Raw genomic sequence first — 60,920 nt, 5'->3', positions numbered from 1 at the left:
TTTTAACTTGATAGTGCACCACCGATCAACAAGTGACTTGTTATTACCCATATGAACCTACTTCATGGGATCTCCAATCACATAGGTTGGGTTACCATCACTCTTGACCTTTATTATAGGCATAAGTCTCATCCCCCTCGATGTACTAACCACTAGCTTTGGTCTTTAGCGTAATGGTTGTAAGAGTATCTGCCAAAACCAACTCTCACATATAAAACTTATTGAATATTCTCGAGAATAAGTAATCACAATTGGATTCTCAGTTATCCAATATTATTAGACCATAAGAGCCAACCTTTCCTGGTTTTTCTTTGACCCCCACATTTTTTGGTATGATTGATAGCCATAAACTCATATATACTGACGTGACAATATCACTCACATTTGTTTAGGTAACTATCTTGGCATGTACCAATTTGTACCTTTAGATGACATTAGTCACCCCCACATTTGTAACCATCAATTTCGAAAGCCTACACTAATTCAAAAGGCAACTAGAAATCTTTATGGCAACGTACCGAGCCAATTAACTGAGCATATTCAGAGTAACCCAGAATATATAATTAGGCAACTGAACTACCATGTCCTCAAGGCGATCATATTTATTTTCCTTCAATCATAACAACCAATGTCAGTGCAGTGTAATAATAACACACACCATAAGTTATAATTACCGCATGCATTACTAAGAAATAATTCCCCGTTGTAATACTTACTCATAAAACATTTAGACTATAAGCACATTTACATTGTAACATATGCGATATGTTACAAGTTGTTCAATCATCACAATATCACACATGTTATTGTAACCATGTAGAGTAAGCGGTATCAACAGATAAAATGATACTAAGCAAATAATATAATAATCATGCATACATGATGACAATTATATAATATGAGAGCCCAATATAATTCATCAGTAAATAAATTAAAAGCAACCATTTTGGGTTCAGAAGAAAAACTCTCAAAGCTCTTCTAAATGATAGTAACCTCGTAAAAAAAAATAAAGTAATATAGTAGACTAGTAGTAGAAGACTTATATTTATATCAAAGTTTCTACCACAAGGAAACATCCACCAACGAATTCTACTCTTAAGATTGTTGGAAGATTTGGGTCGATGGATGTTAATAACGCCACTAGATTTTGTCACCTACAAAATCACATGAATACTCAAAATTATTAACAAATAATAATACTTATAATGATGCCAAAATAACAATAAAATAACAAAATATAAATACTTATCTTTGATTATGAAGTCTGCATCAAATACTTGTTCAGGAAAATGTTTAAGGTTGAGGCGTGTAAACACTGCCCTTATGAGTAGATTTCGCCCCTCAGAGACAATGTCTCGGTGTAATAGGTTTATGGCGTCTACCATCCAGGGTACAACAACCGTTGATCCTCGTAAGCGTACACTCGCAATACTCGGATCCTAGAACCGCTTGATAACTTTCTTTGGCACTTGAAAGATGAATAAAAGAGCATATGATCAAGTAGAATGAGAAGACCAATGAGAAGAATATTTTAGTGATAATGTACAACTGTTATATATGTATATGTCATGGTCATGAAGATATGGATATATATATAGCTTAACAAGGAAGATTGGTTATAAGTCATGATACTGAGCATTAATTAATCATAACTTTAGTCTTTGTAACGGACAAGAAAGAGTTAATATGTGTTACAATTATAACAGACATATTTATGGAACGAAGGTTATGTTAGAAATCAAAGCACCAATTAATTGACTACAATTAACCTCAATAAATAATTTTTATATTTTAAAATATCACATCAAAAATTCCAATAAACCCTTCATTGATTTCAAAAGTGAATGAATTTATCAAATTCCTTGAGTTACTCATCAATCAGAAGAATCTCTCACAACTTTTCATGTCATTAGTGATGAACAATTAATCATATGTGCGTTATATACTATATTCATCCCCTATTATTCGATAGTTCACAAGATATTATTCTTCACAACTTTGTGACATTTTTAAGTGGATTTTTATAAAGTTATGTAAAACTGAGCAACGATGTAATAATTTAATCTAGTGTCATAAGTTCGTAACTTTATCTACCGTCATCAGTCTGTTTATGAGAGTAGAAAACAGAAAGTGGTATTTCATTAGGGCTTCTGTGCAATTAGTCATTAGCATTGTACCAAAAGGCAAAAATGATAAAAAAAAAGAAAGAACAAAAAAAAAATCAAAATATCAATGACTTGCTTTCCCGTCTATCTCATATACACACTAGACTCTCACTCCTAAAACCCTAAATCGCGCATAGACCACACTATCGGCTCCATATCAGAAATCTAAACCCCTCTAAACCCACAAACACCAATCACAGCTCTCCGTATTCCATCTCACCCAGTAAGTCTGTTAATACCCTTCTCTGCCATTCTGTTCAATTTGGTTTTGTTTTGAAGGACTGTGTGTAAATTAATTTGGGCTTTTCTTTTTTCTTTTTCAGGGTCTAATGGCTGCTCCAGCGGGTATGGACAAGGAACAGGTACTTGCCCTTTTCTTCATTGCTTATAGATTGTACATGTTTGAATGTGAAAAGGGATTCTGGTGTACCAAAGATTGGTTTGTTATGTGTGCCAAAGATTGGGTTTTGGTCAAGTTTTGGGATTTTGTGATTGAGATTCTTAGTGGGTATTTGGAATCTGTGAATTTGGGTGCAATCAATTTTGTTCATATTGCGTAATTGGTCAGTAATGAGTGGGGCTTGATCTTGATGAGAGAAGGTATTAGTAGGCGGCAAGATAGTTCATTTTTTACTCATGTAGAGGATTGGTACTCTTTTGGTGTTGAATAGTTTTCCTTGAACTCATGCTTTCTAAACTAATTGTGTGCAGATTTTTGGTATGGCTGAGAAGGAGATGGAGTACAGGGTTGAGTTGTTTAACAAGTAAGTGTTCTGCATTGTATTTTAGTTGATGTCACAAAATAGTAATGGGTTTCTTTGTAGGGTAGTTTTTGAATTCAGTTTTTTCAGCTCCAATAGTTTGAGCAATTAGTCCGGGTGCTTCTTTGCTATGCACAATTTTTTCCATTCATTCATTCATTTTGGCTTTAACTTTTGCTTCCTTCTCTTTCCATTAGATCTCATGTTTAATTTGACAAGGCATATCTGATCATTCTACAACACAATGTGCTTTATAATACTATTTACCTACAGTTTGACCTGCATTGGTTCAATATAATACTATGTACCTACAGTTTGACCTTCATTGGTTCAATATAATACTATGTACCTACAGTTTGACCTTCATTGGTTCAATATAATACTATGTACCTACAGTTTGACCTCCATTGGTTCAATCTGTGAGCATTGAAGTCCTTTTTTGCTGTTCTGTTACTTGTTCTAAGCGTATCTATTACTTTTTTATTGTTCATCTGGGTTATGCAAATTTTCAATTGCTTCTGGCTTTTGCTCCTGCTGTTAACCAGGCTTTGCTTATGTGTTTGCTTATTTGCTTTGTTTCAGGCTCACTCACACATGCTTCAACAAGTGTGTAGAGAAGAAGTATGTGACCTTTGTTCTTTTCTCCTGATTTTATTGACCTTTCTGAAAGGTTTCATCATATCTTGTTCCGGATAATTGGTTTACACTGACATTGATAAATAAATTGCTTTATACAACCAGGTACAAGGAGGGTGAGCTAAATATGGGTGAAAACAGTTGCATTGATCGCTGTGTCTCAAAGTACTGGCAGGTAAGCTATTGAAAAATGTTGTCTTATGGATGTAGTGTTATGATTTGAATTTGGTTAAGTCACAACAATATCATACTTGCCCTTCAAGTACTTGTATTTCTTCATTCATCCTTTCTATTGAAATTTCTTTTCAGAACTTTTTGTTATCATCGAATTGCAGGACTCTTGTGATCGCCATTTATTGTCATAATAATGTCTTACATGTGACTGTTACTATTTATTTTTTTTGGTTTTCATTCAATCAGTGATTCTTTTGATTGAGAATTCAGCCTCAAAAGAAAGTAATGAGCACCCTGCATATATTAACTTCATACACTTCACACTTTTTGGTGCTGTATCTGTATGTTTGCACAACTCTGAGAATCTCTGTTGTGTCTAAAAGAAAAATTGTGATGTTTTACAGGTGACTAATCTAGTTGGCCAGCTGCTTGGGGCCGGTAAGCCAGGAATGTAAGATTTCGGCCTAGCCTACTTGAGATTCACTCTCCATTCGATATTTGTTGTGGGATTGGGGATGTGGGACTGTAATTGTTCTCTTCTTACGTCTCTTTTGTTGTTGGGGCAGTTTTTGATATATGCTGCTGTTCTGGAACAATTGTCATTGTCTGTGACTGTCCTGTTGCACCTTGAAGTGTTTTGATGCTGCTACTATTTTGGCAGCAATAAAGTAGTACCTAGAATTATATCTGAACTGTTAATGGTTCAACTCTGCTAGGCCAAGTTTGTAGTTCATAACCATCATAATACTTTAGTGCTAGTAAGATACCAACATACTTTTTGTATGGTTCTCCCATTTATCTCAGACCCTTAGTCATGTGATGGCTTCCAAGGATTCGATGTAATCAAATCTGTGCAGCTGGGCATACTGAATAGGTAAAAAACAAAACTTGCCTTCATATTTTCATTTTGGTATTAGGCATCAGGTTAAGGTTTCTTTCCTATTTTGAAGCCTTCAATCTGGAAAACTTTGGTATGTTATAGCTGGTTTTTGTAGAAATCGGAAATTTGCAACCTTGCAATAGATAGACCAGAAATTACAATATCATCGTCCCATATTGCAATTTTATTTTAGCTGGGAACAAAGTCATGAAAACACGTACTCTTGAGAAAAAAATCATTTCCCTACACTTTGAAATATCAATTGTAGATCAAGGAAAACGATTGTTGATCCTTATTCTAGCAAATACTGGAAGAGAAAAGGAGACATAGTACTATTGAAGTGATAGTACTAGTGAGCTAGTGTTGAAACCATAAAGAACCAAGCCTTTCGATCACTCTTCTACTCCCATCATCTTCCTAAACATGGCCATAAATCCGAGGACCTTCTCGGCCTCTGGAATGACCTTGGCTACACTCTCCCTCTCCGAGCTCCTCTTGATCCAAGCTGAGAATTTGGGGCAGTCATCTTCAAGCTTGAAGCTACCGTATTTCTCATATGCAGGGAACCAACTCGTCATGGCAATGCCTATGATGTCGACGAAACCAAAGGTATCGCCTCCGAAGAAATCCTTATCCCCCAAAGTCTTCTCTAGAGTCTTTATAACCTCAATGAAGTCCTTCTTAGCGACCTCTACTTCTTCTCCTTTGCCCAAACAGATGCCTTTGCCTGCATCAAACACCTTTGTGTATACAAGTACACTTGTTGAAGTTAGACACACAACTATGAAACAAATACTCTAGGACTATAATCTAGCACTTGTTAGGCACTTCTCCCAAGAGCACTACAAGTTAATGACCTCAGGAATAGTACCAGATTAATACAAAAGCTGAATTTGGTTACATTTTAGAGCACTTCTAGACTTGTCAAACATGCATGTTAGGGACCATTCACGTTGTATTGAAAAATGAAACGAACCTTTTTGTCAATGTAGTCCGCCCAAAACCTTGCCTGAGCTCGGCCGTAAGCGCAAGGTGGGAGAAATGAGGAAGCTGTCCAGGTTTCATCAATGTAGGCCACTATGATGGCGGACTCGGACACAGGTTTCTCATTGTGGAGCAACACAGGCACCTTGCCATGAGGGTTTGATGTAAGTAGAAGTTCACTCTTGCCTCCAAACAAATCCTCAGCCTGGCTTTCGTATGCAACACCCTTTTCTTCCAAAGCAATTTTCACCCTCATGCAGAAAGGGCTAACCCAACAGTCCAAAAGAGTAACCTCTGCCTTCGACATCTTTGGTATGCACACTTCTGTGTACTTCGTCGGTTTGTGATGTCAAACGATAAAGATCGATGTAGAAATTTATAGGGAAATGAAGTCCGATGTTTTTCATGCTTTCGAGGTTTTCTTGTTTTGGCCGTGGAAGAGAGGCTAACGTCTTCTTGTGAATTTCATAGTTTAATACTACGTTAACAGGCTATGTAAGTTTGTATGGCTGGAGCTTTGGAGACAACTATGATCACACCAAGGCTTTGTCTTGCAGTGAGGAGTATCTATCAGCCTCACTGGCGGGAAAAGAAAAGATTATCTGCCAGCCGGCTGATCCAGTTCAACACTGTGCAGCTAGTTTCATTACTCAGGAAACAAATACTCGAAAAATCGAATTGTTTGAAGAGTTAACAAATTACATTGTCAATATAATGATCCTAGATATACCAATCACTATCACCATCGAAATAAGTCAGCAACAGAACTACAGAAGGCAGTAGCCCGGCCACTCAGGTGGGTGCTGTAGTACCTACTACCTAGTTTGGGCATTCACAGCATCTCCATGAGTTTCTTGTGCCATATACACGATGTTGAAATTTAAAATGAAAAAGGTATAGTTGCCTATGCTTTCCTCTTCCATCTAAAGCTGCACACCGATCTCTAGCATGCTAATTAGCTACTGAGACATACAAACTTAATTAACAATAATAAAAATTTTCATCTCTTTGTGTTCATCATTCTTGGCATAACTTGATAAGTAAACACTAACGGATATATTGATGAATCAAATCTATAGTTCAAAAACTGATACGATCTATAGGACATATGAGAAACTTACAAACCTAAATCATATGTTATGTGAATATACAAGTGGAAACAAAACAAGTACTTGGAATCTGTTCTACATATATTAGAGAGAGAATTGGCAAAACTAAATACTATTGAAGGAAAAGAAGGGGGAATTTAGACCTATACACTTGGAGCATTTTTTATTTTCATGGCTTCCAATGATGCTCCCTCTTTCAGAATTTCCTGCGCATCATTATCCATCCCTAGGAACTTTAGGGCAGCAGCTTGAAGATAGAAGGCAGTCGGCCATACATGGTGTAGTCCTAGAGCATTCATACTGTCTTTAAGAGCTTCTTCTGCCCTATCAGTCATCAAGTAACACAAGCAACGTCTAACAAACACAGTTCGCGATTCCAAGCTCCCAATGTTAATGAACTGAAATGAAAAGCAAGAAAGACCATCAAAACAGAAAATAGGGAGAACTTTAAGATATGTAAATATATTCATTCCTAGTCAATCTGTGTCATATGCATAGTACTTGGCTGGTTCAGCTATTAAGTTCAAAGGGATTATCATTACTAAATTCTTAGAAAATAGAGTTATGGGAAGCCATAACTCCACTTCGTATTTGTAGGACAACTATGACAAAAGATTATATCAGTAATGATATCAAGTAGATCAATGCATTTGATGGCAGAACATATCTATGAGGGAAAAACTTCTTTTCTGAATTACTGATCCTTACTTTTGTGTAACAACCTATTGCTGAACAAAAGTCTTTAGCTCTAAATGCAGCATCTCCCTGTTTCCTGGAATGTAGTGCTTCCCGCATTGGATCTGTCCACATATCGAAGGAAGGCTGCAAAGTAACGTAAATGTAAGGGAAGTGCAATGAAAAATAAAATGAGACATTACATGTTGGAGACCCCCAAAAAAGAAGAAGAGAGAGTGATGGCTGCAAGATATTAAATAGATCAAGAATATAGAATATAGTACTAGTGTTAAATTTGACAGTAACTTACTTCCTTGTCAGCCTCAGACTCAACATCAGCCTTGTATCCAGCCATCTCCAGCTGTTTATGTATTGCAGTAAGATCCAATCTCGAGCAAGCTTCACCTAGAGGTGACAAGTGCTTCGGAGCCACATTTCTGTGCGGAATATCCATCAAGACGAATGATGGAACCTGCTACAAAATAACTACATTAGGTAGATATATACACCTTCAGGGTGTTATACTTAGAGCAATAGTTCAGATCACATTTACAAACTATAAGGAAAAATAAATCAAATTTTGCAGCATACACTAGAGCATGATAACTACAGAATAAATGAAGTCAGGATACCTCTGTCTCTTTCTGAAGAGGAGCGAGGGCATTCACAAGAGACTTAGGATTTGGTCTCTTACAAGGATCAAACTGCAAGCATTGAGAAGCTAAACGCAACAGCTCAGTTCCATCATCTTTTGAGAAATGATCCACAAAGCATGACTCCATCAGCATCAGGAAACTTTTGTCGCATATGAGGTCTACTGCCTTCCAGAAAGAAAGTTGAAAATAATTAGCTAGAAAGCTTCTTCATATGATAAACTGGTAAAAATGAATGAAATATAATCACAATCCAAACTAGAAGCATTTCAAGGAGTTATTTAGCAATGAAATGCTGAGCTGAGGAAAAAAAAAAAACACAGATAGCTTAGAGGAAAAGGAAAGTTACATGGCTTGGGTGGGTATGCCTGCCGCTGAGCAAATCAAGCAATAAGGTCCCAAAGCTGTAAACCAAACTCTCTGGTATCACTCTTCCTGCCAAAGAGAAGGACTTATGCATAAGATCGAATATGGAAGATCAAGTCATTCCCCCAATCAGAATGCTACTCTATCTGCCTCACTTAATGATCAGTAATATTAAGATCCTTTCAAACGCAAAGTTTTGGTCTTACTGTGTTCGAAACTCATCATTTTCTCCGTGATATTTGAATAAATTTCAGTTTACTCCCCTGAACTTTAAGTTTAAAATCAGTTCGATACTTCATTTTTTTTTTTTATCAGTTTCATTCCTAAACTTTCAAAATGATATCAATCTCGACCAAAATGACTAAAATAACCCTTGTTAATTTTTTTATTCTCAATTTTTACCCTCTCTCTCCCCCCCTCCCCCTTACCGCCAGCTCCGACCACATGTCCGGCGGCAGCCTCCTCCTCCCTGTCGCTCGACGATGCCGGAAAACCAGCTCAAGCGCCGCCACTGTGAACACCCAGAAAACTGCTATGGGCACCCATAAATGGACACCCAACTTGAGCTGGTTTTCCCCTGCTTGTGCTTCCCCAAGCTCCCACCAGAGCCCTGCCTCTTCGCTGGAGCCGCCTCCCCGGAGCTCCGGTACACGCCGTCTGCAACTCCGACACCCGCACCAGCAACTCTGACACCCGCACCTGCAACTCCGTCTCCCGCAAATTCCGCACAGTTGAGAGGGCCACGCACGCCTCCCTCACGCTCTGCGGCAACGCGCGCGACCTCCACCTGATCCCGACCTGCTTCTCCTCCGTCTCCGACCTCGACCTCGACCTCTCCCTCCTCTCCCCCTGGGGCCACGCGCTGCTCTCCCCCTCTGACTCCTCCACCGACCCCGCCCTCCTCGCCCATCGCCTGCGCCTCGCCTTCCCCGTCGTCACTTCCCTCATCGTCTACTCCCGATCCTCCACCGTCGGGATCGTCTCTAGTCTTTGGCCGCGTTTGCACCTCGTCACGCTCTCCTACGGTTGTCGACGAGGTGGTGAGGAGGAGGTGGAGGCTCGGCGGCGACGATGGCCGGGGGAGGAGGAGGGGATGTTGTCGGGGCCCTTGCTGGTGGTAGGGTGGATAAACAGGGGCGGTAATGAGAGAGAGAGAGAGAGAGAGAGAGAGAGAGAGAGAGAGAGAGAGAGAGAGAGAGAGAGGTAAAAAGATCAACAAGGGTTATTTTAGTCATTTTAGTCGAGATTGATGTCATTTTGAAAATTTAGAGATGAAACTGATTAAAAAAAAAGATGAGATATCGAACTGATTTTAGACCTAAAGTTCAAGGGGTAAACTGAAATTATTTCTATTTTCTTCGAAGGAATAAGAATATACACATAAGAGATCATGATTGAGCTAGGTAAACATGTAGGCATCCCAACAGGCCAAGACTTGACTTAGGAGGATCAGTCAAATGGACTGAATCACTGAGATGAAAATGCATAAAACTGAACCTTCACCAATCAGTACATGTAGGTGAGGTCTTGTTAGCTTTTTTCACTTGTTTTTTTGTTTTTTGTTTTTTTCCCATCCAGTGGTTAACTGATTATTTACAAGAGACTACATTTGCAAAACAACCAACACAAGTTTTGACTTTGGGGAAAGATGTATAGAAATGAAATGTGAAGACATTAGGAAACTGCATACAAGTGATAAAACTGAATTATGCTTTGTATTGGCTGAAGCAATGATTAATATACATACCTGTCCTGGTGTATTCTGGAGGGTAAGCCAGGTTGGAGCTGTAGCTCTTGCCATCTTTGCTACTCTTCATAAGGCCAAAGCAGGACAGTCTGGGATTTCCATTCTGTCAAGTGCAGACAGAGTACTGTGAGGAACATACGGCACACAAAATACTACCCACAAGCTAGGCTAAAACTCGGCAATCCAAGGCCGCAACTCTACAAGAGAAATAGGCCCCAATTACCTGATCAAACAGGACTTTAGAAGCATTAAGATCATAGTACAATGGCTGCCCTTTGCTGCTGCAATACACCAAAGCTTGTGCCAGATGCAAAGCCACTCGCAACCTCATTGCCCCTTTCATGGGGTAGGACTCCCCTACACAAATTTAAATGCTAGCTTGGTTACTTCAAGGAAGACTATCTGAGTTAATTAACACCATTTTCATCATACACATGATGCTAACAGTACAAACTTAAAGCCAAATCAATTCAGAAACACAGTAAAAAAAATTAATAGTGGAGGTGAACTTACTATGGAACAGATGCTTAGAGAGAGTTTGATTAGGCATAAACTCTGCCACAAGCAATCTATTATTGCCTTCACAGCAATACCCTATCAAATTCGCCAAACGTTTGTTTCTCAGCTGCCCCACAGCTCTAGCCTCAGCCTATATAACCAAACACTTTATGTTTCTCATACATAAATTACAAATTGAAGTTTTAGTAAGAACAAGAAGTTAAACTTAGGCAACAGATATACGTACAAGAAATTGGACGGATTCAGGCCAAGCCGAGTACTGGAAGCGCTTAACGGCGATCCAACGGCCATCTTCGAGCATGCCTCTGTAGACAACATTTGGAGCTTTCTCCCCGTCGTCGGAAATAATGTTCTCCGGCAAGAATCCCTCCGTGGCAGCTTTCAGTTGTTTCAAGCTGAACTCAGGCAGCGAGTAACTTTCCTTGCTTATATTCTCTGCATGTCACAACAAAACAAAACGAGTTCATCAACTGTAAAGGGAAAGAACGTACTGAAAAGAACAAAGAACAGTCGGCAACACCTTACCTAATTCCGACGAGTCGTTGAGATTGGCTATCGTATTTGATGGCCGGAAGCAAAGAGAAAATCCGGCACCCATTTTCTATCTCTACAAAAGCCTTTGGCTCTCTGGAACCTCCCAGTACTAACACCAAAAAAGCAGAGAGAGTGATAAGGCTTGAGGCCCTTGAGGAAAATGCCTGGATGTTTCTGTGTAAGTTTAGTAGGAAGGTTCATACTTGAAAATTGAAAGAATTTCGCTAAGAAGGTTCAAACGCACAAGCACACACAAAGTCAAGGTAGACCTTCCTCCATAGTCTCCACTCATGCAAGCTCTCCATCAAAATGACAAGTCAACGTACTTACGCGCTATCATATTACGCTTTCTTATCTAGGGGACGATGGAGACCTGAAATTTATTAGTGCTATCATATTAGCTTAGCGTTCACCAGCTACTGAAATTCCACTATATTAATTTTATTTTTACAAAATTAGGCAGGGAGATAATTATCCTCAATTCGCTCAACAATTTGTTCTAAAATTTGGAAGATCAATTACCATCTACGGTGTGTACGCCACCATAGATGATATAGTGTACACACCGTAAATGGTAATCGATCTTCTAAAATTTTTCTATGTATTTGGAAGGGCATATATATAGGTATATCCAACTACAGAACTACTATATTCGATCTCACGTACACTCCTAGTCGATCTAGGGAGGGTCCAATATTTGTGATGGGCAAACAGGTTAAACCTTATCCTATTCGGAGAAGAAGAGTGAGGCTCTTACCACTCCTCGTTGATTTAGGACAAAATAGTCACCTATATATACTGATATACATAGTCGACCATGCATGCATCTGCGGATCGACTAGCACTGTTTTGATTCTAGGCTTTTTCGTGCCATATAAACTTTGATTAATTTTGATTATTTGTACGTAGTGGCATGTCGTCCACAAGAGAAAGTCATCTGTTTTGTTGCAGAACAATGCAAAAGTACAGACGATCACAAATCCAAATCGCACGACTATCACCAACAGACTATGATGACGACGACGGGATAAAAGTCATGCGGATCATATTCTCTCTGTTTGAGCAAACTGTTGTTTGCAATAAAGATACAAGAGTCAATACTTATTCTGCACCAAACCTGAAAACTCAAAGACGATCATCGATCATTCTCGAGCGAAATAATGATCGGAATTTGGCTTGGGACCTTTCGATCATGGGTATCCCACGAATGGAGCATGATGGATTTATTGAATCAATATATAGGGTGGTTAGAAAAGCTGTCCCTGAGGTGCCTCTACATATGGTAATAGTGGACGTGACTGTGGCCAGATTGGGCTGTTTTGAGGATGATCCCGAGTACATCAGCAGGACCAGAAGTGAAATTAGGGAATGCATTCAAGCTTCTATACACAATAGTTTTGCCAATAGTAACAATACCGATAAGGTTACACCTGCAGCTACATCATCAGTTGAGCCTTTGGAGAAACTAAGGCTCAATGATTTGGAAGAAGCTACTCTCAGACAAACCCCCTTGTGTGCTATTTGTTTGGAGGAATTTACCAAAAGTCCTGAAGAACTGATTACCCCTTTGCCGTGCAAACACTATCATGCAGCTTGTATTGTCAAGAGCCTGAAAATCCGTCTCACGTGTCCCATGTGCCGATACCCGATGCCTTTAATTGCTGAAGTGTTAGATGAGACTAAAAATATTTCTCTATGTCGCTATATATAGATGGGAAATTCTGTTATGCAGATCCTAGCTACGTACTTAGTTAATTCATGAATAGTTCATGAATAATTCGTGAATTATACGTGAATATGTATTACATCCGAATTATATATCCGTATCCCGAATTGTTTTAAAGATATAGAAAAATTCATATATATTATTATTTTTTCAACTTAACCGAATTATTTGCGTATAAATTATTTATCCCGAATTTCACTATGAAAAAAATGCCAAAATAAAAAGTATATATATTTTTAAAATATTTTTTTGTTGTTGAGAAAGTCAAGTTTAAAAAAAATTTTAAACTTTCCTAACACAATTTGGTCTAATGGCATAGTCTCCCCTTATATGTGAGAGGTTTTGAGTTCGACTCACAAAGACTCGTATTTTTATATTTAAGTTTCTTTTACCATCATAGTATATACACTTGTTATTTTAGTTAATAGTTTTGTATATAATTAAAAACCATGAATGAACCATATATATCCAAATTTATGTTTTAGATGTCATATAACTACACTAAAAATGACAAACCTATATCCGTATTTGTACATTCGTATTTTTCATTACATCCTGTTTTAAACACATACAAATCAAACTTTTTAATTTGCCGAATCCGTATTTATGGCCGAATTAAATGTTTCGGGTCTGGTAGCTAGTATAGTGATTTTCCTAGTAGTATTTCTACCTTCACTAATGACCTGTATTATTAAATTGGACAATGCCCACTAGCCCTAATTTTAAGAATTTTATTCCTACTAACAAAATCAGATTTTAAAATTCTCAAGAGCCAACTTAAACAGCAGAAAGACAATTATACCCTTAATGAATTAAATAAACTACAATAGACCATTATAAGAGTCTATTATAAAATAAAGTTTCTATAACAGGATTTTCAAGACCAATGACGTTGACAGGACTCCGGGGACCGTTGACCGGACTCCAACGATGGTTGACCGGGCTCCGGCCAGCGTTGACCGGGATCCAACGACCGTTGACCGGCTCCGACGAAAGCTAGGGGATCTACTGGGGGCAGTAAGGGGGTCTACTGGGGACAGTATGAGGTCTGTCCGGTGGTCTACTAGGGGCACTAGGGGGTCTACTAGGGGCAGTAGGAGGGTCTACTGGGGGTAGTAGGAGTAGCAGACGACCTGCGTCTTCTCCACCGCCAAACCCCTCACCAACAACAACAACCACACCAACATATTTTGCTCTGCCGCATTCAACACAAAACAACCAATATATGCTTCGCCTCCGCAAACAAAAAACTCCATCAACATTAGTTGAATATTATAAGACCATACTTTATCTCCAGGAGTACTTGTTACTTTGCTGAGTATCATGAATTAATGGGTTTTCTACCCTTCACCAATTCAAAATCTAATATCAACCATAACTCTATTTCTGAATCAAATATCATGACCAAAAACCAACACAGTAGTACTTACCTTACAGCCAAAAGTTTCAGGCAAAGTCCTCCAAATTACTCTCTGCACCCAAGGCAGAAGATCACCGCTGCCAACTCTAGGCCACACAACCAAAGACACGAGCATGAAGTTTGTTGAGAGATGGAATAGTAACATGTTCAGACAATACCTTAAAGGGAACTTGATTATGAAGAGCTGCAGATGGTAGACGGTTGATAAGGTGAGAGGCACACAACACAGCTTCACCCTAGAGATATTTGGGTAGATTGGCACTGAGTAAGAGAGCTCTTCCAATATCCAAGAGGTGTCGATTTTTCCTCTCAGATACCCATTATGTTCTGGTGTCTGAGGACAAGTAGTCTGATAAACAATTCCATGTTGCTAAAAATAGTCTCGAAAAGAGTGGTTAACAAACTCTCCTCCATTGTCAGATCGAAATATTTTCACACAAGCATCATACTGAGTTCGGATGAGACTATGAAAAGCAGTGAAAGCCGAAAACACAACATCCTTCTTTTTCAATAACACAACCCAAGTTAATCTTGTAAAGTCATCAATAAACAAAAAAAAGTACTTCATTCCTGTCAATGTCAAATTCTTCGAAGGCCCCCATACGTCAGAATAAATCAACTCGAATGGTGCAGAACTAGATAAAAACTAGGAGAATAATTGGACTTATGACTCTTAGCAAAAACACAAGTTTCACAATGGAGACTTGACTCTTTTATTCCAAAAAAAAAGATGGCATCGACTTCTTCATGACTCCAAAAGATGGATGACCCATTCGGCGATGCCATAGCCAAATTTCTTTTACTCGATCAGAACTCAATGTCAGGGTAACGGTTGGTGACGGTGCTCTTGCTTCCCCGCTGTATATGCAATCCAAGTGAAACAGTCTCCGCCGCAGATCCCCCTTGCCTATTATCGCCTGAGATGACAGGTCCTGGAAGATAACATACATAGGAAAAAAGGTTACAGAGCATTTGTTTTGTGAATTCAATTCAGAAACAGACAATAAGTGATGTGATAGAGCGGGAACATAAAGGACTTTGTTTAACACAATTATTGGAGTAACTTGAATTGACCATATACCTAGGATCGGGAAGGACACCCCATTTTCATTAAACACTTCAGGTATGGGAGATGGGGACAGACTCGAAAACAAGGACTTATCAAATGTCATATGATCAGACGCACCATAATCAATTATCCATGTATCACTACCAGTAAAGTAAGAAATTTTTAATGCAATACCAATTTTACCTCTTTTCTCCTGAGAACACATACCTGTGGTGAGGTCTTGTCCTCCTACTCCATAGAAATCAGGTTCTTGGACCAACTGAATGGCAGCCTTGCCACTGCGGCTTTTATCATAGGTAGCTCCTTGATTTGTTTTCTTAGGACACGAGTTCTTGTAGTGTCTAAACTCCTTACAATAGAAGCACTGCACCTTAGCAAGATCTGGTCCACGAGCAGGCTAGATTCGAAGTTCACGGGAAACTTCAGGTTGATCACCAAAGATTGCAAGATCTATTACAAAGAGGATTTGATGACTGAGGAACAGAACAAGTACGACAGAATTCGACGAAATCTAAAGCTTCCTTTGACACGTCGAACAGATCAAATTGGGACAGGTTTAGAACAAATTTGTAGCGGAAAACAACAGGGTCAGATTACCAAGATTGCCAGGATCGACTTAGGCTCTAATGCCAAGTCAAACAGAACACAAAAGGTTGGGAATTTTTTGATGTATTGAACAAACCCCAAATCGGGTATATATACAAGCACAGTTCTAACCTTAGAAGGAAACTAATTACACGAAAAAATTTACATAATCCTAGTTGATTACAGAATATACATCTTCCCAATATAGTAGGATTGTGACTCACGTTAACAGTTATATGTTCTTAAGGGTTCTTGTAATGCATAAGAATCCAAAGTGTACATCATAAAACTTTATATTATCCTAATTTTACTTTAAAGCATCTTCAGATCTTCCTCTTTGGGTGATATCCATAGACATTGAAGGGAAGGCAATATAGCATATGCAGAAACAAAGCAGCTTCTGAATTCCCGGTCATATCATCACTACACATAGTTGTAAGACGGATGGTAATAACAAAAACAAAATAGAATACTGTGAACAGAAGGCATGGAGTGGTAGCATCGCAATTGTTTGCGAAATGGAGTTTACATAAAGTTAGAACCCCAGACAAAATCAGTAAAAAAAAAAAATACATTGAAATTTTGGAAAAGGCTGGTGTTAAAAATTTCGGGTTTGGTGGGAACTGCTAAAATTTGGGTTCGGGTATAGGAATAAAACTCGCAAACCATACAATTATTATTTTTCGTTGTGAAACACAAACATGAAATTTTATAAAATGCAATGTCTATATATAAAAAAAACATGAAATTAAGGACTGTTTGAATTACAAATCATGTCATGTTCTAAGAACGATGTAAATTGTACATCTTTCGAACCCCATAATTAAGACGAAGAAGGATACTTTCAATACTTGAAAAATTCTTCGAATTCGTGCCAACGATCTCATCGAGGTCTTTAGTAGGCTCATGAACTTCCTTTATCATAGCCAATGCTCATGAAATTGCTACAACATAGCTATTTCAATTTTCTTTTCGATGCTTTTCGATGCTCATGAAAGTATTTCTTCATAGCAATTTTTTGAACTAGTGCACTGTCTCTCCACATTGATAACATGAATCATTACTAGTTATATCCGTTTGATTGTTGGGTTTCAAGTCTTGGGAGTGTGGCCATAAGGTCTACACATTAGCACAGCCTCTAGGGCATGTGCCTTGACCCACGTTGCCTTCTCCACACTGGAAGTTATTCCCACGTGCACAGGCTAAAATGTGTCCATTCCCTTCTTTTAAGGGTCTTGGGAACATGATGCCACAAAAGATCATCGTCAAATAAGTGGTAAACATTCCACTTGACTAATAACTCACCAAGTAGAGTTATATGGATGTTTTAAGAAACGCTGCATGAGTGCATTCCACAGTACTTGACTAATAACTCACCAAGTAGAGTTATATTTTTGTTTTAAGAAACGTTGCATGAGTGCATTCCACAGTACTTCGTAGTCATTACTTTTTGTACATATTGCCGTTGAAGGCTTTTATTGATGTGGCGCCTCAAAAGTTTGAGCACAAGAGATTCTAAATCTCGGCATCTAGGCTTGTTAGCCTTGGGGTCAATATTAGTGGTGTAACACTTTCCAATGAAAGTTCCACGTAGACAACCCATATGACATTCCTTGTGAATCCATGGTGTCAAAGCATTGGACAAATAAGTTGGTAGCCAACTTAGAAAGAAAATTAGGATGTCAAATCCAAGATTAGTATTGATATACGACTACTAATTCTGAGCATTTAAGTCAAGACCAAGATGCATTCTGGTCACTTATGCAAGAAGAATTGATACAACACAATTCAATTTAAGTTTGTCCTCGGATTGATGCCACACAATCTGTATAATTCCTGGATTGATACCACACAATCCGCAATAATACCGTGATTGATACAACACAATCCGAACTTCTAGCTAGGATTGATACTACACAATCTAAATCAACACTGGGGTTGATACAACACAACCCGGACCTAGAACGCTCTTAGTCCTGGGATTTTCCTACAAATTTCATAAATCCAAGCATATAATGGAAATGGAGAAGGGAGGAAAGGATTCTACTCTCCCCCCCCCCCCCCCCCCCTACGTTATTTGAACTTCGAAATAACTTGTATATAAAAGCTTCCTTGCTAGTTTGCGTTAATAGTAGCATTTTGAAATTTCCATATTTAATTCCATGTGTGTGCGGCGAAGTTGCTCACGTAATTCCATTGCGATTCGTCGCGTGATAATATCATAAAAATAAATCATATGGTTAGTCATATTAACCATGTATATAAATAGTAAAACTTTCAAAACTTCAAAACTTAAAAAAGCCGAAAATTTGAGTCGAATGAGGCCAAAATTCGATGGCAGGCGGCAGCCGAGAGATTGGTCGCGTGATAATATCATGAAGGAAGCTCGGACGGCGGCGGTCGGACGATGAAGCTGAGAGGCTTGTAGGCTTCTTCTTTTTTGAAAAATTGGTTAGGGTTTTTCTATTATCATATTAGGGTTAGCATAAAGTGCATGATAACGTGTTGTAGAGAGAATTATTGAGAGAATAATAGAGAGCAAAGAGAATAGAAATCATCTTATTCATATGATAGGAGTGCCCTTTATATATGGATTACATAGCACCTTTAGGTGTTGTACAAAGAAACATATCTTTGATATCCTATCTCTATACAGAATCATGATTCCTTGTTTAACTAGTATTAGACTAAGGCACACACATGTGCAATATTCCTGCAACATGTTTTTTTTTTTTCCAACTTAGTCGAATTATTTGCGTATAAGTATTTATCCTGAATTTCACTATGAAAAAACGACAAAATAAAAAGTATATATTTTTACAAATATATTTTTTTTCTGTTGAGAAAGTCAAGTTTAAGACAAATTTTGAACTTGACCAACACCATTTGGTCTAACGGCATAGTCTCCCCTTATATGTGAGAGATTTTGAGTTCGACTCACAAAAGACTCGTATTTTTATATTTAAGTTTCTTTTACCATCATAATATGTACACTTTGTTCTACGATATTCCATATGTGTGCCTTGGCCTTATGCCATCAGGATATATAGTTAGAATAAGACTATGTATTCCTTATCATTACCATATTGGTACTTTGTGATTCCTTATAAAAGGGCTCCTATCAATGAATAAGATGATGATTCTCTATTCTCTTACTATCTCTCTTTATCTCTATACTTTATACTTGATCACGTTATCATGCACTTTGTTCTAACTCGAGAGCTAATATTCCACCATTTGTTTTCCAAAACCCTAAAAAGCATTTTTCGGCTCCTCTGTCTGACCGCCGCCGCCGGCCGTCGTCCGACATCTTCGATAGCCAATCTCCCGGCTGCCGCCCGTCGTCAATTTTTTTGGCCTCATTCGGCTTAATTTTTCAGCTTTTTCTTTCAAATTTTGATGTTTTGAAAGTATTATGGTTTATATATATGGCGAATATGACTAACCATATGGCTTTTATTTTTTTTCATGCAATTATCGCACGACTAATCAGAATGGAATTTCGCTGTACGCACGTGGAATTAAGCATGAAAATTACAAAGCAGCTCCTAGTTTATTTGGCAAACTAGTAAACGCAGTTTGTTTATTTGGCAAACTAGCAAGTAAGCTTTAATATTATAGTTATTTTCTTTTGAATAACTCGGGGGGATAAAATATTTTCCCCTTCTCTCCTACCCCCGTTCTATGCTTGGGATTTTATGCGTACAGGTAAAAATCCTGAAATTTTATTCGCAGGTCAGTAGTGTACGTGTTTGATCACTCTTGTTTCTTTGTCCGGGTTGTGTGTGATCAACCCCGACTTTTCTCCGGATTGTGTTTGATCAATCCGAGGCCTTTTTTTTAATTGTGTTTGATCAATTCGCGGTTTTTCCTGATAGTGTGTGATCAATCTGAATAACAAACCATTAAAAAACATCATTTGTGACCTCTATCGAGTCTCATAACTGCTTGGTTTTGTATGCAAGAGCAATGTAACATTCTGCTTCTTTGAGTTTTGATGTACTCAATGCCTAAGGCGAATCTTCGCTAGGTATTTGTGGAACCTTTCTTTGGAAATGCTCGCGGCTTTTCCGGATAATGTGTGATCAATCCGAATTCACGGCTTTTCTGGATAGTGTGTGATCAATCCGAATGACAAACCATTAAAAAACATCATTTGTGACCTCTATCCAGTCTCATAACTGCTTGGTTTTGTATGCAAGAGCAATGTAACATTCTGCTCCTTTGAGTTTTAATGTACTCGATGCCTAAGGCGAATCTTCGCTAGGTATTTGTGAAACCTTTCTTTGAAAATGATTAAATCACATGTTTTGACCCCCAGGTTAACAAGCCTAGATGCCGAGATTACACATCTCTCGCGCTCAAAGTTTTGAGGCACCACATCGACAACAGCCTTCAACGGCAATCTGTGCAAAAAGTAATGACCACAATGTACTATAGAATACACTTATGAAGCGTTTCTTAAAACATCCATCAAAGTCAACAAGTTGAGTTATTAAATCAAGTGGATTGCTTTCCACTTTATTTTGACTACATATCGTCAATGATATTCTGTGGTATCCTGATCCATAATCTTTAGCGGATTCGATCATCATCAAGTTCTCTAGGCCCTCCAAGTTGGTTTGGAATTACCAACAAGACTTGATTTTGATCATACAATTGCAAACGGTAATTGCATATACGTTAATAAGATAAACGTATTGGCCTAAGCACATGGGATTGTTCCCTGGTGTGGGGAATACAATATGGGTCACGGCAACTGTAGAAAAAGCCGCGTCGATGTCTAGAAAAAAAGGGGGAGGTGTCGCCTGCCCTAATGGCGACACTCTCGGTCTAGACACCAATTTGTCAAAACTACTCACGTCAGCTCATGACAATGCAACCGTTGTGGATCTCCGGATCATTGGTTCAAGATTGTCAAACTCTCACTCAAATTGTGAATGCATACAAAAAGGTACGGAAAATCAAAATGAGGATAAAAATGTCATCCTCATGATCGCGGATTTCAAAGATTAGGATCCAGCTCTAGATGCTCTTGACTTTGACGTCATCGGTTAGACTCTGATTTTCTTTCCAAGCTATATGTAATAAGGCGTCGTATCAATGTCCTTTGCTTATTCGAGACCTCGATGTACTCGCATTAGCAATAATGAATGCCTTGAGTTCTTTCCAAGTTATATGTAATAAGGCGTCGTATCAATGTCCTTTGCTTATTCGAGACCTCGATGTACTCGCATTAGTAATAATGAATGCCTTGAGAATTTTTTCGAAGTGAAACTATTCTCCTCTTATGGTTTGTATTGATTTACAAACAAGATGTACAATTTTTACATCGTCCTTAGAAACATGGCATATATACAATCTACATGGTTAGATTGTGTCGATCTGGTCTCTTCCAAGTGAAGATGATGCACGGCCTTACATCCTCAAGGAGGATCGCCAATGTGTTTCCGGTTAAGTCTTCCACTTTATAACGGATTTTCTATCATCAATTGTTCAACTAGGCTCATCCAAGCTCAATGTGATGTCTTAAAATTGTCCGAAATTAAAGAGATAGTGGTTTCAAGTGTGCCTTGCACTACCGACCATCCACGGACATGCCTTGTCATGTTGACTTGGAGTTACCGAAAGTTTTTTATTTTAGATCCCCCTACGCTATTAACCAAATTTCCATCTTGTAAAAGATGTTGAAGACTTCTCAAAACCAGACAATCATCATCAACACATCCCTGTGGCTGAGCATAAGCCTCTATGCCACCAGCAAGCTTCAAAGTTTTGCCAATGCCAAATCTATAATATTCATATAGGTTTTGCCTCTATGAGTTGGAGATGCAAAACCCAAACATATTTAATCATTTTATATCATCATTTAATCATACATAAAGTTAAACCTAATTGTTTAATAATAAAATCTGACAGTGGCCCACATCCACTCACCCTCATAAATTATAGATTTTTGTTGAAGGAGAAAAGATAATGAGAATAACGGTCTACTCATTCATTGATAGAAAAGCCTATTTATAGGCATCACATAGAATATCCCGAAGGATCTAGAAGATCTATCAACTGTAATCTATTCTAATAAAGAAACCGGGTTAACCAATCCTATGTGTATTAGGGCAAGACACATAACAGAATGACAGAAACATAATTTCCTTAAACATTCCCCCTTGTGTTGTGTCCCTAATACGTCACGGTGCTTATGGTGTTGCCTCGGTAAAAACCTTGTCAAGTAAAACAAAAATCTCGTGGGTAAAACAAAAGACTTGGACGAAGGGAAAAAGAGCACAACGCACCAACTACAATTGAAGATAACATGTAATGCATGTAGACTCCCCCTGATGTCTACACAACAACTCCCCCTGATTGGTAACTCAATCTCGGAGTACAGATGAACGGCGCAAGCCAATGCACTTTACATACTTCAAAAGTAGACTTGGGCAATGATTTAGTCATTAAATCCAGCCACATTATCCTTAGATCAGACCTGCTACACTTAGCATTACTTTGATCTTTAAGGAGAATGCTAACAACTCAAAACATAAGTTCACGTTGAAAATCAGATTCACGCGTGGCATGACCTTCGTGTACTTAAACAGTCATAACTTCTTCGATACAATAGGTATGGACGAACTGTAAAAATTTCTGGAAACAAGACACACGTAGCTTTCCAACCATATAAGGTCCATAACTTGAGCTGATCACACAGCTCTACAAAATTAGATTCTCGGACAGATCCGTCCTACTTTATGAAAATAGCCATAACTCACTCAATATGATAGATGTGATCAAATGGTTGGTGTCCTTGGAAAGTAGACACATAGACCTTTCCAATGGTACCAATTTCACCATTTTCCAACGAGTGGGCTATCATGTAGGTCCTGTGGAAGTAGACCTACGAAACTAGGCAGATTCTGATTTGGCATTTGATGTGTCTTTCTGTAGGGATGAATAAGCCTGAACCTTTCATACAAGGAATCACTATCATTACATTGGTGTTGCATGGGCGCATCCGGCCACTACCTTGATGTTCTTTCACACTCATCTAAGCGGGAGCGAAGATGCTCGACCGCTAGGAAAAGAGTTGAAAGACTAAGGAGAACTTGGCCTTACAAGTTTATAGTGAATGAGATGTCGAGTCGAGCATATTGTAACAAGTACATGAATATGCTACCATAATTAGATGGAGGATTTCTCCAAAGACTTCTTCGTCATACAAACAAAACGAGTCTTCTCAACACTTCGACCGATCAAGGGATACATATAGACATAACTTCATCGTTCTTTAGATTGCCTTAAGCCGACAGATGAATAAGCATCATCAATAACGGTCCTCACTTTCGAGACCAAGTATCCCCAAGATCCTTTCATTCTTAATTTTGGATTAGTGGTATCTCTTAGTTTAACAAGAGTTCATCACGATTCATCTAGAATTTACACGCAAAGAGGCATAATTCTTCATATCCCTTCCCTAATCAAGTAGATACTTAGCAAATACCATGCAAACGCGCTCCGTGGTCAGGAGCCACTTGATTTGGGTGAAAAACTGATCTACTCAAGATCTTTATGTACATCTCTTAGTTCCCAACAGAGATAAGTTGTGACCACAAGCTGCTTGTTCAGTTTTTCGGAAACTACCAAACTGATAAGGTAGTGGAGTGCAATGACATCCATTACGAGAGTATATCTCATCGTAGTCGATTCCAGGGCGATTGTGAGAGACCTTGCGCCAGAAGGTGAGTCTAAACTCTTTTTCTCACTACGCTTTCTAACAAAGAGATAACTGATAGAGTTTACACTTGGGGTGTCGGCGTCACCTAACCAAAGCACTATCTTTTTGTTTAAACTGGATCACATCTTTCCATTTAGGCCAATCTACAACGTTGGTATTTTCTTAACGAAGTATGGTTTGATATCAAACTCATTAAACCACGTCATCATGTACACCGGTGTAATTTCTAAGTGTAAAGATCTCTATATGGATTGGTATTGACATTGAGGCATCCCCCAATGATGACCATAATTCAGAAATAACAGACGAATGAGTATCATTGATCAAATGATCAAGTTGTGCCAAACTCGCATTTTTCCTTGGCGAGTATATATCGAACCAAGTGGTCTCCCCCTAAACCGCGGGAGCCACGGCCTAGTTACACCATCTACCACATATGTGGTGTCACCATGCCACCATCTATGGGTGACGATATGTCCTCTTATCCGGACATCAACATGTCCTCTTATCCAGACATCAACATGTCCTTATCCGGACATCAATCCTTGTAGGCATGTTTGCAGCATGCATATGTGATCTCGTCACTTTAGGGAACTTGATGAGACACAATAGGGACAAACCACGACAATTCCAAGTCGTTCTACTTGAACATTCGTGTTCTTATCTCCCCCTAACGACGGGAAGACTGGCTCATTAAAGTGACATAAAAGAGATCGCCTGTCAAGGTTCTTATATAAGCGGACTATAGTCGGAAGCTCATGTCTTATTCAAAGATAATATTCATCAAATAACTCATCATTGTGCGTTTGTGGAGGCGCAATTTGGCACATACAACATGTGGACGATATAGATTTTAGAACGTTAACTCAATCTGTTAACAAATATGCATACCGTTACAACCGTAACATAAAGATTTGAATGATGGTGGGTAAAGATGAATAAGTAAAACTATGACCCTGCTACAACCCGTAGTCATTGGTCTTACAAGTCCAAAAAAAAACCGCTGGCCCCACCGTCGGGACCGGTCAAAAAGAAAACCGGTTGAATCGACCGCCGGCATCACTGGACCTTCGTTTTACACTTCCTTTAACGGTTCACTATTTTCTAGAGATCCAAATGCTACCAAATTTTGTATGCAGGTAAACATGGACGTTAGGATTGCAAAACCGCTAGAATCAATGACGGAACTGGACGGAAAAGTGCCGAACCGGCCGTCGGAGTCGCTAGACATCGGTGAACACTTATATTGGGCGGTTCACCACCTTCCAGGTCTCCAAATGCTACCAAATTTTGTGAATAGGTAGGCTTGGATGTTAGGAATCAGTGGCCGCAAACAGAACCTCAAGAACCGGTCTAAAAGTTAGTGAACCGGATCTCACAATGACTGGTCCGCAAGCTGAAAAACCGGAAATCCTAGGTTTTGTCAACTTTTCAATCATTGTTAAGGTTCCCCATAACATCTAATTGTTATGGCTTGAGTTAAACCATTGTAAACATCACCATAGCATTATTATGCCTCAAAGTGAACAATGAGAAGTCATCTAGGCCAACATCTTATGTATCATTCTTGTAGAATCACTCATAGACATTGTAATAAATGTCTTACTTAGTGAATAACGACTTAGCATCTTGTTTATATGCTAGTCTCTACATTTCATTGTCTTTAGTGTAGGAGGGTGTCGCTCCTAATCTTTGCTAAAGAATAAGTTTTACAAAACAAGTAACGAGCATGGCTAATGTGAGATCATAGGAGGTTCTTTTGCGTCATATTTGCTTGTGAAAGCATGAGTAGTGCCTCCATTGATTAAGAGGATGACGCGGACGGCTTGAATGCCATTTATAGGCCGTGAGCATTGCTCATGGCGCCACCAAGTTGTATTTTGGTGATCTTTGATTTCAATGGTTACTTTGCTTTGCTCAAAAGAAAGGATGTCCAGGAGAGTCTTTACTCTTTAGTATATGGATCATCAAAACACGTCCAAAATTGTCTCGGACGATTTAGGTTAAAGCCTATATGAGTCGATGTCTCCATTCTCATCATTGGTGACAATAACCGATTCAATTAACCGAATCTTAGTAACTCATGAATGTTGTGCATTCATTATAGTGATACATAAGAAATTCTCATCAATTCTCACAATGTTTTTCCAGGTGATAGACGTTGGCGTGAATATCATTAAGTCATAGCACGGTTCGATTGCTTCCTTATGCATAAAGAGCATGTGTGACTTGAATCATAACGTCATTAGGCATTGAAACTAGAGCATTAATCCGCTCTTTGGTTATTTCTGATGATTTAGTCATCGTAGTCACAACTCACAACAGATTTATAAAGAACTAAATCCATAAATAGTTGTTTATGCCTTGCAATAAGCTAAGCACTCAATCTCTCTACAACACATTCGTATACAAGAATGTAGAAACAACAGTCTTATGTCAAGACATAGAAACCGAAATATGTGAACAATTTCGATAGAGATTGAAAAAAGGTATTTGAATCCTTTATAGTGCATTACATGACGTGTAATTCTACATAAATGGACGAGACAAGGCTTAGAACATGTCAAAACTTGGCAAAATTTGTCGTGAGCACTATATCTAGGGGCGGCGCCACCACCAATGGCTCACTATTGGATCTTGTAAAGAAAAAGGAGGATTTTTTCCAACATCCAATTTTGGATGACATATAGCGTAACGCAAATTTTCTTTTTGCAATTGTGAATCCGCTCAAGAGTGTAGAAGATTACTCTTGATTGTAATGTCTTTGCAATTGTATAAGTGTGCATTGTGCCACACTTGACATTACAAATCCTCTTTCGATTCAAAAACGATGTGCTTTTCGCTACATCATGATATTTAGCTTTTAGAAACGCCACCTTATAATAATTGGTGGTCCAATGTAGTCCAATGTAGTGTCATGTTGTAATGCGATATATTGCATTAACATATAGTTTATGTAGATCGAACCATATGTGCAAGACAAAATTCGAATATAAATGCCAACAATTGTGCATATCGAGGTCTTGACCATGAATTTAATTTAAAATATAACGACTAAGCAACTGTAATCAAATATGTGAGGTGTATGCCTTCACAAAACTTGGAAAAATAAACGGATTTGTAGTCACTTAGACTATTAAATTGAAGTCACATGCTTCATATATTCCGCAATATATCTTTTGCTTTTAAAATCCGTAACTGTGAGAATAATGTTCTCATCTTCTTCTATATAGTGAGTTTCTTGTTTCAAGAACTCCATATATTTCTTGCATACATTGACCATATTATTGCTTTCATTGCAATTAATAAACCGATGTAGAACCACATCAATAACATGATTTTTCTTTTACTAGCCCAATTTTTTTTTATGACATATAAGGTTCGAGGCGTTGTCTCCCACTTTTTCAGAACTTGTGACACAAAATTCGTCACTTTTTTTTTATTATGTCAAATTCAGGGCTTATGTTTCGGTCAATTATTTCAACCAAGAAAATGGAAGATTAACTATTATCGATATACGATAATTAATTCCAAGTAATTGGGTCAAGACCATGATTTATGGTAACTCAATTCGATGTGAACCGTGACAAATTCCGTCACAAATCGATGTAACCGTGACAATTTCCGTCACAAATCGATATTAACCACGACAATTTCCGTCGCAAATAAATGTTTGTCCCTTTATTAACCACAAATTTGTCGTAAAACCGTGACTTGTCAAACCGTCACAAATTTCAACTTGATATGAGGGGTCCCAATCCCTCAATATCGTCTCACGTTATAAAGAAAAGTGGGATGTAGAAAAAGGCTACGGAGCCCCGTTATGAAATTAAAATTCAAAAGCGGCAACTTTTATAAAAGCTTACTTGCTAGTTTGCCAAATAAACTGCGTTTAACAGAAGTTGCCATTGCAATTTTTATGCATGCGTGCTCGTTGATGGGGTAAAAAGGGGCAAATTTACTTATATTCAGTTTGGAAACAAAAAACGGAGCGGGTCGGATCTTCGAATCCGGGTCGAGCAGAACCCGATCGGAGCTAGGCTGGGTTGGTGTCCGGTGGCTGCAGGGCTGCCGGCCGTACGTGTAGCGGCGCTCGGGGAGGTGAGGGTGGGTGCCGGTGGAACTCCGAGATCGATGCACGTGGGGCTGGGTCGCAGTCGAAGTCGTTGGGCTAGCTTCGCCGGATCGGAGGCTCGTGGACGGAGGTGGAGACGGGAGGCCGCTGTGCAGGTTCTCGAGTCGTCTGAGGTGGCCAGGCTGGGCAGAGCGTTGATCGGAGCGACATGGCGTCGAGGCGCAGGCGAGGTCGTCGAGGCTGAAGGTCGCCGGGGCGCGCAAACGTCGTCGGCTGGGGCTTGGCTGGGGCGGGGCTAGGGCAGACGCTAGCGAGGCTGGTCTGGTGGAGGGAAGGATGTGGGTCCAAGGCCGGGGAGGCCTGGGGCACTCGCTGCCGGGGTGGCGCAAGGCAGGGGGCTGCCGGATCAGTGGTGGTGGGTGCCCAGAGCAATTTTGGGTGCCCAGATCAATATCCAGTGGGTACGGCAGCAGAAAATTTTAGGGTTTTTCTGTTTTAAAGTTTCGTTATCAAGCTCGGTTAGAGCACAGTGCTGATAATGTGTTGAAAGAGAAAAGATAACGAGAATAACGGTCTACTCATTTATTGATAGAAAAACCTATTTGTAGGCATTACATAGAATATCCCGAAGGATCTAGAAGATCTATCAACTGTAATCTATTCTAATAAAGAAATCGGATTAACCAATCCTATGTGTATTAGGGTAAGACACATAACAGAAGGACGGAAACATAATTTCCTTAAACAGTTTTGTCCTATTTGATTGAGTCAAAATATGACACATTTTAGGTAAATCCTATTTTAACTCAACTTGGGTAGTAGGTTGGAGATGAGATTTTATAAATCCTAAACCTATTATAGGTTTTAGACCAAGAGTCGGAGATGTTCTAAAGTCACTTGTACATTATTAAATAGACTCTTATGATTGGACTCTTTCAGATTGACTTCCGATAATTCGAAATCAACAAGAGCTAGGGACGAGTTTTGTTTCGAACCAGAGATCCTTTACACACAGTGACCACATGTCTCTTCTAGATTGACTACTGATAATCAGAAATGAAGAAGAGCGATGAGTTTGGTTTGGACCGAACTCGAAATCCTTTACCACATATGGGCCACATATCTCATTCGGATTGACTACAAATCATTTTGAATCAACAAGAGCTAGCGACGAGTTTGGTTTTGGACCAAACACGACATATGGTCATCGGTCTCTTCCGGACTGATTATCGATCATTTGAAATCAACAAAAGCTAGCGACGAGTTTGTTTTTGGACCGGACCAAGAAACCCTTTACTACAAATGGGCCTTCTAATTTATGACGGATGGGCTTTTTGTTAATTTAGTGGCCCAACAATTTTAGATAGGACAAAAAAGGAAAAGGTACTTCGGTAATTTGATATGATTCTAATCCATACAAGTACACGCCTGCATTTGATATCTGAAATTCCAACTTCCCCCCACTCAAACCCTCTCTTTATTCTCTGTTCATATCTGTCATAAGAGAGGAAAGCAAAACAAAGTATCTCTTGATACATCTCTCTATTTCCCATCTTCATAAAGAGAAGAAAACAAGTTCTCTCTATTTCCCATCCATTTAGACATCTAAACATGAGATTCACAAAGTTTTGATCAATAGCACATCTAAACTCACAGACAAACCCCCGTATGGAGATATGATCTCTCATCTCTATTACTTTGATCAATGCTGAAGATTCTGTTGGAGAGGAAAGATCCCACATCAGAAAAGAGATAAATAAAATACAACTTATAAGTGGATGGATTATATCCAATTGTACCGAGGCCTTTTGTGATTAAAACCCAACACCTTAAATGTGGTTAAGTTGGGACAGTATCGGTACAATGATGATCCACGGGCCACACTTGTCTCTGTTCTAGTTGGTATCAGAGTGGGTCCCTCTTCAATTACGTCTCCTAACGTAACGGGAGAAAGTCTCCTAACATAATGAGCTCAGAATTGGGTTCATCGAATTGCCATCGGAAAAATTCTGATTGGCCCATACCATACCAAGTGCCTACAATGGGTCTTGGACTGAAGCATTACCGATTTCCGATGTGGGAATTGGGCTGAATGAATTCCACATGCAGACCTAAAAAGTTAGGTTGCACGTGAGGGGGAGTGTTGGAGAGGAAAGATCCCATATCAGAAAATGGATAAATAAAATACAACTTATAAGTTGATGAATCATATCCAATTTTACCGAGGCCTTTTGTGATTAAAACCCAACACCTTAAAGGTGGTTAAGTTGGGACAGTATCGGTACAATGATGATCCACGGGCCACACTTGTCCCTGTTCTAGTGATTCAGAATCAGTTAGTAGCTATGAGGTCCCGCCGATTGGTTCGGTTGTAGACTTGCGGGACTGTTTCATTTGTTCGATCTCACGTACTCCTAGTCGATCTAGGAAGGTCCAATAATTGTGATAGCTAGGCAAACACGCTTAAACCTTATCCTATTCAGAGAAGGAGAGTGAGGCTCTTACTACTCCTCGTTGACTTAGGACAAACTAGCAACTTGTTTTTGATTCTCTGAGGCTCTTTCGTGCTTTAACTCTCCCATTGATTTTGATTACTTGTTAGGATGTCGTCCACAATAGAGGGCCATCTGTTTTGTTGCAAACCATTGCATCTCCGCAGACCATGGCAAATCCGAACCGCACAACCATTACCATCAGACGGGAAGGCAACTCATGACGGTCATATTCTCTCTGTTTGAGCAAACTGTCGTTTGCAATATAGATACAGGAGACGCAACACTTACAGTTATTCTGAACCAAACCTGAAAACTGAAAGACGATCATTCATCTTTCTCCCTCGTCAGAGATATAGGAGAATGAATGAATGTATTTTGACTCGGTATCTTTCGACCATGGGTATCCCACAAAAGGATCGTGATATATTCCTTAAATCAATATTTAAGGTTGTTAGAATAGCCATCCCCAACCTGCCTCTTAACATAACAGCTTGGGTTGTATCCCGGTTACATTAGCAGGACCAGAAGTGAGATTAGGAAATGCATTGGAAATAACAATAGTTTGTTGAAGCATCAAGCCACCTATCATTCATTCCAAGGCTGTTCCCATAATTTGTGGTCCAAAAGTTGATATGATCCGAGGCATATTGCATAATGACAGACTCAAAAATCAATATCATATATGATTATATCAGAAAAACAGTAAATTTGACTTCTGTCTAAGTACAGAAGATCCTATAGATCAAAAGATAAATGAAATGATATACCAAGACAAACATAAAGATTGTTACAATGAATCTTTTGGTGCTGCAGAACTCAAATACCAAAGGGGGAATTAACAAAACTAGATACAGTTTAAATAGAAGAAGGGGGAAAAACACCTATACACATTCAGTTTTTATCTTTTTTTTCTTCCAAGGATGTGCCATCTTTTAGAGTTTCCTGCGCATCATTTTCCATTCCTAGGCTCTTTAAGGCAGCCGCTTGAAGGTAGAAGGCAGTCGGCCATTCAGGGTTTATTACTAGGGCTTGCATAGCATCTCCAAGAGCTTCTTGTGCCATATCATTCATCAAATAGCACAAACAACGTCTAGCAAATACAGTTGGAGATATCATGGTCCCACCATCAATGAACTGCAATTGAAAGCAACAAGATCCACCAAGGATTAAGATGATAAGCATATTTCTGTCTTTCTTTGGTCGTAATTTAGATATCTGCCTTATTAAGATTACTAGGTTGGTAAAGTTACTTTTCAAGAAATGATCAGTTATTTATATGCGGTTATGAAAAGACATTCCATCTATATGCAGGACCAAAACCTCAAATTCTTGTAACCTATCAGTACTCTTATTATCTAATATATAGTCAAGATGCATTTCTCTGTATTGGACTTTGATAATAGAGCTTAGAGGAACAAGTAAAGTTTGTATTTCTGATGAGTGCCTTACTTCAGTATAAGACTCTATTGCAGTAGCAAAATCTTTTGCTCGAAATGCAGTATCCCCATGTTTCTTTGAATTCAATGTCTCCTGTATTTGATTTGTCCACATTTGGAAAGAAAGCTGCAAGGTAACCTCAAAGTTAAGGGCAGTTCTTAGCAAAACGTACTAAACGTAAAATGTTATCTCATAAAATTATGCAAGCATAAAAGCAGAACAGTAGTTTCTTTTTCCTCCATTTCTAGATGTTTGAAAAATAATATATAGAAGTGAGGACCACTAACGTCATTTGCAACCCCCTCGTCATCCTTGTAAGCAACCTTCTCCAAGATTTCATGTATGGCAGTAAGATCTAATCTTGAGCATGCATCACCAAGAGGTGACAATGACGCCTGATTTGCAGGCACATTTCCATGTGGAATACCAAGCAAAATGTATGATGGGACCTGCTGAGAACCAGTAGATCAGATGATGTATACCTTCATGGCATTTGCAGCATTAATGTAAATGGATGCATAGCAGATCAAACACCAATGTATTGAACTGACAATAATCATTACGTAACAAAAAATGATGGGCACACCTCTGTTTCCTTCTGAAGAGGAATAAGGGCAGTCACAAGCGACTTGGCATTTGGCCTCTCACGAGGTTCATACTGCAAACACCGTGATGCTAACCGCACCAGCTCAGTTCCATCATCATTTGAGAAATGACCTTCCAAGCATGAGTCCATCAACATTAAAAAGTTTTTGCCGCGTATCAGGTCAAGTGCCTTAAGGGAAGAATATTTCAAAGTATTTAGCAACCATCCAAATATGACAATCGGGTTAAATATGAATTGAAATCCAAATCGGGTTAATATAATTGGCTTAAATATGAATTAAGCCAATTATATTATCAGCAATGCCAAGAATGAGACACAACCACATTTCAGTCCACTGAACTGTCTGAACATATTAAAGAAACAAGTAGTTACATGGCTCGGGGGGATATGCTTGCCACTGAGCAGATCAAGCAATAGGGTCCCGAAGCTGTAAACCAAACTTTCTGGGATCACTCTTCCTGCCAGAGAAAAAGATAATAACATTCAGATCAACTAAAAAACTGATCACCTCAAGAAATATGTTCAGAACTCATCCTACAAACACTAGATCATTCCCTTTTGCAAAAGAGAATACCACCTCTACCAGTAAGTCTGAAGGCCCTTCGAATGCATTTAATCTCATAAGTTAAAGAGACGAAAAGAAAAAGCAATTATAATGGATTTACAAAATACCAGCAATCCATTTACCAACAAATCGTAATCAGTACACTTGCCTAAAAGATATCAATGAATGCAGGAGCACAACTAAAGAATTTATCGCCACGTGACGTGTTCAAAATTCATGCATTAAGCACCTTATCTAGTGACATTTGGTTAATGGGATTGAGAAGCATGCAAGGGGAGCATGATTGAGCAAGTACATAAACGCAAATGCTACAGCCTAAACAGTCGGTACTATGGCAAGCCTCGTCAAATGATGAATATTGCTAGCTAGCCTCAATCATTTTGTCTAAGAAAACGACAAACACATGTTTTCACTCCAGAACAGCATGACATTTGCAATTTAAACCAGATGTTATAAATGAAACTGGCGTTTCATGATTATCTCCCTTGTAGGAACAATGAAGACATCCTTTTTCTTCACTTTTCCCTCTCCTGAGCCCCATTCCATACTCTCCCTCACAAACCTAGCGCGATTGTTTTAACATTGAATGCTGTTTGCCATTGGCTGAACCAAATGTTAAAATTACCTGTCCTCAAGTATTCTGGAGGGGTGAACGCCAGGTTGGTACTATAACTCTTTCCATCTTTGCTATTCTTCATCAAGCCAAAGCAGGAGAGTCTAGGATTCCCATCCTGTCAAGTGCCAACTAACTGTAAGGAACCGGCCAACAACACATCACCCCTAACAATTATCAAAACATCAAAACTCCCCAATTACCTTATCGAACAGAACCCTATAAGCATTAAGATCATGGTACAATGCCTGCCCGCTACTACTGCAATACTCCAAAGCTTGCGCAAGATACAAAGCCACACGCAACCGCATCGCCCATTTCATTGGCTGAGTCTCCCCTGCACCCAATTCAACAAATCACTTAACTCAAAAAACATCCCAAATCTAAACTCACAGCAATCAAGCATTAAAAACAAATCCCATTTTCGTCGAAACTCAAAACAAATCGAAAACACACCAACACAGCAACATAAATCAAACTAAAGATAGAAACTTTACAATGGAATAGATGCTTGGATAGAGTTTCATTAGGCATGAACTCAGCCACAAGCAATCTGTCATCACCCTCACAGCAACACCCAATCAAATTCGCCAAACGCTCGTTCCTCAGCTGCCCCACAGCTCTCGCCTCATCCTAAAATAGAAACCCAAAACTCCACTTTTCACACAAACCCAGATACTCAAACTCACAAAGTTTCCAACTATAACCCAAAAACAAAACTCACAAGAAATTGGCGCGAATCGGGCCAAGCCGATCGGTTGAACCTTTTGACGGCGATCCAACGGCCGTCGTCGAGAGTACCCTTGTAGACCACATTCGGAGCTTTCTCTCCGTGCTCGGAGACCACGTTCTCCGACGAGAATCCCGACGTGGCGGCTTTTAACTGGTCCAAGCTGAACTCAACGAACCCAGGAAACGAGTCCTTGTCGTTTTTCTTCCCGTTTTCTACATAAAGATGCAAACTTTAAACACACCCTGAAACTCAAACTCAACAGAACAAAAAAGTGAAATTGGAGACAAAGATTGAACCTTTTTGTGAAGAATCATTGGGAATGGATTTGGTGGTGGAAGGCCAGAAGCAGAGAGATAGTTTGGAGCAGCGAGCTCCCATTGGCTAAAGAGTTTAATCCAAAGTTCAAGTGAGAGAAACAGCTGAGAAAAGGCCCTTTGGAATGTCTGTGCTTTCTCTCTCTAGAAAGCTTTGTGCTGTTTTTGTGTCACTTTCTTCTTCTTGCTGCTGGGGACTAGTAGTAGAGAGGGTTTTGAGGACTAGTTGTAGTGTGGTAGATAGGATTGAGAGGAATGAAAGAGAGAAAGAGAGAGATAAATACAGGAACCAATAGAGGGTTTTATTTTGTTACTTAATTTTCTGCTATAATTTTGTCTGGAAAGCAAGAAAGTGAGAGGGGAATTTTTTCTAAGAGAACCTAAAAGCCAAAAGGGGAACTTTTTGAGAAGTTGGATCCAGTGTTTTCTGTTGTGTTTCTGTTTCTGTCAACTCCCGTTCCTTCTTTCCCCCCGTTTCTGCATTTTTCTCCTCGTTTTCCTTTTTGCTTTTGTTCTGTGTCTTTTTTGTGATTTGGTAACGTTTACTTTTTTTGTTCATCTCTTTTCTGCTTACATTTTTGGTTTGGTATGTGCGTGATTAGGAGGTGAAATGAGGGAGACATGCGCTAATGAAGACTCAATTTTTCAGAAAGTAAAGATTTACATTTTTTTCTTCTTTGTGCTGAAAATTCGAAGATTGTATGGTTATATATTATTTAAATTATTACGTTTATATTGAGTTAAGTGAGAGTTTTATATTCGTATATTATTCTTATTTATTTATTGTTGAGTTAGGACACTCTTCTTTTTTTAAGAAGTCTCTTAAGATGTTATGTAATAGAAAAAAAAGTCTCTTGAGATGTTATATAATAGTTGAGTTTCATGATAGTTCAACTCATCTTCTTCTTTGTTTCCCTTGATAAGGGAGAGATACGAGTTTGAGAAATATCTCATTGAAACCGACTTTGATATTTATTGTTCGTTTATGATAGTTAGTCCATTTGTTTTTAGTTTAGTTAGCTGGTTACGATAAATATTGATGCTCTAAAGTCTTAGTTAAGAAAAATTACATAATCAGTCTCCACATGTTCAGGGCAGTTCAATAGTTTCCATAAACAAGGAAATTTTTTTTTTTCGATGAAGATAAACGAGGAAATTGATTGCCTCATCCCTTTCTTCATGTTCAACAGCCTCATTACAAAACGTAATTGCGTGACAAATCTGACTCATGATTGAGTTTATCCATGGCCTGTAGAAGGGTCAACTTCCAAGTATGGAAATATCAATTCAATTCAAATCCATCTTACACTTCTTTCCTAATCAAATATTACATCTTCGACTTGATATTTGGTAAATTAATAGATCATTGTACAGTGACTTGCTGTTATTTTCATAAACTGTGAACCCTAAGACTTCAACTGTGAGAATAAACAAATTAAGTGGCTGCCTTAGCATGCCATATTTGAAGCTGACTATTACCCTTTTTATATATGATACGTTAACTACTATATATAGAGTTTGCAACACCTAAATTTTCCAGGAAGTCACACATTCTAGTTAAAACTAATTTGTATATTCAAAACGTTGCATTATTGTTCATATGATGACACCCTCTCTTAGATGAGTTGTACGATCAAGTATGCAGGTAAAGGACTAAAGGGCATAGTTTCTGTGCACATAAACTATGAAAACTGCAGTGATTTAGCCAGACATGCCTCAAATGATGAAGAATGCATTAAACCTGAGATCTCATGATCTTCTTCACCAACTTTTCCAGCTCTCTTATGCATAAAACTGCAACTTAAACTAGTAAAAAGTAGCTGTTCAGCCTTAATTTAATACTGATATGGTAAGGTTTCAGCATGGATGTGTGTATGTTTACTGCTCAACATGGGTCTCAAAAGGACTGTTCTTGGTTTTGGGAAGCATGAAGGGAAAGATAGCCGCTTCTTTCTCCTATGAATAATGAAATGCACCTTATATCGATCCTATACTATAACAAATGCATCTTATAGTATTATGTACTTCAATTTTTTTAAAATGCATGACCATGTTAGTGTTTGGACCACATGCATGATATGTTCAAGAAAGGTGCCTTGACCAATGACCCTTCATCTACTTCCCTATTATCATTTTCTTATTTTGGTTGGTGAGGTCTCTAAGATAATCTTAAACTAACCTTGGATTACAATACAAAAGTGATTAGAAGAGATTTAGTTAGACCTAAACTATACTAAAGTCATAAGGAGTAGGTCAAAGATTTCATCATTTTGAAGAGATTAAGAATGTAATTCGTTTTGTATGTTGAAGATGGGTGTGAGTGAGACGATAACCTTGTGAACAATGTTCTCCTATATTAGAGTTTGCCATATGGTCAATATGTGAATCTCCAGCCGATTATTTTGATCAAATTCTTCTTTGTCTGAAGATTCAATTCAAATCGGAAACTATTTGATCCGAATGGCAAAAGGTCTCCTGGAATTTATGTGTCTGGCAATCTATTTTCATCGTAAACCTTCACATTAACTTAGCACTGTTTGTAACAAAGAGCTAGAGCTACTTTATGATCCCCAATGGCAGGTGAAGAAGTTCAATACGGAAATTGAAATTCAAGGAAGGAAGTTGAACACAATTCTACCATTCTAGTTTTTTTACTGATATTGGTTGTTTAGAACTGGGGCAGCATTTTGCATTTCGCCAAAACAAAATCCCAGAATGGAGGTCCATCCATATATGCCATAATTTTTCTGTTGGATACTTTTGACATTGGTAGGGCTGAACAGAGTAGATATCAAGTTAATACTAAGCAAAAAAGAAAACATACAGTTCCTCTGATAGTGCAGGAAACCAGAAGAGGCATGTGATATAGACAATTGGTGTCCCTATGAACAAAACCCCTGAAAAGAGAATATAACATAGGGAAAAAAAGAAGGCAATTCAAGCAAATGGGTGGTGGTTCAAGTGGGTCATCACTCATCAGACAAGAGGCATTATTATATCTTGTATGCCAGCCCTAATTGCCTAAGGAGATATTACATGTTCCCTCCTCTAGTAACTATTCCCTTCCATCTTATTAAGCCATCATCCACACACCTATTTTCTGTGGATAAAATTTTGAGCAATGATCCCTAAACATGACAACCTGGTGCTCCAAGATAATGACTTGTATCTCAGCCATGATAACCACCACTTTTCTTGATTCATTTCGGTGCATACAATCTTTGCCCGACTCATTTCTATGATGAGGATAATGAGGATGATGATGATAAACACCAAGATGAAGATGATGATGACAGTAATGATAATAATGATGATGACACATGTAAATGTAAAAAAGTGAACTGCGCCAATAAGAGATGGGTGACAATGTTACAATCAACACTGAAAAAGTGGGACTCCTAAAGGGGTGTTAAAACAACTCCAATTCATTACCAGCAAATAATTTGTATCCCAGCTTTATCAGCCTCACTCTTGACAAAGAGATGCAACTACTTAAGTACATACCTAAGACTAACAGCAACCAAGCCATCTTCAGCTTGTGCTACTCATCTATTTACCATATACTGCTAAGTATTTTAATATCCCGAAGATTTCAGTTTCTGTCCTACAATCTGGACAAAAGCATCCACAAGACAAGACAACTGGATGGGATTGAGAATATTTACTGGTTTTTCAGACTTATGTAGTGATGTCAGAAGAATTTCCATTTCGGAATTTTTCAAGCTCTTCTCCGAGTCTGCTATCCCTATCCTTGGTACTCGTTGGTAGTAGCGGTGGAGATGTAGAACCTACGGACCGATCAGGCAATTCTGTAAAGGAGAAAAAGATCAAGGCATATGTAGTTTCGAGTATCCTAATGAAATAAGAAAATTATTTGCCAAGGAAAATCTGTTTTGATCTAGAAATATTGGAACTGAATCAACTTCAGATATCACCATATATGACCAAAAAAGGAATCCAGACCGAAGTTTTCACCCACTTTCAAGAGTGAGAGAAGATTAATGGGATTTCATTCGCTCACCTGGCAATTTTTGGTCCACAAAGAACACCACCAAATTTACAGTGTACCTGCATGGGAATAAACAACTTATGTTCTCTGTAAATAGATATTAGGTTATTTAAGACCAAATCAAGAGCTAATATAATCAATATCTTACCAGGCAACAACAATATCAACAGTGTAGTGTTTACGAGATGCTATAATCAAGAGACTCAGAATCACAGCAACTAACCAAGCAAACTGCTTGATGCACCTGCAATGATACACCGCAATAGAGTCATGAGAAAATACCCCAGAGTGATACATCAAATGACTGAAGATACGTACATCCTGAGAATAAACGACGAACTTATTTTCATTAACCAATTCACCAAATAAAGCCCACTTCAGACTGAATAACAAAATGAGAATCAGATAGAGCTGAATCAGCTGATAATAGGACCGTAGAAAAGAAGAGGCTCTAATAATTGTTGTTACCTCCTTGTTCCATATTTCTGAAATGTACGCACAAATACTAAAGTGAAAATCATGTGTGATGAAAAAATCAAATCACCACAGCCATACATAACAGCTCGGGGAACTGCACAAACAGGTAAATAACATAAGTATCAAGCTGCTTGGATTTATGGAGGTAATGAAGCATTAAGCCTAAGGAGAAGGAAGCATTTGAACTAACAGTAGAGAACTTCAAGCGCACTCTTTGGAGGGGGCAGCCTGGCAACTTCTGAGCCCTGAAAGAGACAGTTGTACCTGATTGTAAAACATATTTAAATACAACTTAATGAATCTTGAATACCTCCAACTAACAACCAAAACAATAATTCTTATAAAGTTTACCTCGCGGCAATGATAGTTTGGACCAGGAAGCTGAGTGGAGTAGAAGGTGATGATCCGCAGAAACTGAGAAACCTGACAAAATGAATACCCAAATATATTGTCAGAAAATAGAGCAAGGTACCACAGTATACCTGTAAACTCTACTGATCCATTCGATGCGAGAGTTGGTTCAAGTCAATACCATAGAAGCAAAATTAGAGTAGGAAAATGCACTAAAATTAGAGTATGAGTGCAATTTTCAGTCAGATGCTTCGAAATATGTACCAAGCTCAAGAATGAATCCTATAAGCAAGTAACACAATCCAGGATTCATAAGCAGATAGGAGGCATAAGTAAAATGAAAACAGCAGAAGACTATATGTGGTACATATAAGGATATTATGTCAAGTTTTCATCTCCATCAATATGTTATTGCTTATTATGAAAAACAAATGGGGAATTAAAGAATATATAATAGCATGTGGCGATGAGATGGCTACTTATGAAATTGATATCATATAAGAGCTAGTACAAACCCAAAAGAAGAAAGTTCTAGTGACATGCATTCATAGTATTTATGCTAAGAATTGAAGGTTTCCAGTAAAGGGCCAAGACATATGCAGCTTCATGCTCGCACTTCTGGCAGATAAAGCAATAAGGAATAACTCATGGGGGATGCATTGTTTAGACAAACAAGGTTGTATGGCAGCATATCTAGAAAGCAACGACAAAACTAGTATGTATACCATCTTTACTTACAGCTAGATAAGCAAAGACCCTGCACCATATCAGAACTGTATAGATTTTTTTGCTCTGAAAAACAAATGGGTGAAATGTCCACTGCAACAGGATATATAGACACAAAATTAGCTCGAGTTAGGATTTACCAAACTTCTACGAGTAATTAGTTAGAAGTGGATATCGAAGCAATAAAAAACTGAATGAAGAATATGCACTTCAGACACAAGAGAAAGAAGTCCATGACAAATTTGAAGCAAATGATAATATTGGCACCCAGAAAGTCTTACCAATATAAAAGAAAAAAATACAGCAGCAAACAGAGTCTCACTGAGAAAAATTTTGTCTTGTCCAAGTTCCTAAGATAACCGAAAGCAACAGTTAATAAATGACATGAAAACTGCTGCTGCATTAAATATTGAAGCGTCCCAATAACCCTTGAAAGCATACACACCGGGAGTAAAAAGAAGCCAGCATCCTGAAGTGTTGGTCCTGGCCGATGTAGATAGTGAACTCCATGCGCCGCTAGTCCATGAAGATACTGTTTGATACAGACTGGATAAGTATATAAAGAATCACAAATGTATATGTCTTAGCCTTCTAGCAAATACCATAGAAGGCCAATCTAGTAATAAATAAACAAATGAATAAAGGGATATAAAGGAAGAAAGGAAAAAAGCCCACCAAGGCATTTTCTTCACACATCAAGCAAACCATTTTATTGGCGGCTTTGCTCAAACACTTCCACTACAGTAAATAATGGGAATTAAATTTTCAGGCATTCAGCCCATACATATTCAGAATCATCGTACTTACGATTTCAGAAACTCATATCCAATGAAAAAATCACTCTGTGCCCAAAAGGCAAAAACTTTAGCATCACACTAGTAAATAAAGAACAAGGAAATGCCTATATATACTATAAGCCTATACCATCATTGACATTCAAACAAAAGAACCTTTTTTTATACAAAACAGCAGCTACAACCAGTACTTCACAACCTACTTAACGAAAATTACTTCGAACCCAATATACTTATCAATCCTTATAATCCAAGTCTGCCATGAACATTGTACTTGTTAGTAATTTCCAATACCAATTCACTGAACAGAAATCCAAATTGAATAAAGAGAACATAATGAACCTGACAAATGAGACCAGCAAGAACAAACTTCCAATTGCCAGCCAGAAGCGAAACTTCAGTCGACGACTCATTGCAGATTTTCCTCCATAGCTTCACAATTTAATCAAAACAAGATCAATCAAAACAACATTGGAATTGAAATTGAAAGAGGACAAAAAAAAAAAAAAAAAAAACAAACGAACCTTGGGAGCCTCACGAGCAAAGTAGAACGGCATTGTGGGCAACGAGGTTAGAGCTCGTCATCAATCAGCGGCATTGAAAGCTCCCCAATACAACCGCTCTAGTTTCAAATTTCAAACATATGATCACAAACTTAAAACAGAAAATATAAAAAAGATCGATTCTTTTTTTGTTTTGAATATTCGGAAAGTGATGGAGAGAATTGGAATGCAATCTGGCAACAGATTTCAAAAAATTTGAAAGTGAGAGAGGGAATCAAAATTGTTTGCTTTTATTTATTTTCTTCTGAGACTTGTATTAGGGAAGAAGAAGAAGAAGAACCGAAGAAGATCAGCGATGTGTGCATGAGTGATGACGTGTCAACTAGGAACGTGTTGACGTGACTGACCTGATGGTTTTTTCATTTTCTTCCTTTTTCCATTTGTTCTGCTCTAATCCTTAATAGGACAAAAATGGTGGAATTTCTTGTTTTTTTTTGTTTTTTTTAATTGCTATATATAAATCCATGGTACCAAATGTCACTATTAATTCTTAGAGTTTCTCTTCTCTTGTCCAAAGAGGAACAAGGATGAAAAAATTAGTAAAGTGTAAATATACATCTCGATTGTAGATATTGATTTCTCTTATGACATTCTCGCCTGTAAATGAATAAAGATTGAGAAATAAAACTAAACGGGTAACTCAGAGATGCAAATGGTGTGACTGATTGTACCATCCAACTTGTGTAAGGATTTGATAAGGAGCCTATTTTTCTGAATATATGGATTCAACCCAAAAAGAAAAGCGTGAAACGAAGGGAGAAAAGGAGGTTAAGCTTTCACTCAACAAATCAAACAAATCCCGGATTTATTGAGTAAAGCTAACTCAGTCTCTGCTCACTTGAGTAAAGCATGTACTGCATTCAGAAAGAAGCAAAGTAGTTTTGCTTTCCTGGGCAGCAAAGAAAGCCAGTTAGATGCAGGTACACTGCTTCACTGTTCAAGCCTAACTAGGTCATCATTTTTCAACTTCCAAAAAAAAAAAATGCAACTGGTGAAAACGCACATCAAATAAGTAACCAAGAAGCAATATAAATAGACTGCAGGATCCTTGTTTCAATATCAAAGGAGGGGGCTTGCACCCAATTCTCCAGTTATTGTATTCAACATTCTCCATGATGAATATTGCCATCTTAAATGGAGTTTATTGAGATTTAGGAGATAACCTACTAGAGACTCGCTATATGCACATTTTAAACAGACGAAACAGTTCCTCTTACAATATATTCGATGCACTAAATACAGCTTCGCTCAGGAAATCAAGTATAGGCACCAACAGCAAATTTTGTACAATGCCAACCCGACCAACTGAAGATATATATTGTAAATATGAGATGCAGTCACAGTAAAACTAGACACGCCCGACTGGTGAAAGAGGGGGATATGAGGCATATCTTGCAGGAACTTCCCCTTCTGTTTGATTTGGATCACTTGTTCCATCATCTTGCACTGTTGCTTTGCTTTCCCGGAACTCTGAGAACTCACATAGATTCCTACTATCTAACACTGCTATACAAATGGAGAATGCTTGTAAAACTGAGAGTGAAGAACTGAACTCAACTGAGTAGATCCCATCCTTGAATGGGGCTAAACTTAAAGCAGGTTGGTTTTCTTGTACTCCCTGTGGATATGTAAAGCACAAAAGTAAGATCAGTTGAAGATTTTTACAATAATGGGGAAAAGTTAAAATCAGCTGGTCTAAGGAGAACACCATACCTGATAGCAAAGCTCGAAGCGATCTGGAATCGAACAAACCTTATGTGAGGTCAAATTCTCACTGGCTTGATTCTGGTTTTCCAATATCCGTAATTTGCAACCCAAATCCCAACCCCCACAGTCACATGACCCACCTGTACTCCAACGTTCAATCAGAGATGATGGTCCTCCGTTACTCGGAAGACTATGGGCACCACTAGGAAGTATGACTGTTGTGCAAATGAGGCCTTGACTACCAACAAACTGCTTGCTCTGTACATCTTCCACAGAATAGGAGTGACGTCTCACCTTTGACAAACACTCTTCTGACCCAAGCACAGGCAAGTCATTATAGGTATCCCTTTGACGCCAATCTGTAGATGATGTCTGACTCTTTTTCGGGATTTTGACAACAGTGGCTGCAAGTTCATCATTTGCCTGGAAGTCTGAGGTTTGACAATCTGCCTGCTTAAGGTTTACTGAAAATAACACAAACTCTCTCACGCTAAACTGATCCAATCTAATCAAATTGGGAAACTGTGAATCAGAAACCTTCATTTGAGCAACAACATTACGGATGTATTCATGACCCTTGCCTTTGCTTCCATGATTCAGCCAAGTTCCATTCTTTTTCTTAACTTCCCGCACACTGAAGAATGTGTAGATACAACTGCAATCACCCTTTCCTGAGCTATTCAACTTCTTCATTGTGGCCGCAAGAATGTCAACGTCATTGTGTACTGCAAATGTAAACAGGGGAAGCCCATTTTTAACAGCAACTCGTAGAAGAGCTTGAACTGCTGATGGTCTAGTCTTCCTATCTGTAGAGAATTCATTGACATTAATTTCCCTACAACCAGTCATGCCTAGCTTTACTTTCCCTGGCTGCTCAGACAAAGATTCCACTCGCCCCGCAGATGATTTAGAGGCCTTGTTTGTTGATATGGAATCTTTCTCCAATGACTCCACTGAGTGATGGCAGTTGGCTACCTTGGGCTTCAGCAGTGGATCCAGTAACCTCCTCAGCGGGCTGGATCTGGCTTTGCCAGTGGCATTGGCCTTATCAATGTCTGAAGTATCCAGGAAAGTGGAAGCCACATTGTTCCCCGGATCAGGTCTAGACTGGAAAGTTGTGGACCTAAGCTGTTGTACCTCTGATGAGTCTTTAGAACTGGAGGTTTTACTCATCTTACCTACAGCAATGCTTAATCGGCGGAAAGGTGATGAGCTTCTTACTTTTTCAGCAGTTACTTTGCCTGGCTTTAAATCTGATCCTCTATGAGACTCAGTTAAAGTTGAAGATGTTGATACTCCAGTTGCTTTTTTGTTTTCAAGAATTCTGGCTCTGGATGGGCTCGTTCCTGTTGACGATTTTAGAGCCAACTGTGATGCTGAGCCAATTGTATTAGAGTGAAAGCTGCCACTTGCTGCACCAGTGGAGCCGAGATGTTTTACCCTAAAGTGTTTACGATCAACTTCAGAAGGAAAACGGCACGAATGGGGGAGATCAGAATTGAGCTCTGCAAAGGAGGCCTCCTTTGGTCTCTCTGGCAAGCTTAGTCGAGAAGTTTCTGCAGCTCTTTGACCCAGTGTTTCAGAATCAGAAATGTGAGGGATCCCAGGCCCAGAATGATTTCGTTCAGGAACATCTCTAGGCAAAAGCAGAACAATTCTATTGCAACCTTCAGGGGTTTCTTCTGAACATGGCTGCTGCAATTTGTCTACTTTCTTCGGAAACTCAGCATCATGAGAGTTTTTCTTTACCCTTAAATCTGTGGCTGCCATCTCAGACTGTAACCCATTCCGCATTCCTTTTTCTGGCTCAGTCTTTGGGTCTGAACCTTTTCTCTTGCACTGTGGCAACTTGATGAAGGACTTATCTGGTCTAATGAACTTCTCCGGTCCATTCAGATTGTCACTCTGGTCAGCTTCAGGATCCTGAAACTTTCCAACACTTTCTCTAAAGGATTTGACAACTTCAGAAGGCCCTTCCGATGGAGAAATCATGAAATGAGATTGGAGGGAAGGACGGTGCATCCTAAGACGAGCAGGAGAACAGCTGTGACCTCTGCTAGAATGGGTTGATGATTCATCTGTCGAAAAGGATGAGGTTGTATTACTACTGGACGGTGAATACCTGCTACTTCTGTATGGCATCTGTTTATGGCTATACTGCCATTTTTCTAGGCGCCCCCAGTCAAGAACTCCAACATTTAGAGCTTTCTCCTGGAGGTTTTTTCCTCTCTGAAGATAGCTCGGCAACTTTGACATATACTTGACAAGTTCATCAGCTTCAGTTGTCTTTCTATCAATACGTTGCTTTTGGTGGTTTCCATCAGAGATGGGTGGGATATCTTTTACATTTTTGGTAATTTCATGATGGAGATCAGCATAGGACAAACTAGGCTTTTGTGATTTGAACTTGGATTGGGGATTCAAACATTGGCTTGCTTGGCGCAGTGCGTTTCCACTTGTTCCTAGAGATTGTTGGTCATTGGAATTCCTTGTGGGTTCAAAACGCCCATCCATGGTAGTATCTGTGATCCCCCTGTTTATCGTACCTGGAAAACCTTGCTACAAGGAAGCTCCATATGTTTCTTATTCAGCTGCACATTAGGATTGATTCGCAGATGCAGGCCAATCTGAAAAATTAATGGCGGAGAAATTGAATGCAAGCCCAATAAATTGAGATACTTTAACAAGAGCTTCCAAAGATAAACTAAAGGTAATGCTACAACGGATAATGAACATATTACTGAAAAATGCAGAATGACATACAAAGTAGGTTTTTCCTTTTCTCACTAACTACATTGGCAGTTTGGAACTTTCACTTTGCAGGAGTCAAAAGCAAAGAAATAAAGTCACACCCCTCTAAAGAAAGCAAGTGTTTTAACAAGTGGAGGCTCTCACTCACATGTTAAGCAGTATTAGAGGAGTCTATAGTTCATTACTGCTGTTCACTAATCTATCACAACAGAGATTCTATATTTTACGAAACTCAAACAAAAGCTGAAAAAATACTACACCTCAATTTGTCAACAAACACAGTCAACTACTATAGCTAAAATCAGCATCCAAAAGGAATATACAAAGGAAAAAGTACTTCATATGTCTAACGTAATACGGTAGGTCGGTACCTATGGTTGCAAATGCAAGCACTCAAGAATTTAAGCTCTCAGATATTTCACATCTTATGATCACAAGACAAAAAATGTCACACTCTGCTCATAACAAGCCAAACAACTAGGCAACTTGAGCCGCTTTCAGATCCTTTAATTTCCACTTTCGAAAACATAAAATTGCAAAACTTTAGCATCCACACAACTCAACTGCACTAGGAAGTATGCAAACTGCGTAATGTATCAATCAACACATGCATTGTACAGATGATGAAACCGACTCACACGGCTCCAAGTTGAAACCGGAAGCTATAAGGCAACCCATTCCAGTGTATGGACAAAAAATTGAAAGTACTAAAAATCTAAAGCCAGTGGTCCTCCAAGAATCAAGATCCAATTTCAAAAAAATAACTTGAGATAAGGTAAAAACGACCTGTAGTCCTCACCGTCACTATCGCCGCTAAGCGTGTTATCACAGCTAACGGTAAAGACAAAGCTGCCAGCTAATTCAAAACCAGAGCCGCTCTCATATTTCAAAATCTCCAAACAGTTTGGTTATCAACAAAACAAAACCAATAAAAGAAGCTATTTCCTTTTCAAAAATATCTCTAACAAATCAAATCAGCCCCAAAATCAAAGAGACGCACCACCAGAAACTACAGATTTACAATCCACAATATAAAAAAACTATATCCTTTTCATTTCCGGTCACGAAACAGCCACTAAAGACTTGAAAGCATCAAATTCCGAGCTAAAAAAATCAGACAGATTCAAGCGATTGCGAAAGAAATTTCAAGCGAAACAAACAGGATACGACGATCATTTCTAGCATTTTCAACTTACCGGAGTGAAGCTGTGGTAATGCGGAGACACAAAACGCCGGTGACGGAAACAGCGACGGCGTCGGAGATGGAGCAATGCGTGTCGGTGGCGGATTGGTAAGAGAAAGCAGCGAGTTTATAATAACAGAGATCAAAGGCGAAGTAGAGTATTAGTTCCTCGATATCAGAAATGACGGAGCCTCTGTTCTCACCTCCACAAATTCCGAGGGTTTCTGGAGAATCTCAAGCTCAGAGAGAGAGGAGAAGAAGAAGTGTGGGGGGTGTGAATGAGGGAGTGTGAAGCAGGGACAGCTTAAATTGTTTTGTTGTGACTAGTGTGAAGCAGTCAAACCAGGGAAGAAGAGAGAAGAAGAGAGAGAAGAAATTATGAGGGCAATCGTTTTCATCCGACGGGTTAGAGGAAGACCTGGATGATCGGGCGGTCATATCTGAGGTGAGAGAGAAAAACAGAATTGCTACTGGGCCCCACCGTGAAAGCCTCCCCGTATTTTATATATTTTTATATTTGATTTCGCCGTATTTTTATTTTATTTTATTTGTGGTAAAATAAACATTAAAAGGTAAAGACTGTGAGGGCCCGAATATGGACTGGGTCGGGTGGACCGGTGGATCGGGTTTGTGACGATTAAGGTTTTGGTATTATACTTTTTTTTTCTTTTTCTTTTTTTGGTAAGAATGAGGCCAAAGGCCCAGAACAAAAAAAACATACAGGTTTTGGTGTTATACTCTGTTTGGGAGTGATTGATTATATTTTTCATCAATAATTTTCTCGTTTTATTTTGTTTGTTATTTAAGTATTTTGGTATGATTCTCCTGAAAAGGAGGCAAATAAAAACAGATAATTAGAGTCTTTAGGGCAATACCCCAAATTATAGACCTAGTTGGTTCTATTCTACTTTCTTCTTGCTACTTTCCAGATGCTAGAAACTTTAGAAGATTAGGACTTTAGGAGGTTATGATATTGTGTTGTCGTTTAGCAATTTCATATTACCATTTTTCAAAAATTAAAATTGTTACCTAATATACAACAGCACACTAGAAGAAAGTATGTGAATCATTTGTAACATATATATATATATATATTAGCAATTCTGATCACCTGGTCAGTAATTGGCCAAGAGATTTATGGTCAGTCACTCTTAGATGTAAATCTAATGGTGCAGAAAACTATTTTTAAATAGAGTTATTTTGTTTTTAGTTTTTATATGTAAATCCAACAGTGATTTATTATAATTTTCTTGGTTAGTTACTGACCAAGTGAACACTACTGTATGTAATAGAGGTGCTCATTGTTACCGTTTCTTTTCTTTTTAAGGCAAAGATCATTGTTAGTTGTAAATATAACTATATGTAGAGATCAACAAATTTTCAAGATACCCTAATCACTATTTTCACCTTTTTATCCCAAAAAAATAGATATGCACTAATAAAAAGGTAGAAGAGGATATGCTTTTGATCCCGCGCCAAAGTTTAAAGGTAACCACTTTTAAAATCAAAAGGGGATCAAGCAAATAGTGAGGGTGAAAAGGGCAAAGGCATCGAAGGCTGCCACGAGAAAAAGGAAGTGATAAAATAAAAACACAATGCAAATGATGAAAAGGAAGCTTAAAGCTCCTAAGCCTTGCCGTCATCATTGCAATGTTTGATCCAAAGATTAATTGCTATGATTCTATGTTATATTGATCGAATCATTCACGTATATATGCTCATGAAAGTGTTTATAGTCCTAAGTTCCATGGTTCATGAATCATGATTGTCTAATATGCTTTGCCCAAGTTGGAAATGACATACACATAATTTACCTTTTACTTGTATCCGGTAGTTTTATAATATAATTTTGTTATCCGAATTGTTCATCGTGTAAGTTTATATTAAAAATAAATAAGTCAAGAAAAATTAGATTGATTTTGAGCTACGATATGTATATGTGCTTTCTTCGCTTAATTAAACAAACAAATGATTCAAATAACATCAGAGTAAAGAGACAATATATAAGAAGAGTGAAGATTCTTCAGTCAACACTATAATCATAAATCCTGTAAAATAAAACAATAAACTTCATGACAGTAGTTAGTAGTAGGTGGTAACATGCAAATAATTTCACAAAACCATGTGCTCAGTGTATAATTGCCAGATTGACCAATAAGTTTTGGCGTTACAATACTATTACCAGTTTTAAACATTTTTATTCATGCATCATCATTCAAATATGATTATTTTCTTTTTTTGGTCAAGAAACAAATTTGATTATTGAGGTAAGAAAAATCCAATTGCTAGTTGACAACATATTGCGAAATGATATGGTTGTCTCTAAATGATTGTCCGGGTTAACCAAAACAAGCTGGATACAAGTTTACTTGGAAAGATTGATTAACACCCAATAAGAATCCATAACAAGAAATTTAAATCATATATTTTTGTGTGATGCGAAGGGTTTATCACAAATACGGTTGAAAGTCAATAATTGGGTCACCAGCTAGAATAAGCTACCATACAAGTAAACTCTTTGTAACATTATTGGGTACTACAATTAAAAGTATCATTATTGATGCATCAATATTTTCAGATGCATCACAAAATTATTTTTCACGTAGGTTTCCTTATTGTTTTGGATCCTTATTCTATTAGCTGCAACAACAATCGGAGATACTTAAGCATCTCGGATTGATAAAGTGGCCCAGTTGGCGAAGACTGCAGGCATCCTTGCATGATTGTATTGAGCACTTTCCAAGAGTGATATGTTCACCACATTGTTGTTCATCTCTTTGAAATAGCAATGTACCTGAAAGTATGGCAACTTTAGATACGTACTAATTCAAGAGAGTATGCAAAATACTATCTATTTTTTGAGACTGTGATCAAAGTATATGGCAGTTCACCTTGGCCTTGTTGAGGAGGAGTTTTACCGCCATCACATATGCATTTGCCATCCACGCAGTGATATGGAAATCCTTGACACACAGAATTGCAGTCTATCATACGAGGACACTGTAACGGCCCCCTTGCTTCAGCCACCGGCATCCTCCACAATGCCATACAAGTCATTGTGGCCAACAAAAGGAGCAACGAAGCTAACTTCAAAGAAGGTTTTTTCTCCATAGCTAGAATTTTTTGTGGTGTTCTAATTGCAATATGTATATCTGGATTATTAGTATCACCACAAAACACTAATTTATACTAAGGTTGATCCGTTAGCTTCTCAATCATTAATTATTGAATTAATGTATTTACCTTTACATTTCTATGTGATTTGTGGTGCTAGATGTATTCAGCATGGATTTTCAATAAAGATCATAAAAATAGAAGTTTTTTTTTTTTTACAAGTAACTTAAATTTAAGGTAAGGTTTAGGTTTTTTTTNTTTTTTTTTTTTACCGTGTGATTGGATGCTGGTGAATTTCCGGGAATTTAATCAAAAATGAGGAATTCCTAATTGCTTTGGACTCTTTCCACCGTTTGGATTCTTATCACATGGAATTTTCAATTTCTACGGGAAAATAATCGTGGAATTTGAGAGTTTAAATTCCCGACTTGAATTCCTCACAAAATAGGCGTCATTTATCGATTCCCTCAACTAAAATTAGTCTAAATATTAATTCTTGTCATTTTAAAATTCTGCATCATGAAATCCAAATAATAGAATTCTCAATCATGAATTGTAATTCCCATGACTTTAAAATTTCCGTGAAAATTGCAATTACTTAATCCAAACACAACGTTATGAATCAATCCTAAGAAATATTGTGAATTTCATTCATCACAAGACATCAGGGGTGCAACTATATAAAGGCATGCAGGATCTGACCCCTACTATAATTTCAAATCAAATCTTTGTAGCTATGTCATAAACACAAGAAATCATGTGTTAATTCGTATGATTCGACCCCCTACTATAATTTCAAATCAAATCTTAGTAGCTAATATGCCATAAACACAAGGAAACATGTGTTAATTCATATGATTGGACCCCCTAATATAATTTCAGATTCTCCTATTAAAATTTCAGATCCCCCACTACAATAATTTCAAATGCAATCTTAGTAGCTAATCTGCCATATACACAAAAAAATAAATCATTAATTCAAACTTTGTAAGATGGGTTTTGAAATTATAGTTCCAGGATTAGGTCCAAGAACCTTATCCCACCCATTTGCAGGCCCAGGATTAGGTCCAAGAACCTTATCTCAAACCCAAAATGAGGAAGTCAGTCCAATAGACTTAAGGAAGTTTAGTGGCCCAAATCCACCTAGTAGCTTCTGTCGCCCACGCCTCAGCTTGACTGTGTCCGGGCAGCGGCATCGGCTGTATCTCTGAGTAGCCTCCATAGATCCATTGCCAAAGCTTTCTTCAGCAAACAACAAGCCCCCAAATTGAGACGATTGGACACCAGCAATTTCCAATATCTTGACGACTTTGATGAGTCCAATTATGAGCCCATCATCAGCGAAGAGAATCTTGCTTTTTAGACCGTCCATTGCGCCACAACAGCCTTGCCCAGACCATGGAGTCGATGACGACAACAATGAGGCAGCCCAAGAATTATCACCCATAGTCGGGTCTGCTCAGATTTGGGTAGCCCCAGATTTTTGGCGGCGGCCCAATGCCTATTCACCATAGAAAGATGATAAAAGGATTAAAAGCTTTCGTCGTGATTTCGATCATCCAACACTTGTGTTAGAGTAAATGTTAGGCTTGTGGTGTTTGACAATAGTGGACCTAACTTAACGATGACTAAATTTTCTGAAAATTTGTATAAATAATATACTCATATAGTCCAACGAATTGAACGGTGGAGATTTAATTTTATGATCGAAAAATTCGTCAAATGACCTATCCTTATAAATGAACAAAAATAGGGATCCCTCATTGGAATGACTTTTGTGTGTGTGTATACAATTCCCTTTCAGAGCGGGACACCATTTTAAAATTAAAGTGTGGTGTTTCTCGTTTCGCTCATTTTTAGGTCACATTTTCACATCTCCACCATTCAATGTATAGATCATTCTTGTAAAGTTTCATCCAATTTAAAGAACATTTGAGCTTCCGTCCAGCAAGAAGAAACGGTGTCATTGACGCCTGAAGGTGGAGAAATCAGAGACGTCCGCACTTACTTTAAGGGTTGTGCGGACGTCCGCCTCTGTGTGTGTGTGTGTGTCACATAAGTCAGTTTCTATTCAGAGCGAAAACTTATTCAGAACGAAGCTTCGCTCTGAAATTAAAGTGTGAAGTTTACTTATTTGACTCACTTTTCGATCATATTTCCACATCTCCACCGTTCATTTTGTAGAATCTAATATATAGATCATTCATGCAAAATTTCGTCCAAATTGATGATCGTTAAGGTATCGAATTAGATTAAATCAATTAACGGATCATAAAGTTGTTAAACCAGAATTATTTGTATAAATAACGATTTCGAAAACCCAAACGATCATCAAATTAGAAATATTCATTGCAGCTAACGACTCCAACATATCAAAAAAATTCTATTGAAGTGGTAGTGAATGTATTCTTTCAGTCTATATTCTTTCACACTATCAATTTCAGTTTTTTTTTTATTTTTTATATTTCTAAATATGATTTGTAGATTCAAATCCTTGAATTAAGTTGAACATGAACATGTTCACATGATCGATCGCTCTGCAACAAGTAATGGCAATCGATGGCACAAAATAGGCACGTCCTCAAGTCTATCAAACATACAAACCAGCAGCTAGCTTACATTGGCATATTCCTTAGTGGCTGTCAAACTGAATTTCTCCTTTGGTCATTTTGTTCAGGCATCATAAGATACGAATATGATTGTAAACTACAGAATCTCAAACTAGATCAAACGATTGGATTCATTGGACTGAAATATATGAACTTCAAACATTTTTATTAGCTTAACAAAAGTTTACAACCAGATTCCAAATACTTAATATTACACATTACAAGATACACCGACACTTGGTCACACTCATACTATTACTGAGACTCACAATATCACGTTGATAGGACAAGCAAGAAAAAGAGAATTAGTAAAGATGACCCTGATTTCTGAAGTTTTAATTAACCAGAGATTTCAATGGCTTTGACATCAGGCTTCTTCACCTCCACCTTAGGAATGGTCACACTGAGAACCCCATTCTCCATAGCAGCCTTAATCTCATCTATCTTGGCATTCTCTGGAAGCCTGAACCTCCTCGAGAACTTGCCGCTGCTACGCTCAACCCGGTGCCATGTATCATTCTTGTCCTCCTTCTCTATCTTCCTCTCTCCGCTAATCTGAAGCACCCTGTCATCTTCGACCTCAACCTTGACCTCTTCTTTCTTCAGCCCTGGAATGTCAGCCTTAAACACATGTGCTTCCGGAGTCTCCTTCCAGTCGATCCTAGTGTTGACAAAGGCCGAGTTTTCATGAGGAAATTCAGAGAAAGAAGGAGTAGGGAATTGGAAATCCTTGAAAGGATCACAGAGATCGAGGGAAAAGGGATCAAAGTCGCTGTTTCGTCGGAAGTTGGGGATGAGCGACATTGTGAGTTTGTGACAAGAAGCAAAAGTTTTAGCGATGATTTAAAGGATGTTGAGAAAGTTTTGATTTGCTGTGCTTGACTGGTCTGGTGAGAAAGGAGAAGATCGATTGCATATTTATAATGCAACCAATGGAGTTTCGAGAAGTTACGTACTGGGCCCTGATCGATCTCTGGAAATTTCGAGACTCCGGGAGCTCTTGAGAACAAACTCCATCGGCGGTTAGAACGAGTGATTAGGTACTAGACACTTCTCCAAATTTCGAGAATTCATGGATGCCGCACATGAAACGTACTAGGGGATTGGGCCACAAGGCCCACAACAAAATGTCGTAGATGATTTTGGATAGTCCGAGTCCATGACCAGCATAAACTAGCTAGATCATATACCAAAAATATGGGACGACACAAATATAGAGAACTTCATATACGTACCAGAAAATTTAGGGTGGTGGCGTGGTGCTATATATTCACACACCCTGTTTTTTTATGTATTTTTTGAAAAAAAAAGAAAAGAAAAGAAGAAGACATTTACGTTGTTTCACTAACACTACATACGAGAATAACATGGCGAGGAGGCAGCCAAGTTGGGCATTGCACGTGAATTCAGGTACATCGGAGCCAAGACGAGGCGTGGTCTGTCAGTAAGGCCGTGTTTGATCGGTTTTGGGTCTCAAATTGCGGCTGCAGTGTCTCTTGGCACTCCGGCGTGTGAACACCTCGAGCGGATCCTTTCTCCGATGGCAGTGTGACAGTGTGGTAGTGAAGATTTTGGAGCTGGCTTGGATTGGGTTGACTTGGGCTTGGGTTAGGGCTTGTGTTTTGGTCAATCAAATATGGGCCTAAATGTTTTTGTCTTTTCTTGGTACAAAATAGCTTCATTAGTCTTTTGTGTCACTTCTACGATTTCGCTTGAGTCAGAATTGCGTGTTTTGAGAGATGAGAATATAGATGTAATGCATATTAGGAGGCCAGGTTATTTTAGTTTGTTTTAGACTTACTATTTGCGAGCTGATCAATTGTAATGAACCAAGACGCCTGATTGGAAATTTGGAATTTAGTTGTTTACCTGTCAATATTCTTAATCATGGTGTTGATACTTGATAGTCTCTTTCCTAATGTTGACAGTTGATTTAATGCATTCAACTTTATTTTCAAATTAAAAATTGAACAAGATTAATTGTGACAGATCTGGTAAGTCCATAAGGTAAGTTCAACCCACACCATAAGGTAACTCCAACCCAACCCGTTTTCGTATCCTGGCGTATCTTAGTCTTGGCAGTTGTCACAGCTCTGGTCCAAGTCATAGCTAGTTTTTATGTGGTCTTGCCTACCACGTAACCATTAATGTGACAAGATATTCTCGATCAAACTTCTGCCCTCCTCGCCTTCATAAGGCAAAGGTAATATTCCCCAAAAGTTATATGGTATTATTGCTCATCGCCATCGGTGACGTGAAGGTTAGATTAAGAAACCACTAGGGGAAACCTCTCTCGCAGTTTCTCTATGATTTGATCATACACGTTTTTTTTCTTCTTCTTTTTTGTTTCCACCAGTATAAGTAACGTTGCTGTGTTTCCCAAGCTCACATTCTTCACCTGCTTTCCCTCTCAAACAAAACCTTGATCCCCACTGTCTCCATAAACATGAGAACCACAGTAACGGCTACTGTTTCACTATCAAAACCATCGACGGAAGCACCGCCGGACATGGCTCCGCCGCAGTCACCTTCACCTTGGCACTATCCGATTCCATGCCTCCTAGGCGGTCTAGTGACGATGACTATTCTCGTTATTTCTGCTGTGTTAATCTTGGCTTGCTCGTTCCGGAAGCAAAACGGAGAAGGCAGCAGCAGAGCCGACGGAGATTTGGAGCAAGGTGGCGAGTCGGTGAAGGTGTTTAAAGACAAGGTTTTGGTTATAATGGCCGGAAATGAGAACCCTACTTATTTGGCCACTCCGATTCCGATTTGCCCTACTAAAGGTACTAGTTTTGAAGAGCAATCAGAGAAGATAGGGGGAGATGATATGGAAGAGAATTCTGAGATATTGAAAGAGGCATCATCATCAACAGAATGAGCGAGCTGGTCTGTCTCAGAATTGGATGATTCTCCGGACCTTAAAAAAAAAATTTGCTTTTGTTTTCTTTGGTCAATTCTTTCAATTTTTGGTCTTTTTTTCTCTAATCTCTTGTTTTCTGTAGTTTGATACGGGAATTGTGAATAACTTGATGAGAGCAGTTTCTTGCTTTCCAGCTAACTTTGTCTCACTAATTTCCAAGTTCCAACGGATTACTGACTTATCATGGACTCTTCTCACTTGTTTAGAAACGTTTTGTGATGACTTGTTCAAAGAATTAAAGAACGTTTTGTGTGTTCTATCATCATCTTCCGTTAGGTTATACTTTTTCTACTATGCAATGTATGTATTGTTGCTTCACTGCTCTAGGGTGCCTCTCAATTTTGATATGTTGGTTGTAGCTAGATCAAGCAAGATCGATAATCGATGATTGGTTTCTCTTTAAACACCCGGGTGCTAAAATTTGCTTACATCCTGAAATTTGCTTTAGTCTTGGGGTGGTGGGATTTTTTGATACATTTGGGGGTATGCCTAACTTCCCGTCCGCCTGATGAAAGCAGCATCACCGAGGGGAAGTACGTAGTGAGTGAGATGAATTAACTTTTTGTTCTAGGTTCTTTTTTGGAATATGGGAATTCCCAATTAATCCGCTGAATGATGACTCAATTGTGACTTGTTTCTTCTTGAAAATTGAGGTCACATTAATTGCTTGATCGTATTTGATATCGTCTCTTAACTCACTTACAAGTCGAACTTTTATAAAACTCACTGTTGCAAAAATGCTTCTTTTTTTTTAAATTTTTTATTTATTTTTATTAATATCTCACACACCCTACATATGTTAATGAGGTTTGAACCCATGACCTCAAAATTGTCAGTTAGGCACCTTAACCAACCAAACCACAATTCACTGTTACAAATGCTTATGAGTGCTACATGGATTATCTTTGATGTACTCGCACAATGTTTTACGCATTTCATCTGTTATCGTCGATTTTTTTTACTCTTTTTAGATGAGAAGTCATTTTTGTGTTTCTGATGTGATATGTGACTGTGGTTTTGTTTATTTAATGTTCATCCAATGAACTAATATAGTACTTCCGAACTAACATTGTATGTTGAAAATGTTGTACATCGAATAAAGTAGCATATTGAATAATATAACGTAATAAATTCGACAATATAGACATTATTGAACAATGTACAACAATATTATTTTTGTTGAAAAAAATAATAAGTCATACTAAAAAAAATAAAATAATATTTTGTTACATAGTTAATAAGTTATTACATAATCAAAAAATTAATATTTTATTAATTTAACGATTAATTAATACCATTAATAAATTTTATCAGTCCCGACCTTATTAATTTATAAAGGTTTACTGTATGTGGAATGACACCCTATTTGGTAAAGATATCAATAACGACTTGGTGCACCAGACCTTTGACAAGTGAATGCATCGAATAGCGGGTAATATTTCGTCATGTACTTTGTCAAAAGAAAACAAAAATGACAATAAATGAAAATTAAATAAACCGGAAAATGGCTCACAACCCACAACCTTATTTGGCCCAAAAACCATGCCCATAATTGACCTATACCATAATTTCCCTTGAGCCCCAGACCTGAACTAAGACCTATGTTGCACAAACACTCCACACCCCTGGAGTGTCCGACACTCCGACACGCCGCTCGACACAGCAAAATACGTGTCCGACACGCCACGTGGCGTGTCTGAAAAGTTGACTTTTCAGACACGTTGACCGGCCCCGACACGGCATTGCGACACGCCACGTCAGCATTTCAGACTTAAAAAAAAAAAAAGTTTGGATGGATTATGGATATGATAATTATATTAGTTCATCTTCTTGTCTTTAGGTGTTACTGTGCTAGAGATTGCCCTGTTTGAAAACAAAAAAACAAGCTACTGCTCAAGTTTGTTTTTTTTAATGTTATGTTTTAGGTGCTAGAGGTCTGCTGCTTTTAATGTTATTAGTTATGCACTTGACTTATTTCTTATGGTTATGAAATAGATTGAATTTAGAACTTTATTTGGTAATGTACTGAACTTATTTCATATTTTAGTATATTTTTATTTATTAAAATATATAAATATATAATTTTGTTTGCCATGTCTAAGCCTTGTCAGAAACTCAGTTTTTAAGTTTTACCGTGTCGTCGTGTCCGTGCAACTTAGACTAAGACTTAAACCCAACCAAAAGTTGAATTCAGATCACAGGTTTCTGATTTGAGGCCACAGCCCCAAAACCCAAAGGAGAGACCTTGGACGTAACAACAAAAGGGGAGTTAAAGTTTGGGACTTCATGACTCACAACCGTTGAAGGGAGTTAAAGTCATCAAAGCCGCATAATTAAAGAAACGGTTGTAACGTCCCTCCCTTGCCTTTCAACTTCCAGCCCAGCACTTACCACTGACGACAAGCAACCCAACTGTATCGCCACCTCAACCCGCCTTGTTTGTTGCGCCGCCACAAATGGTTACCCTCCCCTACACGACCGGCACACCGCCAATGATCAAGGACAAGACCAAGAGAGTAAAGAGTGATGAACCCATGCAAATGCCCAACCTAAATCCTAAACCCTAAACCTATGCAAACGCCCAACCTAGGGAGAATCAGATGAGTCCTCCAGCCAAGTGCTCCGCTGAAGAAAAACGTTGTCACTTTGTCACTCGGTATCATGAGCCCAAACCTATTGCCACCAAAGCACTGACCCTGCTTCCCTATTTGTTTTCCCCATACTTTCGGACCCAGATCCTAGACTCGGATATGAAACCCATCCTCCACCCTCAGTCGCAATCCCAAGCCGGCTTTAGACCCAACACAAACGCCTTCCTCTAGTCACCGGTGAAACCTAGCGGCCAAAACCCGAGAGCTAAGAGGATTCAACCCTACCACTGTCTCTGAACAACAATCACCACCATTTGTCGAAAAACATCCAAAAGGCCCCAGACACGATCAAGAAGGAGGGTTACCGCCACAACTACCGCCTTTACATTTGCTAACCAAAACGACGACAAGGACTAAATTCCCACCGCCGTCGACCTTAGACCCTCAAGAGAGGGACAAAAAAAATCCCCTTTTTTTTGTCGGAAAAATGGTCTAAACAGTGTCTCACATTTTGAAGAAGCAAAGCTTTGATATCTCATCTTCAGAAAACTTCAAAATAGTATCTAACGTTTTTACCTCGACCAAAATTTGGTATATAGAATTTTTAGCTCCATTAAAAAAACTGACGGCAACCATTTTTATTCATGAAATGATCAATATACCCTTGAGTTTTTGTTTTCGTTATTCTTTTTATATAATAAAAAGAGAAATTTGTCATAATGGTACCTCATATTTTATTATCACAAAAATGAAATATATATTTAGAGAAAAATAATAAATTGATGAAGGATTAATGGTAGAGACAAAGAGATAGCAAGAGAATCATCATCTTATTCATTGATAGGAGCCCTTTATATAGGGAATTACACAATACCAATATGGTAAGGATATGAATACATAGATCTAGTCTAACTACATATCCTATTGGCATAAGGCCAAGGCACACATAGAGAATATCCTAGAACACTCCCCCTTGTGCCGTGCGCTGATATGCCGATGGTGCTGATCTGTTGCCTCGTCAAAAACCTCGTCAAGTCACAAAAACCCTGTGGGAGAAAAACTGAACCTTGATCGTAGGAGAAAAAGAGTACAACGCACCCTTCACATTTGATAGTGACATGTATGTATGTGCTAGAATCCTCCTGAAGTTCGCACCCCCCCTGATCTTTACATCAATCATAGGGCTCTTCCTGATTCTTACTAATCACGGAAGTTTCAACAACTTAGCATGTCAATGTTTTTTAACATGTCTTCAAATGTGGCATTGGGCAATGATTAACTAAAACATGCCGTATTGTCCTCAAATGATCTTTTACACTTAGAGGAGAAGGTCGCTTGTGAACTCAAAACATAAGTTCGTGCAGGAAATCAGGTTTCCGCGCAGCATGACCTTCAATTACTAGAACAGTCGTAACTTCCTCTAGGAAATACATATGAACGAACCGTAAACGGTTTTGGAAACTAGACTCATTTAGCTTTCCAACCGTATATTACACACATTCTGGTTCATCAGGAGCTGTTCACAAAATCCCGTCGAAGTTGACTGTTTTGCCAAAATCAGATTCTCGGACAGATTCAACCTACTTTACGAAAACGGCCATAACTCACTCAATATGATAGGTATGATCAAATGGTTGGTGTCTCTGGAAAGTAGACACATAGACCTTTCCAATGGTACCAATTTCACCATTTTCCAGTGAGTGGGATTTCCTATAGGTCCCGTGGAAGTTGACCTACAAAACTTGGCAGATTCTGATTTCGCTTTTGATGTGTCTTTCTTATGTAGGGATAGAATAAGCCTCAACCTTTCATACCATTAAGTATTGAAAAAGGAGTTACTGCCATTACATTGGCGTTGCGTGGGCGCATAGCTACACTTAGCTTTACAACTTTTCATAGCGAATGAGATGTCAAGTCTTTCGTATTGTGTTGAGTACATTGATGCGTCTAATTGTACTTAGATGGGAACTCCATCTCTTAACACATATTTGTCATCTTGCTTTAGACAAAACAACAGATCTCTCTTTAGAGCAAAGACCTTGACTAATCATGGGAGTATATGTAGGCCTCACTAGTTATAGAGCGCCTAAACCGATTGATGGAAAATCATCATAAATACAGTCATCGAGTGCCTTATCGAGACCATGTCTTCCCAAGATCTTTTTCTTCGGATGTTGATACATATTGGCATCTCTTGATCCATCAAGAGTCCATGTAAATCCAGAATGAACACGCAAAGGCATAATTCACCATATCCCTTCCAAATCAAGTAGAGTCCATGTGCGTTTCAATACATTTAGCAAACGCATGCTCCTGTGGTTTGGAGCCACTTGATTCGGATGAATGAAGTCCGTTTAAGATCTTCATGTATATCTCTGATCCCATAGAGATGTTATTATGACCACATTCATAGGCTGCTTGTTCAGTTATTCGGAAACTACCAAACTGACAAAGTAGTGGAGTTCAATGACATCCATTACGAGAGCATATCTCATCGTAGTTGATCCCAGTGCGTGTTAGTGAAAGACTTTGGGCCATAAGGTGAGTCTAA

General features: G+C 38.5%; 8 protein-coding genes across 9 annotated transcripts; 2 read left to right on the top strand and 6 right to left on the bottom strand.

The window, feature by feature from the left end:
- Positions 1 to 2,260: 2,260 nt before the first annotated feature.
- On the top strand, positions 2,261 to 4,568 carry LOC101304076 (mitochondrial import inner membrane translocase subunit TIM10-like). Its single transcript, XM_004294240.1, has 6 exons — positions 2,261 to 2,388; positions 2,489 to 2,527; positions 2,877 to 2,929; positions 3,509 to 3,547; positions 3,668 to 3,737; positions 4,141 to 4,568. Exons 2-6 carry the CDS (start codon positions 2,495 to 2,497, stop codon positions 4,189 to 4,191), a joined length of 246 nt encoding a protein of 81 aa, XP_004294288.1. The 5' UTR covers positions 2,261 to 2,388; positions 2,489 to 2,494; the 3' UTR covers positions 4,192 to 4,568.
- Positions 4,569 to 5,008: 440 nt separating this feature from the next.
- On the bottom strand, positions 5,009 to 5,907 carry LOC101314168 (probable glutathione S-transferase parC-like). Its single transcript, XM_004295672.1, has 2 exons — positions 5,593 to 5,907; positions 5,009 to 5,356 (listed from the first exon to the last, which is right to left on the bottom strand). The coding sequence occupies exons 1-2, from the start codon at positions 5,905 to 5,907 to the stop codon at positions 5,009 to 5,011; spliced, it is 663 nt and encodes a 220-aa protein (XP_004295720.1).
- A 945-nt stretch (positions 5,908 to 6,852) lies between these two features.
- LOC101313881 (probable serine/threonine-protein kinase At5g41260-like) lies at positions 6,853 to 11,267 on the bottom strand. The gene is made up of 10 exons (XM_004295671.1): positions 11,195 to 11,267; positions 10,896 to 11,104; positions 10,664 to 10,799; positions 10,374 to 10,507; positions 10,151 to 10,253; positions 8,387 to 8,472; positions 8,017 to 8,205; positions 7,695 to 7,856; positions 7,418 to 7,531; positions 6,853 to 7,107 (listed from the first exon to the last, which is right to left on the bottom strand). Exons 1-10 carry the CDS (start codon positions 11,265 to 11,267, stop codon positions 6,853 to 6,855), a joined length of 1,461 nt encoding a protein of 486 aa, XP_004295719.1.
- A 19,694-nt stretch (positions 11,268 to 30,961) lies between these two features.
- Positions 30,962 to 35,040, bottom strand: LOC101312420 (probable serine/threonine-protein kinase At5g41260-like). Its single transcript, XM_004294185.1, has 10 exons — positions 34,557 to 35,040; positions 34,252 to 34,472; positions 34,025 to 34,160; positions 33,731 to 33,864; positions 33,540 to 33,645; positions 32,722 to 32,807; positions 32,329 to 32,517; positions 32,030 to 32,191; positions 31,755 to 31,868; positions 30,962 to 31,439 (listed from the first exon to the last, which is right to left on the bottom strand). The coding sequence occupies exons 1-10, from the start codon at positions 34,636 to 34,638 to the stop codon at positions 31,197 to 31,199; spliced, it is 1,473 nt and encodes a 490-aa protein (XP_004294233.1). The 5' UTR covers positions 34,639 to 35,040; the 3' UTR covers positions 30,962 to 31,196.
- A 2,865-nt stretch (positions 35,041 to 37,905) lies between these two features.
- On the bottom strand, positions 37,906 to 41,678 carry LOC101315027 (phosphatidylinositol:ceramide inositolphosphotransferase 3-like). Of its 2 annotated transcripts, XM_004294194.1 has the most exons (12): positions 41,456 to 41,678; positions 41,274 to 41,363; positions 40,583 to 40,669; positions 40,419 to 40,487; positions 40,150 to 40,230; positions 39,412 to 39,483; positions 39,251 to 39,305; positions 39,052 to 39,154; positions 38,902 to 38,904; positions 38,732 to 38,827; positions 38,596 to 38,642; positions 37,906 to 38,383 (listed from the first exon to the last, which is right to left on the bottom strand). In XM_004294194.1, the coding sequence occupies exons 1-12, from the start codon at positions 41,486 to 41,488 to the stop codon at positions 38,253 to 38,255; spliced, it is 867 nt and encodes a 288-aa protein (XP_004294242.1). In that variant the 5' UTR covers positions 41,489 to 41,678; the 3' UTR covers positions 37,906 to 38,252. The 2 variants fall into 2 exon arrangements, with proteins under 2 accessions (XP_004294242.1, XP_004294243.1); XM_004294195.1 differs by lacking the exon at positions 38,902 to 38,904.
- An 829-nt stretch (positions 41,679 to 42,507) lies between these two features.
- LOC101313593 lies at positions 42,508 to 47,296 on the bottom strand. The gene is made up of 4 exons (XM_004295670.1): positions 47,149 to 47,296; positions 44,117 to 45,828; positions 43,208 to 44,056; positions 42,508 to 43,112 (listed from the first exon to the last, which is right to left on the bottom strand). Exons 2-4 carry the CDS (start codon positions 45,713 to 45,715, stop codon positions 42,843 to 42,845), a joined length of 2,718 nt encoding a protein of 905 aa, XP_004295718.1. The 5' UTR covers positions 45,716 to 45,828; positions 47,149 to 47,296; the 3' UTR covers positions 42,508 to 42,842.
- A 5,703-nt stretch (positions 47,297 to 52,999) lies between these two features.
- Positions 53,000 to 53,750, bottom strand: LOC101300604 (18.5 kDa class I heat shock protein-like). The gene has a single exon (XM_004294229.1). It carries the CDS (start codon positions 53,660 to 53,662, stop codon positions 53,198 to 53,200), a length of 465 nt encoding a protein of 154 aa, XP_004294277.1. The 5' UTR covers positions 53,663 to 53,750; the 3' UTR covers positions 53,000 to 53,197.
- Positions 53,751 to 55,304: 1,554 nt separating this feature from the next.
- Positions 55,305 to 55,736, top strand: LOC101313297 (protein GLUTAMINE DUMPER 3-like). The gene has a single exon (XM_004295669.1). The coding sequence runs from the start codon at positions 55,305 to 55,307 to the stop codon at positions 55,734 to 55,736; it is 432 nt and encodes a 143-aa protein (XP_004295717.1).
- Positions 55,737 to 60,920: the final 5,184 nt, after the last annotated feature.

The sequence above is a fragment of the Fragaria vesca genome, linkage group LG3 (assembly GCF_000184155.1).
Source record: "Fragaria vesca subsp. vesca linkage group LG3, FraVesHawaii_1.0, whole genome shotgun sequence".
NCBI lineage: Eukaryota > Viridiplantae > Streptophyta > Magnoliopsida > Rosales > Rosaceae > Fragaria > Fragaria vesca.
This window is presented reverse-complemented; position numbering and strand designations above follow the sequence as displayed.

Bases quoted from the DNA above. Each gene is read 5' to 3' on its own strand.
- LOC101314168 (XM_004295672.1), bottom strand. From the start codon at position 5,907: ATGTCGAAGGCAGAGGTTACTCTTTTGGACTGTTGGGTTAGCCCTTTC. The intron at 5,357-5,592 runs GTTCGTTTCATT...GTATACACAAAG, and splicing joins CGGACTACATTGACAAAAAG to GTGTTTGATGCAGGCAAAGG.
- LOC101304076 (XM_004294240.1), top strand. From the start codon at position 2,495: ATGGCTGCTCCAGCGGGTATGGACAAGGAACAG. The intron at 2,528-2,876 runs GTACTTGCCCTT...AATTGTGTGCAG, and splicing joins CGGGTATGGACAAGGAACAG to ATTTTTGGTATGGCTGAGAA. The intron at 3,548-3,667 runs GTATGTGACCTT...TTATACAACCAG, and splicing joins AACAAGTGTGTAGAGAAGAA to GTACAAGGAGGGTGAGCTAA.
- LOC101313297 (XM_004295669.1), top strand. From the start codon at position 55,305: ATGAGAACCACAGTAACGGCTACTGTTTCACTATCAAAACCATCGACG.
- LOC101315027 (XM_004294194.1), bottom strand. From the start codon at position 41,488: ATGCCGTTCTACTTTGCTCGTGAGGCTCCCAAG. The intron at 40,231-40,418 runs GTAAGACTTTCT...ATCCTGTTGCAG, and splicing joins TATTTTTTTCTTTTATATTG to TGGACATTTCACCCATTTGT. The intron at 39,484-40,149 runs GTAAGTAAAGAT...TCATTTTGTCAG, and splicing joins GGGTCTTTGCTTATCTAGCT to GTTTCTCAGTTTCTGCGGAT.
- LOC101313881 (XM_004295671.1), bottom strand. From the start codon at position 11,267: ATGGGTGCCGGATTTTCTCTTTGCTTCCGGCCATCAAATACGATAGCC. The intron at 10,800-10,895 runs GTACGTATATCT...TTGGTTATATAG, and splicing joins CTGAATCCGTCCAATTTCTT to GCTGAGGCTAGAGCTGTGGG. The intron at 10,508-10,663 runs GTAAGTTCACCT...AAATTTGTGTAG, and splicing joins CTCTAAGCATCTGTTCCATA to GGGAGTCCTACCCCATGAAA.
- LOC101300604 (XM_004294229.1), bottom strand. From the start codon at position 53,662: ATGTCGCTCATCCCCAACTTCCGACGAAACAGCGACTTTGATCCCTTT.
- LOC101312420 (XM_004294185.1), bottom strand. From the start codon at position 34,638: ATGGGAGCTCGCTGCTCCAAACTATCTCTCTGCTTCTGGCCTTCCACC. The intron at 34,473-34,556 runs GTTCAATCTTTG...ATCTTTATGTAG, and splicing joins CAATGATTCTTCACAAAAAG to AAAACGGGAAGAAAAACGAC. The intron at 34,161-34,251 runs GTGAGTTTTGTT...TTTCTATTTTAG, and splicing joins CCGATTCGCGCCAATTTCTT to GATGAGGCGAGAGCTGTGGG.
- LOC101313593 (XM_004295670.1), bottom strand. From the start codon at position 45,715: ATGGATGGGCGTTTTGAACCCACAAGGAATTCCAATGACCAACAATCT. The intron at 44,057-44,116 runs GCCTCTAAATCA...GGGAAAGTAAAG, and splicing joins ATTCCATATCAACAAACAAG to CTAGGCATGACTGGTTGTAG. The intron at 43,113-43,207 runs GTATGGTGTTCT...ACATATCCACAG, and splicing joins GCTTCGAGCTTTGCTATCAG to GGAGTACAAGAAAACCAACC.